At 37.1% G+C, this 55391-nt stretch overlaps 1 protein-coding gene across 1 annotated transcript; it reads right to left on the bottom strand.

Annotated features, from left to right (window-relative positions):
- Positions 1-37306: 37306 nt before the first annotated feature.
- Positions 37307-43719, bottom strand: LOC140164544 (plasma kallikrein-like). Its single transcript, XM_072187849.1, has 5 exons — positions 43641-43719; positions 43030-43210; positions 40782-41065; positions 38293-38432; positions 37307-37330 (listed from the first exon to the last, which is right to left on the bottom strand). Exons 1-5 carry the CDS (start codon positions 43717-43719, stop codon positions 37307-37309), a joined length of 708 nt encoding a protein of 235 aa, XP_072043950.1.
- Between the last annotated feature and the right edge of the window lie 11672 nt (positions 43720-55391).

The following is a 55391-nucleotide window of genomic DNA, read 5'->3' as shown; positions in this document are numbered from 1 at the left end:
TTCACGTGAATTTACCAAAGCACCCAAATGGGAGATTTGGGCTACAAAATCGCCCGTCGAGTAATCCTTAAGCCTTGCTTTCAATGCAGAAGAGACCTGGATTAGAACAAAGAAACTATTTATGCTGCTTGCTTTCGAGATAAAGTACTGAGTTTGAGATTTTAGGAGCATGTCGTGAAAAAAGGTGAAATCAAAACGGAAATTCTGACAAAACAGTAATAGATAGACCCACACGATGTGCTTTACACAGGTGGGAAATATCTTTCCTTAGCGAATTATATTAGCTGAAAAATGAATCCGAAAAAAGCTCGTGGACGGATCTTACACTAAACGACACAATTTCATACCTAATTTTAACACCAGGATTAAAAAAAATATATATATCCAAGCACTATGTTTTTAACGGACATTACTAAAAAAAAAATATTGCTTTATATTTGACTGAGAAAATTAATTTCATAGCAAAAAGGTGTATCTCTGAATTGTGCTGATCGATCGACTTTTAGCGCGACTATGCATTTCTAAAGAATCGGTTGTCCAGCATTCTAACTGAGAGGGCACTTTCTCTCTTTAGGTATCATAAAATAACAATCTCTGTATAGTAGGCACTGTGTGCCTACATACATTCCTTAGGCAAACAGTACATATTGTACGCCTATGTGTGAATGGGTGTTTCTCCATCAACTCCTAACAATATCTTAATATCGGCAAAAGGTTTTCAGTTATTGAATAATCGTAATGTTTCTCCATTACCATTAGGAAACGAATTTGGAGAAAACCTTTTAATAAAATAATATGCTGAGCCACCAGCCTGGGTGGCTCACGCTACTGTAATTTCACATGATTGAGCTCAGTAATACATCAAAGAATGTCTTCCAATTCATGAAAACAAATAGATAATCAGCTTATCGGATTAAAAGCTTAGAGGAAAGGTCTTGCTGCTCAGCGAGTGTTTGTAATTATCAGAAGGTTTTCTCCAAATTCATTCTCTAATGCACACGCCTTAATTTGAAATATATGCGTAGAGCTCCTGGTAGTTTGATACATCTCTGTCAGCTCCTAGATTTTCATAACCCATATTGTCTAGAGGTATTTCTACTCCTGTATTATCGTATTGTTTATCAACTGGGTTATTTGAATCTTGCGTCTGGGGTGGTAGGTGAGTAGAGTAGACAGACGGTTCTTGTTCTGGATTCTTTTTCCTAAAATATAAAATGATCAAATAAATAAATAAATAAATAAATAAAAAAATAAAAAAATAGATGAAAACATAAATATATAAATTATGCTTTTTACTCGATTAATTTCTTTCACATTTGGTTTGTATCTATTTCGGTAGAATCAGTATTATCTTGTTTCTAAGCTTCAGAGTCAAGCAATATGTGTTTTCTATTGAAATATGAGATTGCAGAGAATAATAAAGAGTGTACAAAAGTTAATGCTTTCCATACCGTCTACAATACATCACAAGGGCTATTGCAGCAATGGTTACTATGATTCCAACTGCAGCAGAAACTACAGCAACTATAATGATGGTTGAAGTGCTTGACGGAGAATTGTCTAAGAATGGTAATAAAATCAAAGATAACGAACGTTAGGTATATAATACTTGTGTAGAAAGGATTGAAGCCTTAGTGTACTTCTTGAGTTAAGGATAGACACAGCTTTGTGTTGTTGTTTCAGTCCCCTTAACAGCATAACGCAAGAACAAAAGTATATCTGTGATATTTGGATTCTTCTACACACTCGCTATGAAATGATCAATGTCATTTTTGCGAAAGCTCACTACCATTCTCAAGATATTGTGGACTTCCAAATCGCAACAGTTTAAAATAGTTGCTAACCTTAAGTCGTTTAGTTCCGTTGCGTGCGTCTATTTTATACGATTTACTCATTTGCATGTACTTTTTACCAAATACATTGCTTCGTGTTACTGTTGATAAGAGTGAATATGCTCTGTTTAGTTCCTGGCATTGTCAAGTGGATGTGTCTTGCCACTTCATTGCTTCTATTCAGTATGACATTGAATGCGATTTGCGCTTTAGATCGTTTTGTTGCAATATACAGACCATTTTCACAAAAGGTTTAAGGATATTTTTCGGGCTAATTAAGATGACATTCTTCTACTGTAAATGACAGTAGGAGAGCATGACCCAATGATTATATCAGTCGTTTCTGTTGCATCAGATCCCTGGTCGAGGTTCAATTCCCGGCGATGGTATTGCAGGGGGTAATGATTTGGGGAAACACATGTTCAGCCTGTTCTCTCCCAATGGTCATTCAGAATTGGGTAAATGAAAAATTTCATTCAGGGTTCACTAACTCGTCGCTCCCGTGTATATAGAGTCATTATACCTTTACATGTATATCACAGTATGTTTCGAAAAGAGTAGGGTGTTTACCACTGACTGTTTAGGGGAGCCCTAAGGGAAGCCCTTATAATTAGCATTGCCATTTGGGTACCCTTCTACTTACGAAGTGAAAATTTAAATAAACAACAATATAATACTGGATTATTGTTTGCTCACGTGAAGGAAAGTAAAGTCTTGCTCTCCATAGATGAATGTTGTCATCAAAAGGTGTTAGATTAATTTAAAAGGAGCCAATAGATCGGGTCATATCTTTCATATTGTATGACAATAGGTTTGTAAAGAATTTGTGACAGTCCTCTTGTGAAGGGCGGAAAATACGCATAATTTGGGGGTTAGTTGTTTGGTTTCAATAACTCCCTTCATCAATGGAATTTAGGGAGCTGCTTAGTTAAGGGTACATGCCCATGAGTTTTATTCAGGGGCGTGTTTGTAAAACGGCACAGCGCATTAGTAAAAGGAATAAAAAATACTAAAATTTTCACCGGGGTTCGAACCACTGCCAATTTCACTGAATGCTAAAGATGCCTATGCTGTGCCACGGTGACTGTGGTTAACATTCGGCGATTTTCAAAGATATACATATCAACACGTTTCTAGTGTATTGAAAATCATTTTGATTTTGATTTTGGTAGGAATACGGTCATAGAAAGACATATGACTCTACTTGTCTGTTTGTTTTTCATTTAATACAAATTAATTTTGATGAATTGAACTGGTACAACTCTTAGCACTCGTGATAAACGACGATTAATTTAGTAATAATAAAATGAAAACGCTGGGTCATTCACGACGTCATTTGTAATTTATGTCAAAACCTGGGGAGGACCACACACATCCGTGCTGCATGTATACGTGCTCAATCGATACTCAATGATCCAAACAATAGCGTTTGAATATACCGCCCTGCTTGACACATCTTGTCACTTGCGGGAAGATATACTATAGGCCTACCCTAATAGCTTACAATAGATACCCCACCGTAAATAGCTCTGTTCGTTATCTCGCTGTGCTAGTTTATACACGCAGCGTACGGACTTTTGAACCATATTTTTTTCAAAAATGATAGGAAGGGACTGTTTTCAGCTAAAATGTTGGTTATCAGCAGATGCTTAATGATACCGGAAAGTGTTGCAGAAAGGTAAGCGTACTCTTTATTTATTCAAAATATGTATATCAATAAATTTAAATTTGAAATCCAAAAAGTAAATGTCAGGTCAAAATTCTCACCTTAGAATTATTGTGAAATAAAATCATACCAAATTTAGGCTCCGCAAACAACGTCCAATTATTCCCATTGGTGTTTGCTACACGTGCATATAATAAATTATGATTTGGGGCTAATTTGAGAAGAGTTAATGCCTCGAGTTTCAAAATACACCGAGTGATGTTTTTTGATCAAAAACATCGACAATTCAAGACTCTGTAAAAACAAATCAAGAATTTTCTGGGATAATTGCAACTAAGTGCAATGACAGTTATGATCTAAGCTACCAGATGCATCATTAATTTCCTGACTATGATATTTAGTTGCGGGAAAAGATTACTTTAATGTTTTGGCGGGATTATTTCCCGCCAAAAATTTCAACCAAAAAGAGCATGTAGCCTTAATTGGTGGGTATTACGATCTTAGTGCGGATAGGTTTGCGCCGGTTCGGCTGCAACCAGCCTAGTTAATGCGATCTGATTGCGATGATTCACAGTGCTTCAAGTCCTCTGAGAAAAATGAGTTATACAATATCCAAAATGTATTTTCTTATATTATTATTATAATCAAAAATCACTTTTAGAGTTAGGTTCAAATTATTATTGACGGTCCCATAATTACGAAAAGTTTCGTCATTGAATGCGCTGATTTTAAAACAACATTTCCTTCGAATCATGTACAGGTAAATAGTGATAGAAAGAGGGGTGTTGAATAGATTTGACATAACACTTTTCGAAATTCATTCCAGCTTATCTTTCTATTTACATCTTTTTTAATCATTGATAATCATAACAGAAATCATACCTGGAACAAATTGGTAATCAATTGAGAAGCCTCTGTAATTTAAGGACGCATCTGATCTAAACTCAATCGTAAATTCTGTTCCACTTGATTGGTAGTAGTCGGCGATAGTTGTACCACAGTATGTACCAATTTTCAGATCGTCATGAGTGAAGGCACCGTCATACAAAGTCAATGTATCGTAGTCATTCTGACAGCCCGTAGTGTTGTCACTTTCCAGTGAGAAGTCAGTGATGGTGATAAGAACGGTATAGCCTTCTGGAGCTGTTAGTCTTTGTATTGAAAATAATAAAATAGAACCGGACGTATTTTTACATTAGAGCCTACGATACAACTATTTGCCATTTGTTGTTTTTGTTTGTTTTTTTCGTGTGGTTTTTCGATATATTTTTATCTTTTAGTTACTCCCAAATTGACGGACTGAACCACTCGATCATCAGGTATGCATAATTTGTATATAAGCCCGAAAGAAAAACCAAAAATTAACCCAACTCCTTTTTTTGGGAAAGGATAAAGAAAGAAGAAAGAAGAAAGGAAGAAGATGTAGAGAAATTATGTTTTCTCCATCCGGGTTTTGAACCACCAACCTCTCGGGTGCGGAGGACAAGACCGGTGATAGCAAGCCATAAGTGTGAACATTCCCCGGCCAACGTGTTCGTGTGTATGCTATTTATGTAGCCTCGGAGGATTGTATAATTGGATCACGTGGGATTGTATGGGCTTGCAATCGCTTCGTGCTGTATATTATGGTTTAATTGCGTCAGGGTTAAAATCAACAGTGTAAAATGTATGCAAGACAACCGCGCATTACGTATAATAATTTACATTGTAAATGATAAGATGAACAGTATGATATGTTTTGAAATTTAGTAAATTAATAGGTTATGTGCATTTTGAAAGACAACATTGTTAGATTTACAATGATTTATGTACTTTTTAAAGTATAAAGACATAAGTATCTAATGTGGCAAAATCGATAAAGGGATCACGGCCACTGTAAAAAATATTCTGAAACTATTTTACAAGATTAAATGAATTAATTATTTTCAACCTTGTAATACAGTATGCTTCTGACGGGTATGTCTCTGGATAGTTGGGAGATGTGATGGTTCCATTGGAGCTTGGGCCACCTTGTATGTTATTGTCGCAAGTGGTTACTGAAAAGTAAACAAAACCAAGCGGATTGTTTTTTTTATACTTAATATACTTTGTTTCGAGTATTTATTGTTTCAGTTATGTAACCATTATCAACCCTCTTGAATGGGAGCCTTACCCATAAAACGAGGTAGATATTAAATTGATGAAGTGATATCGCCTTGGACGGTTTGCGCTCCTCATTCTAATACACGAGCTCTCTATATCTTATTGAAGTTCAAACCACTTTATTGCCAATCCATTTTATTTTTTAAAGTTTAAACTGTTCTTGGTCAATTGTTGTTGCTAAATATTTAACTTCATGTATAAAATGTGCTTCTCCAGCTGAAATCCATACTATGGCCGATAAGGTAAATCTTCCACAATTCTACTGATTTGTACAGGTGTATTTTATGACTTACCTGCTGCATATTTGCCAATAAAACCGTACAGTTGACTGTCTTCAGTGTTCAGTTCTATCTCTAATGTGTTATATGGATAAAGTGGGTAAAACATTGACATTGGGGGTACTTGATTCAAACAGTAATTCGCCCTATCGACGTTGGCTACACTGAACGTCGCGAAATTTTGGCAACTTCGGGGATCTGCATCTTTACTTTTCACGACGGAGAAACGGAATATATACCCTCTTCCTATGGTGTTTATGTCGGTAGTAAGACGCCAGTGAAATTTAGTGTTACTTGGAATAGAGGGAATCCAGCGAGGGGTTCCTATTCTACCCACAATTGACATTATATCTCGTGGATCCTCAGTGTATGGTTCTAAGAGAGATGTGTCAGAAAGAATTGGAGGTGGAAACATCATTATAGCCTAATATTAAAATCTGATATTACAAGATCGATCGTCTTCAAAGGCATGAATAAATAAACCTGTAGCTACACTTCATTGTAATTGATATAGAGATGATGCTAACGACGACGATGACCATGATAATGATGACGACGACGACGGAAGACGACGATGATGACTGTGATAACAACGATGATGATAGCGCCATTGATGATAATGATAATGATGATGATGATGATGATGATGATGATGATGATGATGATGATGATGATGAAATTTCTTCTTACAATTATAGCTTTCTAATTCATACAGCTTAAAATTCAGCTCACCAATGGAAAGCTTTCAACTTGCATTCACGGAGTCGTTTAAGGGCTGGGGTATGAACGTTTGGACAGTATTTATTTTGGGACATTAGAGCACATCAGACATATCGAATTGCATTCTGAATACGAAGAATGTCATTCTGATATCAAATAATTTTGATTTTTGAAATTCGCAATTTAATACACATTTTATGGCAAATCATTAAAATTGATATTTTGATATTTAACAGTACTTGAAGTAAACTTTATAAATCTATTGATTTATACTTAAAGTGTATGTAGGTGGGATGAAAAGCCGACGATCAATTGAAAATTTTGACCTTTCGTATTGAAGATATGGATTTTTTTCCCAAAACACCAAAAAAAAAATTAGGTCTTTTGGGACAAAAATCCATATCTTCAATATGAATTGTCAATTGATCGTCTGCTTTTCCTCCCTGCTACATACACTTAAAGAATATATCATTAGATTTATATAATTTACTTCGAGGACTGTTATATATCAAAAATTTGAAAAATATCAAATTTTTATAATTTGTCATAAAATTTGTATTATATTGTGATTTTTAAAAAATGAAAATTATTTGATATCAGAAAGACATGCTTCGTATTCAGAATGCAATTCGATAGGTCTGAGGTGCTCTCATGTCCCACAAAAAATACTGTCGAAACGCAATAAACGCTCATGTTGGATCCCTTAACTTAGATATTAATTTACGTTATAAAACTCTGCAGTATAAGAAGCACTTTGGTAAGTCATACTTCAAAAAATTACATCATTAAATTTACAAATGTTTACTTTCATTAACTGTAAATGACATATATCACCAACCGACTTACTTCTAAATTTCTCAATTTGCAGATTGGTGTTATTGAAATTAAAATCCACTTTCTCGGTCTCGTATTGTTCGCCGGCAAAATGGCAAGTATAATATTCATATGGGGGCTCCAGACTGATGTCCACGGCGAGACAGATGTAGTCTTTCTCAAGACAACGCTGGGCGCAATTGGCATTGTCAGTTGCGTCCTCGGTTTCCACTACAGATGATTCACTCAATTTTATGTTGAATAAAAATAGGTCAAAATACTCGCCGTAACCAACTATAACAAGATAAGTACAACGGATGAAAGCATTTGTAGCTGTGATCAAAAAATCTGTACGACATTCCTTTCTTTTTGAGAAGGCGACTTACGTTACTCTAACTCGTAAATGCAACAAACGAAAATTACATTGAACGAACGGAAATAGTCATTCAACGAACTGAAATCGCCATTGAACAAATTGAAATTTGTAGAAAGCTGAACGGAAATCTGTCGATAGGTACTGATGAAACTTTAATAAGTGTGTTGGGGTGTAGGTGTGTGTGTCAAGAAGATAATGTCTGGTGACTTACCACAAGATGCCTCTTCTCCAGCGTATCTGCAGCCATCATTTAAGCCATTACATTTGTTATCATAGTGGGTGCATGAGCCTTCTGGACACTCAAATTCTTCGTAGGTACATTCTGGGAAAGCTGTACAAGTACAATTATTATAGGTATATTGAAATATTCAATATTTTGACCTTCTTTTTTCTTTTATTTCTTTGTTACTTTTTCTCAGTAGCGAAACCTCGATTGTTGTAATTAACCCTAACGCCCAAAGGGCTTTTCGGCGACTGGAAGGGAACCAAGGAAGGAATAAAGAGAGAAAATAAACAAAGAAGTTGTTTGCTCTGGGTGGGATTCGAACCTGAGACCCCTCGCATGCCAAGCACTAGTCACCGACACTATAGCCACGGGTCTTTCGCTGACCGGGCCAAGGAAAGCGTTCCTATAACATGCAGTGAGTTAATTGTAGTATTTTGTAGTACTCAGGCCTGTTAGGGCTAATAGTTGCACGTGTCAATCTTCAAACGTGTAAGGCTATGTAAATATGGAGGAAACGTGCTGTGGGAGCTCTGATTGAATACAATTTTATTTATCCAAATATTAGAAAAGCTTAAATAGGTGAATTCCTTTCAAAATTCATGGTATTGAAGTAACAAGGACATCATCCACCCAGCTGAAGATAAAATGTTTGATTACAACGTCATTGACAAAACGGAGATAATTGAGTTAAGGTTGACAAGAATAAATTGAGTCAAGAATTAATTTAGCCAAGAATCAATTTAGTCATAATTACTAATTGCGATTATTTTATATCCTCTTAATATGTTTATATAATAGAGACATTGCGATTTTCAAACGTAGACATCGGACGTACGTTGATCTATTCAAAACCACATTATGCAGTCATGTCTACAGCAGAATTCACCACGACCTTTGTAGGACTTAAACCCCATTACACCAAGATAAACCTCATTCAAAACAGCTCAACTATGTTAAATCAGGGATGTGTCTCATATCCCTGGTTAAATCCATAAACATATTTTTCTGATTTCCTGTGCGATATCGCAATGTACTGTGATGAAATAGGTATTATAATTTCAGTTCGATGCACCATTACAAAGCAAACGCACATTTACAATACTGAGCGTGGCCTTTGTTCCCGAAATGAGAACAAAAGTCTGCATATTGTTATCCAGCCATGTTGATGGTACAACTCATTTCAAACTTGTCACATGTATTGTGATCGTATCACACAAGTTAATGAGAAACATGTCGCTTTAGACTTAACACGGTTTGGAAAAAGTTTTTCCATTTTTTAGCTCCCTATCGGGCAGTCAGACTCCATATTTGGGAGGGCTCGACAACAATCTTCCCAAAATCGCAGTTTAATCATTTTTAGATGACCATAGAGGGAAAGAATTGAAGGTTTTTTTACAGCTTCTATGGCGAAAATTGATCAAACCGATCACACGATGGTGCTCGCTCGAAGTTGGAGCTATCTCGAGTCAGCTGTTGAGCACAATTTGCCATTAAAATTACACGTCCGACTATTATGAAATTTTAGAAGACTCTCTTCGGAAAAACAGCTCGACAACAGCTTTCCCGTGACATTTTTTACTTCAAATTGTAGTATGTTAAGGGATCTAAAATGAGCGTTTATTGCGTTTCGACAGTATTTTTTGTGGGACATGAGAGCACCTCAGACCTATCGAATTGCATTCTGAATACGAAGCATGTCTTTCTGATATCAAATAATTTTTTGAAAATCACAATATAATACAAATTTAAAAACAAATTATAAAAATTTGATATTTTTCAAATTTTTGATATATAACAGTCCTCGAAGTAAATTATATAAATCTAATGATATATTCTTAAAGTGTATGTAGCAGAGAGGAAAAGCCGACGGTCAATTGAAAATTTTGACCTTTCATATTGAAGATATGGATTTTTTTCCCCAAAAGGCCTAATTTTTTTTGGTGTTTTGGGAAAAAAAATCCATATCTTTAATACGAAAGGTCAAAATTTTCAATTGATCGTCGGCTTTTCATCCCACCTACATACACTTTAAGTATCAATCATCAGATTTATAAAGTTTACTTCAAGTCCTGTTAAATATCAAACATATCAATTTTAATGATTTGCCATAAAATGTGTATTAAATTGCGAATTTCAAAAATCAAAATTATTTGATATCAGAATGACATTCTTCGTATTCAGAATGCAATTCGATATGTCTGATGTGCTCTAATGTCCCAAAATAAATACTGCCCAAACGTTCATACCACAGCCCTTAAGAATGAACATTATAATTCACATGTGAGCCTCTATGGCTATTATTGGGTGAAGTGTTTTTCCTCCAGCCCACTAACTAGTATATTGCTAATACCTACAGTACAGTGAGTGAGCTAAAGGTCAATCATCAATTGGAGCGCTGTGTGTGCACTGAATAGGAAAAACGGACAGTAACTGCATAATGACTCACCTGTATCGAAGCGAGGTCACGTATTTTGCTATTTTTGAAGATATTCCACGTGCAAAATCGACGTAGATACATCGTTAAAAATGCACAAAATTTGTCCATTTCACAATATATTAAAGACAGTCAAAGATAATGAACATACGAAGGAAAGTCTAATTATTTTTATGATCCTTTTTGTTTGTAACAAATCATTATAATAAAGGTACAGCGATGTGTTAAAAATGGACTAAATTTAAACGCAATATTCTTACGCAGAGATTGCCCATTGAAATGTGTGTGATACTTTGCGTACAAAAATGACATTGCGATTTCCCATTTTGGATTCCAACGTAGAATAAAACGCAGATGCTACGTTGAAATATATGTTTTTGGGCAACTATAATATTTGGGGAGCACAAAAAAACAATTAAGTTTAATCAGCATGTAGGTCAAAATTTTAGTCAAAATCAAAAGCGGCCTGCTTGAATTAGACAGAGACTCAGCTTACTGTTATGTTTTCAATCACTATGCCCTCTATCGACCTAGATTAGATTAGATCAAATATTATAGTCTTCATTCCAGCTGACCTAATCTCCGCGTGACGAATGAGCACAATCCAGTTTGGAGCGAGGCTAGCAATATTTAACACCGTATTAACGAACGTAAAAACGTAGGTGAAAACGTACGTTCCACGTGCTGCGTTTGGAACATTTATTTATTTATTATTTTCTTCATTAACCCGGGACATGCAATCAGTGACCAGCACTGTTCCCCCTTGTTGCCCAGGATACAACACAGATAAACAACAAACATGTATTTAAAAGTAATTAAAAATATACATAAAAGTCATAAAATTAATACCATATAAATTATACACATACTAGGTACAAGAAATTTAAATAACAAATGGTTATTACATTTACAATTTGCTGCATAAAGGAGATATTATTGCAAGTTAGTATATATGAGACGTGTCATGTCAAAAGGAGACACTTTCGGGCAGGATCGTAAATGGAGAAATAGCCAAAAATCTGCTGGTGGGTGATTTTTTCACAATTTGGGTTTGTTGCTAATTTGTGATGTTATTAATGTTAAAAATATTGTCTGATAGTTTCAGACCGGAATGTAACTGGCATCTTGTATTTTTTTGAGACATTTTTCAAGTTAATTCCCACTCTCAACATTGTCAATAATATTTTTAAAGGCCGATATCTCAATTTACAATTTTATAATACCATAATTTCCGAACTCAATATCTTTGCTTAGGAATGTCCAAATTCATTTGGGAAAACGGCGTTGTGGAGCAAAATGTCTCGATATTTAAGATATGTAAAAACCTCAAAATTCATAACCTACCCAAAAGTGTCTCCTTTTGACATGACACGTCACATATGTTCTTGAAGACATTTGCATTGACAGGAAGGGGATTTTTAATGTTTCGGGGAAGATCATTCCAGGCCTTAGCCCCCCTGAACAGGAAAGTTCTCTTGCCGGTCTCAGTGCGCATCTTATTTATAACCAGATTCCCAGAGGTCGATGATCTGTGTGTGTAATTACTATTACTAATTACTAATACACTTGGTGAAATTTTGCACAGGTTTGCACCAGCCCCCAAGACATTTAAAAACATTGACACAGATATGATATTTACGACGATCAGAAAAAGTTTCCCAGTTTAGGGAATCAAAGACAAAATGAGTTGGAGTGCGCATTGGGACGCCAATGATTGCTCTACCGAGGCGTTTCTAATGACGATCCAACCTGTTCAGAAGAGTTAAGCCTGCATTTGACCAAATTAGATCACAATAATCAACTTTAGGTAAAACAACGGATGTATACAACAACTCCAGGGTGTCAACAATTTGGTGTTCCCATGTTAACCGCTTGTCAAAAATAATGTCAAGATACTAGAGAGATTGCGATTTTCCAAACGTAGACGTAGGACGTACGTTTTTACGTAGCTATGTATTGCAGTGAGGCCACATACTTTACCAACGCTCGTGTTGTGGCGCTATGTCCTATAGTCAGTCGTCTGGTGATTTGTTTTGCATGAAATCAGCCCGGGGTAGTCGGTGGGGTCAGGGATCAATAAAGGGATCTTAATCCTCTCTACGTCATACATAAATTCGCCCAGTCTCATTTCCCTAATATTAAATTTTTTTAAAATGGAATTTCAGTTCGGCACAGGTGGGCCTCGAACCCACGCCGCTGCTACATACAGAATACAGAAGTCCAGCGCACTAATCCACTGGACCACATGACAGTTCGGTAGCCATATTGAATTTTAAACAAATAGGTTATAGGCAACTCCAACATTGATCGGGTATAGACTACTTGACATGTGACGTCATTGCCCGGCAGTATGCGCGCGAATTATGACAATTTCCATGTTCTTTACCCTGCAGTGTGCGTACGCATCGTAGTTTGCTCAGGGCACGTGCATTTCAAATCGCCCACCATATTTCATATAGTACAAGAAAGCCATTGAACAGTGTGGCGGTTTGTCAGGGCGATGTGACTTCATTAGGCTGCGTTCACATAGAAGTATACTATTCGGGTATACGGTGCACGTTTTGCAGGTGCACGCGTATAGCTTTTAATCGAGCAATGCAATTCCATAGTACCGGGTCACATAAGGCTACGATCAGATAGAAGTATACTATTCGGGTATACGGTGCACGTTTTGCAGGTGCACGCGTATAGCTTAAATCGGGTAATGTAATTTCATAGTACCGGGTCACATAAGGCACTATTCGAAAAGGCGTATACCAGCGTATAGTATAGTATAGTGGGAATCGTGCATGCTCGATTTTAGTGCAGCGTATACCGTCCTAATTTTAAAACTAAACCATATGTAGGTAAATTCATTTTTTTTGTAATAGATGCACTATCTAATTCTGCACATTATGACACCTCATTCAATGCAATGTGACCTCGAGAAGTAAAGTTACAAGCATTTGATTAGACGAAGAAAATTGGTAAACTGACCTACAAATGTATACTCGCTATTAGCTATACAAAATACGCTCATTTGACCAGGCTGAGTTCACATAATATACTCCTATATGAACTCAGCCTGATCGAATGAGCGTATTTCGTATAGCGAATACCGTATACCGTATACTTCTATGTGAACTCAGCCTAAGGGCAATGTCGAGGATTATAGGACACAATCGATGGGGAGAGATGAGGTCCGACCAATTGCCTACGACCTTGTGTGCGATCATGTGTAACAGGCAATTCCCGATAATAATAGAGGTTCCCTGGGTTTGTTTGAGCATATCGACAGACGAGTCCCTCGCCTTTGTTGATAAACAATGATTTCATATTAGCATAATGACAGTGCTCATCAGTTAATAGCCACTTGGTGAATAGATGGGCATTATCAGCTTTCAAAGAGATGTCTTATGCAGCTGCCAATCACGATAGAGGCTTGAAAACATTTTGTTATAAACCCAAAAGTGATATAAGGACAAAACTGTGCATGTTGGTACTTGATTGTTTGGATTCATATATGTTGAAAATCTCTTGTAGTAGTATTTTTTATGTGTAGTGTATATTGTTTATAAATTATACAGCTTTTCAATTTTGGGCATTAATGCTCTGTTGCACTGTTTTCATCAACCTATTTTATCGTAGTCATGGTAGTGCATTAAGGCCGGCTTACACGATGCAATTTTCCATGCAATTGCCTGTTGCACAGACCTTGGAAAAAGATTGCTCCGTGTATTTTGGATTTGCAAGGAATTAATCCCCAAGCATCAGGCAAATTAATCCCCCGAGCAACAGGCAAAAAGGTAGAGACATGCTCTACTTTCAAGGTTGTTGCATGCAATCTAACCTCCTTCAGCCAATCAACTGAGTGAACATCGGCTGGTCACTGCATTCATTTGGGAATGTGTAGGGACCAGCTTGATTCACCATCCACAACATGATAAATGTGTGCACATGCTATTATAATACACTTGTAGGCCTATGTTGTTGTTGGTGGTGGTGTTTAGCCCTTTTGATCTTAGTTTTCCTTAGCCTTTTATTTATGGAAAAGTGTATAGATATACAGGAGAGGATGGCAATCTTTTGCTTTCAGGACAACACATGAGCCATTTTGATATTAATACGAAAATCATTAACCACTACTTATGTTTTGAGTATATCCCAAACCTATGGCCACGCTCAAGGAATTGCAAGGCCGAACATTGCTTCGTCTATTTTGATCAATTGCACAGCTTCATGGTCAGTGAGCACAAATGTCGTGGTAGATCAGACAGGGTCTAATTCTGCATAAAACCGGGCAACGTTATTTCTATAGATCTGCTGCGCATTCAAATTGCATTGTATTGCATCGTAATTTCATTTGTGTCTATGCTAATTATGTTTACACAACATGAACTCACGTGTTTTCAAGCAAATTCGCCAATAATAGGTGATCAAAAGCGATCGGAATGTTACAAAAGTACAGATCGCATTCAGCTTACTTCATATGAGATGATCTTTGGAAAAATACGGCATAATTTGTCTTGGTGTTTGCGGAATGCCATGCAGTAAAATATTAATACGTTGCGGCAATTCATGATTGACAACTAACAATCGGCGTGTCCTTCGTATCCTCCACTGTCAATTTCTTATCCACTCACTAATCATCACAAAAGCTTTGTGTTGATTACGTAATGTGTGGAGGCAAATTGCAATAAGTACAATGAAATAATGAGTAGGGCGGGCTCCGAGGCGGGTTTCTTCTTCATCTTACGTAACAGTATTGTTCTCCAAAAAAACCCGGAAGCTTGTCTTTTGGAGCTCTAGCTGAAATACAGCAAGATAATGTAAGATAGTAAATGTAAACCTGTATTTTAGCTAGAGTATCTCGAGCTATGGTAGATTGCAATCCGCCATAACTACGGTGAAGGACATCGGTTCAAATCCTTTGTTTGGAGCCAATCGATAAAAGAATGCAGGGCCTCTATAAGTTAAGAAGTGACGTAATAATCGCAATAGATGAATACAATGTTTGAATAGATCGCCCAACCATGCCAACACAAGCAGATTGCACTAATCACCTGTGTATGTCTGCAAACATAGCTTGAATAATATATAGCTCTTTTCAAAAATACTAATCTTATAGGTGCGAGTGAACATCCTTTCTTTGACATCTATGGTTCAATGCATAGGTACCGCGTGAACGTTGTAGTGCAGGGCGATATAATAAAAATTGTATTCATCTATTGCTATGGTAGTTAATCCGATCAATTATGTCACTTCTGCGGTGAATAAACTCAGCTTTAATTAACAATGACTCATTTACATTGGCTTTGGCAAAAGGTCCTGTTCATTAGCTCGAGATACTCTAGCTAAAATACAGGTTTGCATTTACTATCTTATATTATCTTGCTGTATTTCAGCTAGAGCGCCAGACAATAAATAAATAAATAAATAAATAAATAATCGATCAGGAATTGTGCATATTTGAACGTGTTCCTAATGTTCCTAAAATATCTGAGCCAAAATTTCCTTGCCCTCCCCCCACCCAACTTTCGACCTGCAAAAAATGTTTGCCCCCCCCCCTTTTGACCTGCCAACCAATCTTTGCCCCCCACCCCAAACCCCCTATAATACTTCACCACCTCGGGGATACACAAAGTTATTGCACCACCCGCCAGCTGTACAAAAAACACATGATATTTTGACTATAACATTTGTAGAGAAACACTCGTTCTCTACGTTTCCTTTACCTAGACTCGAGGTAAAATCAGCCTATTTCCACGTGGAACCATGGTGGAACGTACGTTTTAATGCTACGTTGAGTCCAAAATGTCAAATCGCAAGCTAATTTTTTATACGCAAAGTATCACACACATTTCAATAGACAATCTCTGCGTATGAATATTGCGTTTAAATTTAGTCCATTTTAACACATCGATGTACCTTTATTATAATGATTTGTTACAAACAAAAGGATCATAATAATAATTAGACTTTCCTTCGTATGTTCATTATCTTTGACTGTCTTTAACATATTGTGAAATGGACAAATTTTGTGCATTTTCAACGATGTATCTACGTCGATTTCGCACGTGGAATATCTTCAAAAATAGCTAAATACGTGACCTCGCTTCGATACAGGAGAGTAGTTTTGAATAGATCAACGTACGTCCGATGTCTACGTTTGGAAATCGCAAGCTCTCTACTTAAAATGTGGGACACACTCATCGCAATCTCTCTATTATTACAACTTACTGTCTGGTTCCTTGTCTTCGTAGATGGGTTGTATCCAATCAGAGAGCTCTGTTATACTTGTGTAAATACCAGGCCTACTGTCTTCAGCACAGTTTTGACTCGAAATCACTCCAGCGAGGTACCACGTATCGGCAACTTTTGTTACGAGCGGGCCGCCAGCATCCCACTAGAAATGGAATCACAATGTCAAACAGGAACTGTCCCCGAATAAAGATCATGTATTTATGTCCGGGATTTATGTTTCATAATTTTGCGTCGATAAGTGTCTGGAGTGCTGTTAATTTGTTTTATGTGTTGACTATATTACCGTGTGGAAAATACCAGTATTTATTGACAAACACCATCAAGTATGTCAGCTAATTTACGTATTTTTAAAATGTGCTAAATATATCGCTGCTTTTTAGATGTTAGACAATGAAAATCTATTTGTAGTGGTTTCGATCTCGTAATTCGTGAATCTCTGGTTCGAGTCTGCATCGAATTATAACTTTCTTTTTTCTGAGAGACAGATGGATAAAAAGAGAACTTCTGAAAAGGGAAGAGGAGAAGGTCTGTTTCTCGGGGTCCGTTTCTTTTTTGCCGATCACTGTTATGAAAATAGTATATGTATAGCATGACACATAATAATAAGTTGCAGCCTTTTGGTACCTGGTTATGTTTCTGTACTAGTTGTTATTGTGTAAGAATCTCGCAGATGCTTAAATGGCAGATATCTGTTCCCTCTAGAATCAGCACACAACATACTTGTCAAATTATATACTCACATTACACGTATCCTTTCCTGGTGCAGAAGCACAGATCATATGGTCCATGATGGTATCATTCGGATAACCTGCTTGGCAGTCTTGCTTAGATACGACATCAACTTGAATTTCTTGCAAATATTGATGCAACCTCTCTATACAAATAAATACAAATTAGATACATTGACGACTGTTCGTCGTAATTGTTGCAGTATGAGCCACGAAAAAAAAGGTCGCCCTCTATAATCATTCTGATACAAAAGTACCGGCATTATCCGTGTTTCTCGAGTATACAGTTATATTGACAATACAAACACCAGGTTCGTTCGCAGGATTTATTGGGGGTAGGATACTCCAAAAGGTGGATCTTTCTCAAATGAAAAGTGCGCTTTTGAATACCTTATCACCAAAAAGTGAACTTTCTGTCAACTATCTCTCACTTTTGGACCTTTTTAATCAAAAGCAAAATTAATTTTCTGTTTTGGGCTATTCTTGTCTCAGGTTTTGGGAGTAGGGGCACCTCGTACCTGCTCCTCCCCTGCGCAAGGGCCTGCAAACGAAATAACAGGTAAAGAACTGGCATCATGTAAAAGTGCATAAAATGTAAATTAAACACGTTAACGTTTCAAGCAAAAGACACAAAAAATCTTTCTAAGAGTGTAAAATCTATTTAACTCAAATGGAGGCTCTATCAGTTTTATTTCAGAGCATATTTGTTCTTGGGAAGTATTTTCATGTATTGTTTAAGAGTTATCCCTTTGGCGTATAGGATTTAACAATAGTACTTGCCTCCATCAGGGGTTGTTCCCCATCCTGTTGCCCAGCAACTGGTTCCAGGATCAAACTCCATACCAGGATCTGGATTACATATTGTTCTTGTGTAATCCGTCATTCTGAAAGGTATTCTCAGTTTCAACAAGGCAATGTCCCAATTATTGTCCCACCATTCGTAGTTGGGATGTACATAGACGCCTTCCACATCCATAACTTGCACTTTGTCAAGAGGATTACCCGCGAGGTCAGTCAACCCCATTACGACACTGATTATCTCTGGGTAGTTGGGTAAGTCCCTGTACGAGGAAAATGAAGTATGTGATATACATGCAACTTGCAAGTGTTTATATGTACATAGAAACAAATTAGTTCGATCTTTCGATCGACCATCGATGCTTGGTCGATCCTTATTATTTATGAAATCAATTAATTGCCCATTATTAATTATGATAACATACAACTATTTGCATTTATTGATATTGAAAAGTATAAGTTTAGCATTAATTCTGATTAACTAGTTCTTATTTCATTAATAATAAGCATCGAAGCAGCGACGGTCGATCCAAAGATCGGACAAATTTGTTTCTGGTGCCTTAGGAGCATTCACTACACCTGGCAAAGAGAAGCAAGTAACAATAGATATTCTTTGCAATCATGACTTATTAATCCGATACTCCTTTAGACCGCATCAGCCTTTGGTATAATACGCTTGTTCAACATTTCCTTTGCACATGTTTGTAGCTTAATTACTAGAAGTATGCACCGGAGACTAACTTGCGACACAACCTTAGGAACATTGCATGCGTTTATGCTAGTTAAACAAGCCATAAATTTACACATTATAGGACGCTTTGTCTATGCATCACACACTAAAACTTTATGTGAACAATAATAGGGCTTCTTGATGCTATTGTGTTATTGACTGGTTCAAACAGGTGAAAGATTAGGACTACGAATATATATGACTTGTGATTTTGGTATTTTCACAGGTCTTTCCGTTTCGAATGTTTGAGGCACTGTACACGTTAAACACATTTATACAGGCCTAGAAACTCAAATGAGGGACTATTTTGTTTGTAGTCCATCTGAAAAAAAAAATGTTTTGATATCATAAAACATGCTAAGTTAGGTAGCAACAACAATGTAGAAATTAGGGGATTATAATTGTATGATGTTGCAAACAGGTGTAATAGGCAATTGAGTAGTTCACTTCACTTACATGCAAAATGCCGATGTAACGACCCATTCAGGTGTTAGTAGTGCTGCGCTACATCTCGCTGCACTCACATCTGAATTAAGAATAAGAATAAGGCCTTGCCACGGGTATTCGCCTTCTTGTGCTGGGTCACCTCCAATGATGTTAATCTCTGGATCCAGAGGCGCTCTTTGCTCTCCACAAGCCGAACCATCTAAATGAGGAGGGAAAATGACCATAACGAATATTTTCGATTCATCATTTGATAATGGTAAGTTGAAGATAGATGGGCTTACTGAGCATTCAAGGTCACTGTCGGTGAATTACTGAAAGTACTTCACGTGTTGGATAGGTTTTTTGTTATATGTTATTCGGTATTATGCAGAAGTATAATGACGATATCATCTACACACAAATCATCAGTAAAAAAGAAGGGTAAAGAAGTCGAATCTGCAATCTGTCTTTTGTTAGCGGTTTGAGTAGACTACACTGTGAAACATTGCTGAGTGGGATCGTCACACCTCATTCACGGCGAATCTGTTACCTTCCAAGCATTTAAGAATGCCAGTACCTATTTATATACCTGGGTTGAGAGGAGTAATGAAGATAATGTGCCTTACTCAAGGGCACAACACGATCGCATCGCCGCGGCGGGGCTTGAACTCGCAACCTTCCGATTATGAGTCGGATCCCGTTCCGCTCGACCACCGTGCACCTCTTCCTAATCCTCAGAGGAAATCATCGATGCATATGAACACATATATACATGTATATAAAGAATTTTGACTACGTTAAAAAACATAAGCAAATAACTTTAAATTTATATAATATATAAGCATGTTTACAATGATAGAAAAAAAGTTATCAAGCACGAATCACATGATTTTATTTAAAAGGAACTCATATTTGTAAAGTTTACACATGTCCCAACTTACGCCTAAATGAAATCAGCTAAATTAGTTGTGTTTATAGGTCAACAGAGCAATTTGAATATAAGGTCATATTATGCCTTTTAACTCATCCCATAGAACTCCATGTTAAACATTCAAAATAGCCAGTTTATTTCGCTTTACCTTGTTTTAGCTTAACAGATATCCTTCCTGGCAGTATTGGTAAGAATAACAAAATTTGAATTTTACAGAAATCCTACCTTATGGCAGACTTGTACCCGAGTCCAGCTCGTCCGAGTCCGAGCCGAGCCGAGTCCAGTTGTATCCGAGTCCGAGCCAAGTCCGAGTCCTTTTGTGTCCGAGTCCGGACTCGAGTCCAAGTCCAGGGGTGCCGAGTCCGAGCCAAGTGCGAGTCCAACAAAAATAGGACCCGAGTCCGGACTCGAGTCCGGCTCGAGTCCGGACTCGGTCAGAGTCCATGCCCGGAGGTGGGGGAGGGGGTCATTCAACTTTAATGTGGTATCTGCCTACTGGCATTGCTTAGGACCCTGTTTGTATAAATATGGGTCATTGGGTATAACAAAATGAAAAGGTGTAAGGGTATAAAGTTTTGAAAGAAGGAGGTCATTTGGTGTAACATTTTGAAAAACTGGGTCATCAGGTGGAACATTTCCAAAAAATGGAGCAAAATTTTATATTTTGTTTCTAATTTTAAAATTTCCAATACAAATTTGCTGAAAAAAAAAAAGAAAATTTGAAAGTTTCCGCATAATTTTACGGCATTTTGATGACAAAATTGTAGAAAAAGGAGGCCACCACCACCACACACCGCTCCCCCTATACACACCCACCCTACTAAACCCTACCCACCCCACCCCACACAGTTGACATTTCAAAGATTCAACCAACCAACAGCCTACACACACTTCACTTCAAAGACCCATACACATGAACAGGTATAGGTAACTCCCCAAGGTAAAAACTACCATGTATCAGACAGCAGTCATGCGGGGGTATTTGTGTGTGTGTGACACTATACATGTAACCTCACAGTTCACTTGTATGCAGCACAGATCCAGGATCTGTGGTGCAGCATACATGTAAATGAAGGGCAATGTATTTAAATACATTATAGAAAAATAACATCATCATCACCGGGCATTATCATCATCATCGTTATCGTTATATTCATCGTCATAATAATAATAATATTAACAGAAATTCACCTTTTCAGAAAAATGTGGTTGTTTGATATTAATTCTAAACATTGGACACCCTAGCTAGCCCTATGGATGAGTACCAGTTACTGAGTGGGAGCTGAGATGTATGTGTGCATGTTTATATCTCTTTAAGAGTTTAATGGATTAGAAAGTTCCATGAAAAAAGTTTTAGATATTTTTATGTAGTTCAAATATTTAATAAAATTATGTATTTAATTAATTATCAATTATTTCATTAATGGTGACAATATGATTCTGCTATAAATCTAAATAATTTGGTGGATATGTAGGATACATGACAGATCACAGATTTGACATCCCCCAATTAATTGATGGCCAAATAAGTGAAGTCAACATTTTATTTGAGATCTATTTTGACATTTTTAGATAATCAATTCACATTTTACATGGATTTAATATTGGACTGGACTCGGACCGGACTCGGCTTCGAGTCCGAGTCCTTTTGTGTCCGAGTCCGAGCCGAGCCGAGTCTTTTTGTGTCCGAGTCCGAGCCAAGTCCGAGTCCAACAAAAAGTGGACTCGAGTCCGGACTCGAGTCCGAGACCGGACACGAATGATACATCTCTGCCTTATGGCTTTAACCCATACAAAATGATACATTGTTATTACCTTCACCCCACATAAACGAAGCAGTAAAACCGCGATAGTTCAATGCACTATCTGAGTGGAAAACAAAGAATAGACTTTGTCCACTTGCAGTGAAGACAGGTGGTATAAGGCTTCCACAATAGACTCCAACAAGGGCTTCTTCATTTGCACTATCCGAGTCATATACTGCCAACGAGTCGATGCATGCACCAGTACTGCTCATTTCAAGCTTGAAGTCGTTGACAAAGACTGAGATCCTGGTACCGGCTGGCGAGGTGATTTTTGTAGAACATAAAGAGTTTGATGGATATGGATTGGGATAGTTGGGACTGATGAAGTAGCCTTCTGGTGTGCTGAATTCGCCACTGCAATAGGAAACTGAAAGAATATAATTCAAACGATCATTTATTTAAATGTGCGCACTCTCATTCATTATGTATCATTGTGTATTATCAACTTATTTGAAAGAGAAAACGGCAATACTTAAAGCCGTTTTTCCATAAGGCAATATAAACATGAAAAAAAAACAAAAACACGAACTAAACAGCACCGGCAGTGTGTTTCCAAATTATTGCAGTGATTACTAAAATTGAATTAAGGTTAAAACAACAACAATGTGAACAACGACCAATATACCAAATATAAGTAAAAGAAAATTGTGATTACAATTACATTTTAGTATATAAAGCTTGTGAATTCTTGGTGTTATAACGGACCAATGCAACAATTCCACTGCAAATGACTGGAAAGTTGTTCAGTTACATTATGCCGTTTTCTCTGATCATATCGCTATACATACTGTAAGAACTCTTGATGACATGATATTATTTGATTATCCCATTTTTGAACAAGCCTGAATCAAACTTTGACATGAATCTGTCTTTCATACAGTACCCCTGATTGGCTAAATATTTGACATCTTTAGCCCCTAACCAATTAAAATAGTTCTTGTAGTAAAATAGTTTAAAATAGTTAATTTGTATTCCATACCTGCAGTATATTTGGCAACGAAGCCCAGATCATTTACATTCTGTGTATATCCCAGCAAATTGCCGAACCGTCCTGGAATAAAAATCCCTTCATTTGTTGTCGGAAGCTGATCCAGGCATTCAGTATAAACTATGTTGTCAGATGCATCAGGTCCATCTCGTATCGTGATTGTATTTTGACATACAAGGTTATTTTCATGCACAACGGCGAATCTAAATATGATGCCCGGTGCGATTCCTGTTGTTTCTAGTCCATGCTCGAACCTCCAATACTGTGACGCTCCTTCAATATTGCGATCAAAAATGAACCTCGTCGTGGCAAATCTTCCATATAGGGCAGTAATTGGCGACAGTTGATCTGGGGCTGAAAAGGAAGTAAACATATGTTATAACTGAAGACCGAATTAAAAAGACTAGTTTGCGTCTGACGTCAGGGCAAAAGCGAGGTATGATTGGTTGCTGACCTACGCAGTACGGCATTTTTGGTCTGGTTGACAGAACGTCATAAGCTAACTAGTTTTATTTAATTCTGTCTTCAATTATATTATCTGTATATCTAGTTAGTGATGTAAAATGTGAGAGTACTATATATAAATCCATTATCATTCACAAAGTTGCCCTAGATGCCGTCACTAGACCCTATTTTATCAGGACTGAATCGGGCATCCTGGCCAATGGTTTAATTGAGCAGATGGTAAAGGTAACAGAATAGTCGACTGCAGATCAGTCGGATAACGCTTTTTCAATGGGAGATGAACTTTTGCTTCTTGGATGATGTTACGATATGGTTAGCATTTATTCTGTATTGAAAAGCGTGTTCCGACGGATCTGCACTCGACCGGCCTCTAAAGAGACGAACCTGTATTTTTACAGGCCGGAGTGCCCATCTGTCTTTCGAAGCGATTGGGCAAAACTCCTCCCTCTAATGTTGCTGCGGGGGATCGCTACACATCCCCACTGAACATGTTACCTTCAAGGCATTGATTAAAGGTGGCACACATTTGTACTCCTTGGTAGGGAGAGGTAATACAGGGTGAAGAGCCTTGCCTAAGTACACAACACGTTGACGCCGCGGGGACTCGAACCCACGACTTCGCAAAATTGCAATTATGAGTCGACGTTTTAGACCGCTGCATCTCCGTTACCCTGACCTTACGATTAAGGTAGGATATTGCAATGTTTGCTTCACCAAATCGGACTTTGAAATTTATTGAACAAGAACTAAAATATTTTCTATATAGTTCTATATAGAATAAGTAAAGTCTTTGATGTTGTTAAATATAATGGCGTTGGTGAGTATAATGATGATTATGCCGGTGATGTCGACGCCAGGTTAATGGCGAATTTCAGCATTTTGAACAAATCTGCGGAAATCAGGCTTCAATGATAGTCAGTCATTTATCTGTTGGTCATTTATTTTGTGCCTGTAGCAGTTTTAGACAAATTACAGGGGATTACTGCTGCAGAATTTATCTTCTTATAATTCTTTTCATGTCCACTGAAACAAGTCTCTCAAAATTGATATGCCCATGAATGTGACAATAGATGTCTAATGTCTTAATGTGGTAGCACTTTCACACCGCGAATTGTGCATGTTTTGTCTACATATATCCATATGATTTTTTTACGTTACATCAATTTCTTCTTGGTTCAGTTCATTAGCTATAAAATTCCGTGAAGTTTATTGTATGCAGCATGGGGCATACTTTAATAGCATCAAGCGTCCTTGCTAATCTACTTACTTGGGAATGTTTCAATCTCGAAATGCAGTACAGATTGGTTGAATGGCATGTCAATCAAGTTGAAGCTACTCCCAGCCAAATTACAGGTGTACGGCATTGGTCCTCCTGAACTCTTAGTGATGACGTCAAACGCTAAGCAAGCAGGTTGATCTTCAAATGGATACGTCAGACAGAGTCTCGCGCAATCAGTATTATCTGCTACGTCGTAACTTCCGATCACTGAATTTGGATCAAGATGCTGGTTGAATAAGTAAGGATCAAAGAATACATTGTATCCCTCTGAAAATACATTCAGTGAATACATACGATATATATGTTAGTTGCACAATGTGAATATTAGGTTGACCGATTGTTCGACATTCCACTTTTGGAAAAAGTAAAAAATAACCCTCACTTTAAAGCTGAATTTATACTCGATCGCTTTTGCAGAAAAGCGATTCTCACGCATGCTCAGTGTTTACTAACATTTCCAGAGCGTCAAGCCGATCAATCGATTCGTCGCTTGACACGTGAATGCGTCAACCAATCATATACAACCAACTGGATCTATCATTTAGCTAATAAATTTACCTTTCTCGATTTTTAACTTTTGGTGATGAATTAATTCAAAGCAATAATTATTGACAGCAACTGATGTTTTAAAAATGTATTTTGTGGCATTTAGAATATTTTAATTGTCGTCTGCAATCGCTATCGCCGTGGTAAGTATAAATGCAAAAGTGACGGGTGATGCATCGCAAAATTCGGCGATTGCCCATCGCTTTACAAAAGCATTTTATCGCAATCGCTCGGCGATTGAGTATAAATTCAGCTTAACCCTAGTGTCATAACCCGCACACTATTTCAAAAGTCATACGTAATCAGGTCTCTGTTGGTGATCATTTTCATTGGCCTTAGAGGTGACTATTATGTGGAACAAGTGGAATGTCTAATGCGGAACAAACACTGGTGAAACAATCAGCCTTAACAGTTAAGGTTAGTTAAGTTTTTGCATACAGTATTCCTACATATTTAAAGAATTCAAAGACGTTTTGAAGTAAAATTTGTTGTGTAATGAATGACGTAATATTAAACAATGGGAAAAAAACCTTTTTGTGCTCCATCAAAAATGAACCTTTTACATCAATTCTAAATCTAGTCTATGTACATTAAAAAACATTTTTTTTAAATGTGTTTCTCTTTCCAAATTACGGGTTCAACATTTTAATAATAATAACAAGAATTTATATAGCGCATAAAGCATGGCATCAATGCGCTTTACCCATTAAAATCTAAATGACATTAACAACATCTTATAACTTACAAATTACATATAAGCACATTCATGCATTAAAAACCATACAGCAAGCCTGCAAAAGCAAAATATCAAATAAACACAAGCTAAAAAGACCCTATTATACAACTACATATCATACAAGGTAAAATTGACACAATAGTATAAGCAATCAATGTCAGATAAAACAGTTTACAATTCCGATGAGCAAATGTACAGAAACGGAACATGAGTACGCTCAGTTGTTAAATGCTTCATTAAAAAGATGTGTTTTTAAACACGATTTGAATTGAGTTGCTGTCTGCGAATTGCGAATGGCAAGAGGAAGCCGGTTCCAAAGTCTTGGTGCAGCCACTGAGAAACTCCTGCCGTATGTTTTTGATTTCGCGGGAGCTTCCTGAAGTAGGTATTGTGAGGCCGATCTGAGAGTCCGAGATGGCTGATATGATTTTATAAGTTCCGAAATGTAAACAGGGGCCTCGCCGTTCAATGCCTTGTATGTTAAAAGCATGAGCTTGAAAACGATCCTCTGTCGGATCGGCAGCCAGTGTAATTGAATCATTACAGGTGTAATATGATCGTGCTTTCTGCTTAAGGGAGGTGTAATGAGCGAACCGTGGTTTGGATTCCAGAGGGAGGGTGTCTGTAAGAGGCACAGCCATCAGAAAATGAATAACTGAGATCGCGCGCCAAATAAACTTACTGCAGACATTTTCCAAGTCTTTAAAAAAATAGGCATAGGTATCAACGGATAGTATCACTAAGCCAACTTTCTATCTGCACTAAAACCTGTGATATTAATTTTTGATAATGCTCACGGAAAAAAATCAATACTAATGTACGATGTCATTCAAAATCAAATAGAAATCCCACAACTAAAGTAGCAATCGATAAATCTGCTCACTCAATCATCAAATAATCCATCGAAAAATAAATAAATAAATAAATAAATAAATAAATAAATAAATAAATAAATACATAAATAAATAAATAAATAAATAAATAAATAAATAAATAAATAAATAAATAAATAAATAAATAAATAAATAATAAAGAAAAGAAATTATAAATTAGTTTTTCTAGGCCCTAACGTTGGAAAAATAAAGCAGTATAAGAAAAGTGACAGACGCACGGTTTCGCACAAGCGACGCCCAGAACAGCAACTTAGAAACCACAACGCCTTAGACCGCTAGGCCATAGAATCACATACACAGTTTCTTCGAAGTCAAAGAAATGTATTAACCTTTAACGTTACGCAATATTGGCACATGACACGGGCACATGTCTGCGGGTAAAGATACTGCATGATAGAAAGGCGCATAAATAATCTAAGGGTCTATCCCTGAAGTTAATGGTCATTGACATGTAACCAATTCTTTGTATACCAGTGTATATACCAGCTACAGTCAACATATAAAAAGAAGTATATTGTTAGGCGTAGACGCAATCATCAATGCGGGAAGTATAAAACCATAGTCGCCACTCGTGCACTTGTTTGAGTCCACGGGTATTCCGAAAACAGCCTTCAACCCTGAAATCAGAGGTCAGTTTTGGGTTGTTACATGCAAATACAAACTAAATATATCATGAAAAAAGAGCCAATCTACATTCTGTTATTTACAAAAGCCGACGATCAAAGTGAAATTATAAAAGGAGCAAGACCAGATATCAACGTTAAATCACAGTAAGCCTAAAATCGCATCGAAAACGCCAAAATGCAGTCACAAAATTTATAATATTACTAAATCACCAAAACGAATTGTAACGTAGGTATGCAGAAAAGAGTTGTATTAGCAATAACAAAGTATGTGCAAAAAGATTTGTCTTTGGCATGTCGCTTTTTGAAATATCACCAAAAATATCAAATTTTGGAAAAACGCCCCAAAATTTAAAACAAACACGAACCTTCCAAAATAAATATATATTAACACTCGGCGGCCAAGTCACTACCAGTCGCTGTGATTTGGGGTAACTCGTTGCTTCCCTTCTCCAGATACCTGTACTTCAAGGTCGCTCATACCCCAGCCCTTAAGGTGAGAAATCTAGCAGAGGTGTTTTGGATTCTTTGCAGTTTATTGAGTTCTTTGTCAGGGAGTCCATATAGGATACTATTGCAATTATCAATCCTGGATGTGACAAACGAGTGAATGAGTTTCTCAGTGTTCTCCGCGTCCAAGTAGCGTCTCAATTTGCTGATTCTATAGATGGCATAAGAAGCATTTTTGCAAACAGCAATTTTGTACAGATTTTTAATCCAGGAGAGTGACATTTGAACATGAGTATAAATATTAATAACAATGACTGCACTGTGTTAATCATCATAGTTGGATCAGGAAATCCACAAGATTGGCCATTAGATTCACCACACCACATAATGTTATGATGAAAGTCTTACTTTAAATATTTGGTGCTGTTCCGAGACTCATAAGAGCAAAATTTTCTTATTAAAACATATATGCATATGATTGGGTTAAGTTGAAAGGTGGTGTGCCTCAAGGCACACGCATTGGCCCACTTGTTTTTGTCACCGTAGTTAATGATGCCGCTATGGACAATTCCATTACGACATTGAAATATGTCGATGATTTAACTTTGGTTGAGACGAGAGCACGTAATGATGCATCTAACATGCAGACTCATCTTGACAAATTCCAGGATTGGGCGGTGCAAAACCACATGAAGCTTAACCCTTTAAAGTGTGCTTCTATGAAAGTGTCATTCTTGAGAAACAACCCAGTTGACCAACCACTTATGATTGCTAATGTTCCCCTTCAGTCTGTCTCAGCTGCAAAAATACTTGGTGTCCATGTAAGTTCTGATCTGAAATGGGGTAACCATGTTACTGAAGTGCTAAAAAAAGCAAATGGTAGACTGTATATGCTTAAACTTCTCAAACGCTTCAACTTGCCAACAGATGATCTTATTACTATCTTTGCTGGGTTCGTACGCCCATTAGCTGAGTATGCTGCCCCTGTGTGGCACCCTGGTCTGACCATCGACGAAAGTGCCGCTTTGGAACGAATCCAGAAGAGAGCATGTAGGATCATTGTTGGCAAGCAGTATACAACCTATGATGAGGCACTTGAGCTTTGTAAGTTGCCATCCATGTATGAGAGACGTGAGCAACAATGTTTGAAGTTTTTCAACTCGCTTTTCAAATCTGAGCGTTTCCATAGTTGGGTACCGCCAAAGAAGAGCACCATTCATGGCAGAGTTTTAAGAAATTCTGACCAATTGTCGGTACCAAGGTGTAGAACATTGCGTTGTCAGAAAAGCCCTCTGGTGTACATGGCCAATATGTGGAATAAAAAGACTCCTAGTTTTTAGCTTTTTAATTATTTTAAAGGGCTATTGGCATTTTCACTCCCATCTCCACCAAATGTTATAAACATTATTATGTGCAATATATTTTCTGTTTCTCTCATTCATTTTTTGTCATTTAATACGATCTTAATATGCTAAGTAATTCATTTATGAAAGTATGTGTGTGCCGAGAAGGAGTTTGAGTATGTAGTCACTAGTGCATGAGTAGAGAAAGAGTTTGAATAAGTGGTGTGTAAGGTCAGTGGGTGTGATCTTGTGGTAGTGATAGGTTATGAGTGGACATGGGATGCAGAGGTGTGTGTGGGGGTGTACATGTGGATGAATGGGTGAAAGTGAATGTGTGGATGTTTTACTATGTAATTTGCTTTTTTCTTCATGTTTTTGCTGTATTTATATGTACATTGTATTTTAGCATTTATACTTATGTATTTTAATATTTTATATGTGTATACTTTTGTAAAATTGTTGCATTTCAGTTTTTATACTGCTATGACAATTGTGTAATAAACCTTTAATGAATGGATGAATGAATGAATAATACCAAAATAATACACAGCACAGCATACTGAAAAAGGAATAATAGAACTTACCACAAAGTCTTTCATCACCTCCGTTATTGCAACCATCTCCGGCGATACCATTGCATTTTGTTACATAATCTGCACACCAACCATCCGGGCATGTGTATTGATATCTTGTACAATCCCTAACAGCTGAATATATGATAAAAGCGGTTGATTTAAACAAATCTGAGTACCCAGACCTAGAACATCAAAACTTAAAATACTTAAGATATTACCAATATTAAAAAGTATCAAAATCAATAGAGGTTGTGCATATGAGGCATCATACCGTAAATATGGCGGACTTCTCAAATGCATTCAACAAAAGCATGATTGCAGTCTACTGCGAGAGTTCGTCTCACACACGCCATGAAGGACACCGGTTCAAATCCTTTGTTTGGAGCCAATCGATAAAAGCATGCAGGGCCTCTATCTGCCGACATGTTCCAGGTTCAAAAACCAGTTTCAAGAGAGCTTAAAATCAGAACTGGCCATGGACTGTTTTAGAAAACAGTGAGTAAAGTATTATGATCTCCTTTGATGGAATGCAATACAGGTAATACCAAAGAGCTTTTATAAACATAGAGTGGCAATAGATTACGTAACGCATTGTTCCTTGGTGTCGATTTGATTTACCGACACGCTATTCATCGAGAGTTATCTTTTGCTCGGGACAAAGGGCTTCCGCCATTAAATCGGTAACTGACCTGACAGCGTATTAACGCTATAATAGGCAGGCTACATAAGTGGTCTGGGCCCAAATAGCTTTAATGGGGTAAAATTGCAAACCTTTGCTCGCTTGCTCGCACTAGGCCATAAAATAGCACAACACACCTTGGGGCTTTTAAGCCCCAAGGTGTGTTGTGCTATTTTATGGCCTGAAATTAAAATTTGAATATACTCTGCTTTGAACAATCAAATTAGGTTTTTTCTGAGCTTACTGATCAGTAAATAAAATAAAAACAAAGAGAGGGAAATTGTTCTAACCCTATATGTACGCTGATAACATGAGGAGATTAACACGGGGCATAAACGTTGAACAACTTTCCTATACAAATTTTGGCTTTGAATTTTCAATAACTATGTTTAACATTCGTATACTGAAATGTTCATAATAATCACTACCGCATACGGTATTAGCACTAGATAAGTGATTCTTTCTTTTATGGGGAACAAAGAAAAAATTCCAGCGAAAAAAGATCCCATTCAATGCACACGAAACAAGAATAACGGGTCAAAAGAATGTAGATGAAATCCACCGTCTTGGCATGTGGCTCGAACCCACGCTTGTTTGATGTGGTAATTTATTAAATATCCTAACAAAACATATAATGTTCAATTCTTAACCTGGTCAATACCAACAGCTATCACACTAATTATAATATATACATATATATATATATAACATAAATAGTCACTCGATAGTCGTTTCACAGTGCTCAATACCAATTATTAACAAGGTAGAGCTAATTTAATAAAACAATTTTGGCTAAATAATATTCAGCATTTAGTAACTAGTAGTTTCACGCCTCACGGCGATCGTCAGACTATTGCTCTGTTGTTGTTATGATCCTTGATTACGGAACCGAAAAAATATATACGCAAAGTAGGCCTACGCGGATAGGCCTACGCATAAAGACGCGTGGATATGAAACATACGCAAAGTCGATCCACGCGGATAGGCCTACGCGAAATAGATGTGAATTTCGCGCGAAAATTTAATGGCACCGCAAATCAAAAATCAAAACAACAACTTAATTGCGCCTACTTCTTTTTTTTCTTGCGTGGCGACATTTTGAGATAAGTTCGGATTTTTTGTTTAAGAGGGTTTCTTCTGACATTTTTAGAATATAAAGTTTTTCTTCTAGACAAAGATTGCATTGACCGGATTCTCGTCTCATAGTGTTTGATTGCTTGACTATTTCCCAGATGATTTCATAATTGGAATTAGGCCTACTTCTTTTAAGGTTCCAAACATGTTTTGAAAGTTCAGTTTCCTTTTCATATTTCTCGTGTCTGAAGGACTTCGTATGGTTACGGAATCGATCTTTGAACGGTCCTCCTGAAAGTCCTATGTATACTTTAGATTCCACATCAGATGTTACAGTAGCCTTGTACACTATTGCTTCAGTCAAGCATTCTCCACGGAGGGACAATTTGCTTTGATTCTACAGTTGCATTTCCTTGCGGTTTCGGTTTGTTTATGAGTCCTTATTTTGATGACCTTATTATTGTGTGACTTGATTATTGACCTCATATTTCGCGTAGGCCTATCCGCGTGGATCGACTTTGCGTATGTTTCATATCCACGCGTCTTTATGCGTAGGCCTATCCGCGTAGGCCTACTTTGCGTATATTTTTTCGGTTCCGTAATCAAGGATCATAACAACAACAGAGCAATAGTCTGACGATCGCCGTGAGGCGTGAAACTACTAGTTACTAAATGCTGAATATTATTTAGCCAAAATTGTTTTATTTTTTTAATTTTTTTTATATATATATATATATATATTAACATAAATAGTCACTCGATAGTCGTTTCACAGTGCTCAATACCAATTTTTAACAAGGTAGAGCTAATTTAATAAAACAATTTTGGCTAAATAATATTCAGCATTTAGTAACTAGTAGTTTCACGCCTCACGGCGATCGTCAGACTATTGATCGTCAGACTATAGAACAGAGCAATAGTCTGACGATCGCCGTGAGGCGTGAAACTACTAGTTACTAAATGCTGAATATTATTTAGCCAAAATTGTTTTATATATATATATTAAATATATTTTCATTTCTTTATTTTATTCCAGAAACTGTTTGCAAATTGAGGGCGCTATTTACATTTATTTTAAATTTAATTTAGCCAAATAATATAAGTTTTTCCTTTAATATATTTCATGATAAAAGGTTTTTTGAAATACCCCTTGCTATTTGTATTTCTTTTTCTGATGTTTTAATGCACACCAGTGTCTACCAATTGTAATAATGAATACACGATTAAAGATAAATAGCGCAATCATTGTTCACCTTTTTCGTAAAAATGAGATACCATCAAACAACCGTGAAGCCACGCTGAATTAGTTTAATACATTTATACATTTGTACATAGATAAGTGTTTTGCGTTAGTCGTAAGATGGCACTTGGAGAGAGAACAATTCGGGTATAATACAGACACAGCCCCCGCTGATTACCATATTTGTAATTAAGGTTAGGGAAACATTACTACAAAACATATCACCGAATTATTTTGGGGTGAATTCTTTGAAAAAAAAGAGAAATACTCTCCCTCTTTTAACATCACAGCTCATCATCAATAGTTGCTGTTAGAAAATTACCACAGGGCTGCTATTTTTCTATATTTGTCGCTTATTCATTGTTATACAATAAAGATCATCAATGAATTTCTCAATATTTTATGATTTAGGACGTATTCGTTCATATCCAAACTATGAATATAAAACGCACGAGCGTCGTACAACAGCTACTTACTTATTCATTTAAATGCACGATTTTAACAAAGACGAGTGGGCACTGGCGTATTACCTAAATAACCTAAGATAGGCATGCTTCAAAAAATATCTTGGTTTGAAAAGGATGAAGAACCACAAATGGATCCTTGTGGTACGCCATACATGTACATCGGTGGCAGAAGCGGACATTAATAAAGTCGCTATGTCTCAAAATCAGGTTTGCCAATATATTCCAGGTTTTGTGGGTGCAGAATGGGTCACATTATGTACAAAGTATGATTATGTAATTTTGACAATATTTTATGAAATCAGACTCAAATCTTACTGTTGGGATCTCTATCATCAAATATGGGATCCAACCATGATTCCAATTCGGTGATACGAGTGAATATGCCTGATGTGTTGCCGCAATATTGGCTAGAGATGACGCCTACCAAATACCAAACATTGAAACTGATAGACATCAAAGGACCACCACTATCGAACTGAAAAAGACACAAAGTACAATAATAATAGTAGCATTTGTATAAATAATTAAACATGTACAGCGTGAATCTGCAAAAATGTTGCAACCCACAGAAAAATATAATTGCTCGCTTTCATTACCCAACGCATTTATACATGTATTATCCCATTTAAAGAGGCGTTGTCCGATTGTTCATGTTCTGTTTTATCTTAGATTGAAGCCTACCATTACAACAATATGTTTCCAAATTTCTGAGCTGTATTACTCCAGTAATTGCATGGCCGATATAATGCTAAATACCACCAAAATATTTTTGATATCTTTTTGCTTCGTAAAGAAATAATTATCATTGTAACTTTTTTTAGATACACACATACTTAGTTAAACATTATAATCAAAATGGTTTCATTTCAATAAGCTGTATTGACAGACCATAAGTTGACCTCAAATGTAAGTATAGATTCAAATATCATTCTAGGAGTGTGCAAAGTGCAAAACACTGATTCCGTCAGCAACTATACGTAAACTCCATTAGTTGCAAGTCTTTATTATGAAAGTCAGCGGCCTTAGGGTGTGGATGAAGTCATAGCCGCAGCTTGAGGGAGGAGGGGGGGTTATATGGGTAATGTATAAATTTGTTGGAAAAATGGACTGTTGTCGGCCGGTAAAACCATGTGATTGTCGGCAAATGACAAGAGTCATATAAATGATCAATTTGTTACCAAGTTGTGCTGTTGTGATGTGCCCTGAGTAATTTAATTTAATTATTTAAAGGAGTATTTCGTGATCCTAGCATCCTCTTTTTATGACATTTTCAGTAGATATCCACGAAAAAAGCTTATTCCCAAAATTTCAGTTGATTCCGATTTTGCGTTTGCGAGTTATGCATGATTATGTGTATACACTGCTCCATAGACAATGTGTTGTAATTTCGTTCTGGTATACCAGAACGAAATTCTAATTTCACGATATCTTTGCTAAACGAAATAATCTGCAAGAATTTTTTTGTATTTAAACATTATGTAGCCAGAGGTTTCCAGTGATATAAAAATCTCAACTTTTTTTGCGAAAAGTGGGATGATGATGCAGTGGATCACGAAATGCCCTTTTAACTTTGCAAATTTGTGTGTGTGTGTTATAGCATGTTTTAGGGGAGATTCAATCAGAGTTTTTAATATCATAGTGGATTTCCCATATTGCTCAATGTTTAGTGCATTGCACCATTAAGGGAACTCCTGATAAATAAAGTAGATATGACATCATGGGGAAACCACAGGAAGTGTTGTAATGAGACAGAATGATCTCCGTAAACAGATGCATCACAGGTGTCTATTGTGATCTGGTCCACTGCGTTTCCCGCGGAGGTTGGATGCACTCTCACTCGCAGGGTTGAAAGTTGGTTTTAGTGGATCATATACGTGACTGAGAGAATCTAGCCTCAAAATCCGCTGTCCAATCAACACGGAAAAGGCAAGAAATATCATCAAAAAAGCGGAGAAAGACCTAATCGGTGAGCGTATTCGTGTTGTAAACAACAAAATCAAATGTTTAGAACGCACGCAAAAATCACAGAAAAATGATCTAGAAACACTGAACATCGACTCGGAAGTATGTGAACACATTGAAGCACATTTGGTTACGAAGCGAAAATCGGTCCAAAACAAAACAAAATTGAGACACAAGGAGAAATTAGATCGTCTTTCAAAGCACTTGCTGAAATCCTTGCTCCACTAGTAGGCACATCTGAACACCATGTGGTCAATTCCAAATCCCTAGCCGAGGAAATGACAGGTGTCTACATTGATGACGGTGATATTTTTAATTCGCACGACGTAGTGTCGCTATTTACCAACACACCAATTGAGAAATGTCTGGACATCATCAAGAGCCGACTGGAAGACGATAATACACTCAAAGAAAGAACAAAATTGAACGCCGGTGACATCATTGAACTCCTTCAATTCATCCTGACCACCACTATTTCAGTTTCCGTGGCACATTTACCGCCAAATGTTCGGTGCTGTGGGTAGCCCTGTTAGAGCAATTGTTGCCAACCTTTTTATGGAGTGGCTGGAGAAAGAAGCCATCATGACAGCTCCGATTGATTGCAAACCAAAATTTTGGAGGAGATATGTGGATGATGTACTAGAAATCATTCAAAAGGACAGCACACAGAAACTTACCTATCACTTAAACACGATCCATCCAACCGGCAGCATCAAGTTTACGCATGAAGAGGACACGGTTGTTTGATGACATGTAAAACTGAGTCATTTTTAAGAAAGGTTGAACAACGATGGCGCTATTTATCTAAAATCTTGTTTGCATCTTTACAAGGGATAGACATATGTAAAATGATATTAGAACATCACCAAACAGACTAACAAATGACAAGGGAATTTTCTAAAACTTTTTATCATGAAATGTAAGATATAACTCATATTATTTGGCTAATTTTAATTTAAAATGTTTATAAATAGCGCCCTCAATTTGCCAAAAAATGTACAGTTTATAGAATTACAATTACCAAAAAATAGCTGAAAAGGATGAATAATTTGATATAAAAACGAAAATCTTTGTTAAAAGTTCCTACAAAATATATGTTTATTTATAAAGTTTATTAGTGTGACAGCTTTTGGTATTATTCAGGTCTAGAATTGATCATTATAATAATGTTTTGTTAGAAAAAATAATAAATGGTCACATCAAGCAACCGTGAGGAAGACCAAGGGAAAATCCCATTCTTAGACACCCTGATTGTGCGCAAGGAAGATGGTTCTGTTAAGTTGCTCGTATACCGTAAGAAGACGCATACAGACCAATACCTAAACTTCCAATGCCAACAACCCCTCCATCAAAAACTTGGTGTCATCAGAACACTTATGGACAGAAAGGCAACATAGTAACTGAAGAAACTGACAAAAAGGATGAGGAAAACAAAATCAGAAATGCTCTTTCAGATTGTGGCTACCCCAAATGGGCACTAGACAGAGTGAAACAACAGATGAAGGATAAACAGCAAAAACAAAAGAAATCAAAGAAATTGGAAGAAACCCCATCAAGAGGCACGGTGGTGATACCGTATGTAGAAGGACTGGCAGAAAAGCTACAGAGGATCTTTCAAAAACACAAGATCTCCACAGCGATGCGTTCAACCAACACCTTGAAAAACATCTTATTTCACCCAAAGGACAAAAAAGACATTATGGAAACCAGTGATGCAGTTTATGACATCCCCTGCAAAGGCTGCGATAAATCGTAAGTCGGCGAAACTGGTAGACCTTTTGGAGTCCGGATAAAGCAACACCAGAAAGACTCCGAAACTCTCAAAAACATTAAATTCACTAGGTCCAACAGAAAGGCTTCCACTACAGAACAACATAAATCCGCAATTACAGATCATATCGCGTCATCAACTGGGAAGAGGCAAGCATTCTAGACAAAGACTGTAACGCCACATCACGTAGAATTAGAAAAGCAATACAAATACGCAGAAAGGGGGCCAAAAATGTTCTTTTAATAGATATTTGGGTTTTTTTGGAGTATAAAAAGGTAAAAGATATTGTAGACTCTATATATGTGTGTTGGTCGTCATTGTGCTTAAAAAGGAGGTACATTTTAACCAGTTTCCATAGCCAATAATGTGCTATTTTAATACAGCAACGATGGCGATTTTGAGAGACTTGCTGGAGTCTTGTTTATAAAACAACACATATGTCAATAGAGTGACACAGTGCAGAAAGAAGCCTGTTTTCTAGAGAACTGCGCAAGGAGTTAAGTGTTTGGAGAACTGCGCAAGGAGTTAAGTGTTTGGAGAACTGCGCAAGGAGTTAGAACGTCGCAAGGATTTAAGTGTTTGGAGAACTGCGCAAGGAGTTAAGTTAAGTGTTTGGAGAACGGCGCAAGAAGTCGAGTGTTTGAAGACCTGTGCAAATAGTTAAGTGTTTGAAATAAGCAGCACCATTTCTGGGCGAGGATTTTATATAATTATATACAATGGACTTCGTTGATTTTCGCAGGACAAGTGAATAAAGATATATATACACATCAGCCGTCCAGAACATTGCAAGAACTCTATGATCACAAAGAATGTTGTGCAATGTTGTTATCATATTTTACTTTTAATTAAAGACTTAGATTTTGTTAACTTAATTAAACAGTGTATGTTGTTGTGCATTCGTGTGAATTTGAGTAAAAGCTGATTTTGGCCTTGAGTCAGTTACGGCTCGTAACAGTGAAGGGTTAATCCTTTAGAACGAAAGCTACCTGGAAGAATTGCTTAAAAGTTAAAGGGGATGTAACGTAATACAAAACAATAGCGCTGCCTTACGTTGCATGTGTCTTTGCCATCTCCTGCTACGCCAGCACATATCATGTTATCGGTGATCTCGTCATCTGGATATTGGCTTTGACAATATTCTTGGCTAACAATATCCACATTCATTTCCTGTAGGACTGGGTAGATGTAACCTGTGTAGTGACAAATACATATACAGATTGAGTGTATAAATATTGTATTTCCAACGCATAATTAACATTGTACCACAATTCCTATCCTATGTGCTTACACAAGAGTATAAATGTCCTAAAAAGTACAACATTAAAATTTTACATTAATTTAAATCATTGAATCAACATTATCGATGTATAAGCTAGGGTGCATTTTTGTTTTTGTAAAATAAAAAAAAGATTAGGACAATTAATAACCTGATTAAGGTTGTGTTCTAGATCTTGACAGAAACATTTAAAACATAATGTTTAGACAAAAAGACAATTATGTATCTTTGAAGCATCAGCTCGACAATTGTCTGCCTACCTTAGCTTGTCCAAAATGATTTCTCAGATTTCTGCAGATATTTCAAGTGTGCGATTTATATTTTAACTTGAAGGGAAGGGAAGAGGCTTACGCATCGTACGCTAAAGTAGCGCACGATTAATATACAGGGGAAAGAAGAACCACAAATCGGACACTTACATATTTAAATATGACATTATAATGGAAATATAACATGCATAGGAAGATAAGCTTAGAGAAAAAACCAAGACCTACTGGTCATGATGCTCTAACCAGACGCAGTCAGTCCGATGATTTAACTATAATTGCTCAGTGGATAGAGCATTAAACGCATTATCCAAAGGTCTGGGTTCAAATCCCCACACATACAGATTTTCTTTAACTTTCCTGCCCAGCAAACACAAACAGTTTTAAATCAGTAATATTTTGGGGTTTGGTTTAGGTAAAAACGTTTTAATAACATTAAATTGTTGGGTTATTTAAAGGTCATGAAAACGTTTTAAAACGTTTTGTATGAAAACACACTACAACAAAATTTTTACAATGTGTTCTAAATTTTATTGTAAACTATTTTTGCAAACATTTTTTGTCAAATATTTTGTCAACACTTCAAAAACATTATGTTAAATTACACCCAGCAAATGTTCTTAAAATGTTTTTTTTTTCAAAACGTTTTAATAACATTTAAATGTCGGGGTGCATAAAGGTCATGAAAACATTTTTCAAACGTTATTGCAAACATTTTCGGCAAACAATTTTCGCAAAATATTTTTTCAACCCCAAAATAACATTCTGTTTAGAATGTTTTGCATCAAGTTTTCAAAAATGTTTTTGAAATGTTATTAAACGTTTTCTGTGAAACATTTTGTGTTTACTGGACAGTAGATTACCTAAAAATGTCTTTTAATAGAAATCAAATTTATACTTCTACGCTACTCAAATTTGGTACACTCACCGGAGCGTTTTCACCGGGTTAACCAGCGTCTTCAGCGGATGTTATTGCTCTGAAGATTGTTGTTGCTAGTGATGTAGTACTAGGACACCTCCGATGACGTCACAGATGTTGATGACGTCAAACCTGAAGATGTTGTGCCGCCCCCTTGGTTCCGGGGGTCAGGAGGTTGTCCCAGACAGGATCGATGTCCAACCCTTTGGCACGGTTCAGTCTGGGTCTTTTAGTTCTGATATGGATTGCTTCCAAGACCCTGCGAGGGAAGTCCTTGGACTCCCTTTCTAACACTTTTACGTTCTCCCAGTCAATCTGGTGTCCTTTGCTCCTGTCGATGTGTTCCTTGACCGCTGACTTGGAACTGGCCGCTTTGGATTTATGTTCTGTTAGCCAATGTATAGGGAGTCACAGTATTTGCAAGGGATGCTGTACACGACACCAGATTGCTTTTCTTGTTCAGTTTTGTCCTTTGTGGAGAAAAGAGATCTGCGCAGAGTATTCTGAGGTTTAAAAGCTGTGCTAACACCTGTAGAGTTAAAAGTCCTGCGCAGCCGTTCCGAAAGTCCTTCCACGTAAGGCAAGGTAACAAATATGCCCTTCTTATTGCTATCTTCGTCGCTGTCCTTATTTTGTTCTTTCAAGTATGACGTCATCAACATCTGTGACGTCATCGAAGGTGTCCTAGTACTACATCACCAGCAACAACAATCTTCAGAGCAATAACATCCGCTGAAGACGCCGGTTGACCCGCTAAAGCGCTCCGGTGAGTGTACCAAATTTGAGTAGCGTAGAAGTATAAATTCGCTTTCTATTTACGTTTACCGCTACGTATGAATATACATCATTATATGTCTTTTAATGTTATGGAAAAAGTTGTATACCCTTAATAATATACCCTTCTTATATATCCCGACATTTAAACGTTTTCTGACAACTTTTTATAACCTTTTGCGAATGATGTCGAAAACGTCTGAGTGCCTATGTATGTTATATATGTAATTATATGTTAAACTGATGCGTTGTTTATCTTTCCCCTGTGTTTTATATAGCTTTTGACTATTTTCTTACAACCAACCTGTTTCAGTCGTTGATCCCCATCCCGTGACCTCACACGGCGTACCAGGTACAATGTAATCTTCTAAACTTTGCTGAGGGACACATATCGTCCTTACATAGTCCGTAATTACAAACGGTGAAGCTAATTTAAGAGCTGCAATGTCATATTCATTGTCTGACCATGTATATTGGGGATGTATGAATATTTCAGCTACTTGTCGTAGCTGCTGTTGCCCCCCTCCACTTCTAAGATCTGTAAGGCCTCCAACGACGCTGTAGATTTCTGGGTACTGCACGAAGCCGCTGTGGTATTAGAGAAAACAACATTATGTTACACAATCAATTGTTTCACTGTACAAGATAATCTAATATACGTATGCACGTCCCATAACGCTGAGATAAGTAAGAGAATATTGATCATAACTTCAAATCACACAAGGTTACGCCATTGGGTAGATTTGTGTCATTTTAAGCTATGATTTTGTAGGACTTTCGCGAAAGCTCAAGTACACATCTCGCTATATCCAAAAATTGACTGTTTGTTGTGCAAAGGCATTAACATAAGCAAGATATTGTGAACTCCTTGAGGTGTAACCTTTCTTGTTTAGACGTACTATAAAACAGTTTGATTTTAAAAGGTAAAGGACCACTAATGAATCCTTGTGGTACGCATTGCTTTTAGTCCAACATATTCAAGACAAAGAAAAGGACCCTGGATAGGAATCTCAGTCAGGAACATTGGCTAGACTTATAGGTCGCGAACTCTAGATTCGATACATACTGGAGATAAAAAGAGGAAACGCAATTTTGTACCCTGTGTTACTGGAATAAAACAGTATTGCTTGCTTTGGTAAAGAAACTGGTATATTTATATAAATACAAGATACAAAGGTCGGCAGTTGTTGGAAGGCTATGTTTGTATGCTATTCTTATGGTATAACATTCGTATGGTGTGATAAGATGTGGCATGATATCGACTGTTCAGTGCCAGAAGTGGGTAAGTGCAATAGCTGCCCTGTGAACATGTGGCAATTTACATTGTATATTGCACTCATCTACACATGGCAGCTACACTTGGCAGCTATTGCACTAACCCACTTCTGGCATTGACCAGTCGATTTGATATAATATAATGTAATATTTGGAGGTATTTTAATGGTATCGTACATGATACATCTGATAGATCGCAAATGAAACACCATGTAAAATCATTTGAGCGTAATATATAATATTATTTGTTAGAATCTTAAAATTAGGAACTAAAACCATATTGTAACATTACTGAGGAGGACGCCCTGAATGTTTTAATTAATTTTTAATTTAATTTTTTTAAACACATCAAAAGGACCGCACTTAGTCACGATCGACAGAGTAATTCGGGTCAAATTAAAAGTATGGTATATCTGCCAGTAAAACTAATATTTTGTGGAAAATACAATTCTATTTCATGTAGAAGTGTTACAATACCGTAAAATCTCGTCTACAAGCATATATAGAGTGTTTTTAATGAAACAGCCGTGAATATGCCAATACAATAGATCAGTCTTACAAAGGTATTTGTTTGTATAAACGAATCCAACGAGCCAGGTGATAGTCAGAATTCATTCAGGTCATTACTGAGTCCTGTCTGCACCAAACTGGTGTTGTTACTGCCCAATTGGGTTGATGAAATCCGCTTAAAACTCGATGTTGAAATGTATTGTGTTGTAAACTCTCATCATTCTTTTGTCTACGTGTAACACGGGTGATGGAATGCAGTTTAATATCCTCGCCAAGGCCACATCATTTTACATTTTAGGTGGAATAGACTTAAGGGGACCCAGCAATGGCTGCCATTGAGGTGTAGGAATGCGTGAAATTGGATTCGTCTATAGGGTAAAACAATTTTTGAATATATCGCGGTGCACTACAAGCAGGTTGCATCACCTGTGCATATCTGCAAATCATAGATTGAATACAATACCGTTCTTTTCAAAGATACTAATCTTACAGGAATGCGTGACATTGGATTCGTCTATATGCTTGTATCGAAAATTTATTTGTTCAAACTCCAGAATGTTATAATTGTGTCGATAGATGGTGCCTCGATTAATTTAGCTTTCATCTAAAGTACTGTATATGCTTGTAGACGAGGTTTAACGGTATTGCTTTAGTATAATAAGAAAGAAAGAATGTACCAAAAGGCATACGACATAGACATAGAGGCGTATAAAGCTGACAATTATATTTCGAAAGATTAAAAGGAATGAAAGGAGCGGCATACTCACATGCAGTTTGCTGCAGTAAGGGCCCATTCTGGTGTGATAATAGTTGCACCACATCGAACCTCCTCTTGGTCATTTACAAAAAACGCCGCATGCCACGGCCATTCGCCTGTGTCTGCATCACTGCCACCGATAATATTACTTCCAGGATCAGTAATTGGTGCCGTTCCACAATCTGGATCATCTAAAAAGCAATTATGGTCAAGTCAACAACATACTTAAGAAATGGGTCTTACAGACAACTACAACTATACAGCAATAGGTATTGAACAATAGATAATAACATCACTGCTCTTCTCCATCTGACTCATTAGCTCAGTTGGTAGAGCATCGGTCCGGTGATCCGAAGGTCCCAGGTTCAAATCCTGGATGGTCAGTGAAATTTTTTTCAATGGCTGTCATTTATGTATTCTCATATACAACTATATAAACGTAGCTAAAAGCTAACCAAAATGGCGGCAATTTTGAAATTCATTATGGCTGTGAAATTGAGCCATCTGAATATACCACAATATAAAGATTCATTACTACATCCAGTAATGTACTTCTGAACAAGGTACATCCCACCAGTGGAACCCACAATAACGAGTGAAAAATTCTTTTAATGTACTTACTTTGCCATGAATGGTTTGTTCCAATACAGATGAAAAAACACAGAGCAGCAAGATACCACAGGGGGGTTCCGTGCGCCATATTTCTACGAAAATGAGACACAATATGGATTAGGCCTAGGAGCTAAATTTCATACGGGCCTTAATTAAGGATCGAGTTCAACACCTATGTCTACCAATCGTTGATACCACGGGGTGTTAGTATAAACCCTCTAGATCACTGCTTGGGGGTAGTGGACTCCAATTACAGGGTATACGTTTTTCGCTAGAGGTTACGAAAGGTCACACAAGGGTAAAAATGAAAATGCTTCAAGTTTGTTGAAAGATATATCAAATTACTCGCCTGATAACAAGTATTTTAAATAAAATGTATAGTATCTATCTACGACCTATCTTGGTTGTACGGGAGTCAAATTTAAACTTACTCCGATTTGCGAAAAATGGTGGCAAATTGCTCATCTACCTTCTAAACTGTTTACTTTTCTTGTTATGTGCAATGAAAGTCAGCTTCAACAGTAGTATATGGCCACCCTAATGACCTTTGACATTGTTTGCACGCTATCTCAGTAAATGAACGCAGTAGGCCTATATAGGCAAAACTTTCCTTTTTCTGATTTTATTCAGGTACACAAACAATTCTCGCATTTCACAATAAGGCGCCACCAGTGGTTTGCGATGTAATCGTGATGTAAACGTGATGTATCATGGGAAAAGGTCGACATCCATGCCCGCTCAATGCAAATATTACAATGCTATTACATGAGAACATGTGACAGTCTTTTTTTAGTTTGTCAAAATAAAGGTGTTACACGCGAATCGATACTCAATAATACTTAATAATGTGATTTGAAATGTGCACAATTAATTTCTTTTCTCTATCGATTTGCGTGTAATACCGTTATATTGACAAACTAAAAAATATTGTCACGTGTTCCTATGTAATAGCACGGTAATATTCGCATTGCGCGGACTTGGATGTCGACCTTTTCCCATGATACATCACGAGTACATCACAAACCGCTGGCGGCGCCCTTATTGTGAAACGCGAGAATTCACCACCATTTTTTGCCCAAATCGGAGTAAATTGAAATATTGACCCACGTACAACAAAAACATGTCAATTAGCCTAAACACGAGGTTTATGTAGGATAACTACCTAACTATAGATAGCGCAAACTATACATATTTTAAATCCTTGTCATCAGACGATAACTTTCAGCAAGATCGAAGCATTTTCAATTTGTTACCCTTGTGTGACCTTTTGTGACCTTTATGGTGCCAAAGATTAGTAGCAGAATGGTCGACTGCATATCCGCCGGATAATGCTTTTTCAATGTGAAATGAACTTTGCTGCTTGGATAATATCACGATGAGTTTAGCATTTATTCCGTTTTGAAAAAAAAAAGTGTTCCGACGGATCTGCACTCGACCATTTTTCAAAACTCCTTGCTCCTAGAAATAGTAAGTATTTTACAAAAACTTCATGCAAGCACTAACAAAATAAAAATATGCACGCCAGCATACGCAGAACTAGCCTATTGTCAAGACTCCGTGGAGAGATATATAGGCAGCTTAATTTCGCAATATGCATAATTCCTAGTCTTCGCTGAAATACTGCACGTTGAATCCATTGGTTACTGGTTCAAACCTATATATACTCCAAACACCTATTCCGAATTATGATATTCCATAGGGTTTGTATTGTGATCATTTCGATCAGTGGTACGTAACAAAGAAAGCATGACCCAGTTGTCCTTGCAACTGTCATATTCTGTAGTTGACCATTGATCTCGTGTCATATTTATTGCAAGGAATTGATATTTACATGAATTAAGTAAGATTAGATAAGGCTAATATATGAGATGGAATATTTCACTTGTAGTGACGTCAGGCGCCTATATAATAAAGAGACAAAGAAACTTTAGTCCACAAAACCGTTAGTGTGGTCGCTAAATGGTTTAAGATGTTTCTGCAAGGTATCAGGGAAATGGTTACGGAAGAGGTTTGCACGGAAGTGGTGATTTGACGAAAATATCAATCAAGGATGGCTGACGTGTAAAGTCACGTGGTTACTCCATAAAGGACATAGTGACATTTAATTAAACACATAATGAACACACAAAGTGCATTTTTTTGGTGCGAATCAAGGTCATCCGGTGCCTTATGGACTAGCCACGTGACCTTTCTTTCTTTTGGGTCCTCCAGATCTTTAGGACAAATTATCCTTTTAAAGCTGGTAATTTCTTCAGCGGACAGATTATTCTCGATCTCCCACCATAATTTTTTTGCTACCTTGCAAAATTCAATTAAACCATTTAGAGACCATTCATTGTAAGGGCGTTGGGACATTTTGTGGATCAAGTTTCTTCGTCTCTGCGTTCATACGGATTTCCGTCTTTCCGCCTTGTAATCACTGGAATATAAAGCGCATGATGTCACCACAAGTGACACCTTCCATACCATTTATTAAGATTAGGATATTGGCTCAATCTTCAACTTACAGTTTGCGGGATTCTTTCTTTTTTCAGTAATGTTGCAATACTTCTGTGTACTTTTGTGAACTCTGAGTATGCTTACAGGAAGGTAATACCTACTGCTGAGGTAAAAAAAAAAGCTTTTAAAAGATACCATAACACAAATTGAAAAAATATCTGATATTAAGTTTCAAGTCGATGAAATGCCCAGTTGGGTGGTTTGGAAATGTGTATGTCCAGTTTAGTATCAGAATAGAACAAATTTACTCTTTTCAATTAGGTGTGTTTGTATTTTCTTTACGATAATACTTGTGTGAGGTATGATGGTTCAAAATGGTAAAGAGACTTTTGGAACACCCTGTATTTAATGTCAAAATTCAAAATATGAAATGTTTGACATCTGTGTAAACAGGGTAAATGCGGACATAAAACATATATATTTAAAAAAGAAGAGGTACAAGTAGTTTTGTTTACTTCTTTGCTTAATTAATTCAATAAATAGGTATGAACAAAAGAAATAGTGATAGTAACATAAGGTACGATTGTATAATGACATGGGGGATATGATACATTACCAGATTCCTACCAGAGGTACACTGCTGCTCAGCTACTTTGTGGCTATTCTAGAGAACCATTGCAGTACCAATTCAGTACCAGTGTATGTACATGTGCTTCCGATATCTGTGCTCTGGTACCTACGCAGATACTCTAGAGTACTCTATAGTGCCAATGGAGTAGCTTGGCAGCAATGTACATCAAGGGGTTGCAGCGATAGGAATCTGGTAGTGTAATAGTAATCATGTTAGCCTCGAAGTGTTTGAACATGTTTGTTACCACTTGTGGGTAACGTACATTATCGACATGATCGTTTTAATAGTATAAAGGAGCATTTGGACAATTTTTAAATTTTTAAATTAAAATATGTAAGAGTGTAAAGTGCAGGCATTGGTGCTACTGCTACGCTACTACTTCTACCACTAAAACCTCTACTTCTGCTGCTACTATCTTAAGATTGCTTGCACGATCATATAATTAACAAAATTTGTGTGGTTTGTGTCGCACCATCTATTATTTTCATTCCATTAACGTGATTTTTTATATTTTATACAAAATCAAAAGTTGTAATTGCAAAGCAATATTTTTTTTCTGAAAAGGAGGAAAAACGCAAATAATTGGTATAATGAGAAAAAGGAAAAAGTCATTATGTATTTGATGCTACATGTCCTATAATTCGGTTTGTTTGAATAAATGATAAGTTTTTCATTCAAAAAGTACAAAATTATTTCACTTACCTTTTTGACTGTCTGGCCACCAGTTCCCTCTTAAGGGCTGGGGTATGAACGTTTGGACAGCATTTATTGTGGGACATTAGAGCACATCAGACATATATCGAATTGCATTCTGAATACGAAGAATGTCATTCTGATATCAAATAATTTTGATTTTTTGAAGTTCGCAATTTAATACACATTTTATGGCAAATCATTAAAAATTGATATTTTTGATATTTAACAGTACTTGAAGTAAACTTTGTAAATCTGATGATTTATACTTAAAGTGTATGTAGGTGGGATGAAAAGCCGACGATCAATTGAAAATTTTGACCTTTCGTATTGAAGATATGGATTTTTTTCCCAAAACACCAAAAAAAAATTAGGTCTTTTTGGGAAAAAATCCATATCTTCAATATGAAAGGTCAAAATTTTCAATTGACCGTCGGCTTTTCCTCCTGCTACATACACTTTAAGAATATGTCATTAGATTTATATAATTTACTTCGAGGACTGTTATATATCAACAATTTGAAAAATATCAAATTTTTATAATTTGTCATAACATTTATATTATATTGTGATTTTAAAAAAATGAAAATTATTTGATATCAGAAAGACATGCTTCGTATTCAGAATGCAATTCAATAGGTCTGAGGTGCTCTCATGTCCCACAAAAAATACTGTCGAAACGCAATAAACGCTCATTTTAGATCCCTTAAGTTGAAAGCTCAACTCCTTGAAATCAATTTTTTTTCCAATATACTGTTCAGAAGTGACTTGTGACTTCAAATCAATGACAAATTATCATGTCATTATAATTATTTCATTTTACAATGATTCCATTAACAGAAGAGTTCTTTGAGGACAAGTCCACACGCCCTGGACACTGATTCAAAAGGCGATTCTCTGTTATTTACTTTTGCTCTGGTAGCGAAGTTCAATGATTTATTAAAGCGTTATGATAGTACGGAAGGACCTGGTCACTCACGGTACTATGTGGCCTTGATTGTAAACATGAGAAAACGAGGGTATGAAACCAGATCGATTACATCATGGTCAGGAAGAGGTGCAGAACATCACTCTAAAATATCAGGATACGACCGGGCGCTGACTGTGGTAGTGACCATCAGCTACTTGTAGCCAAAGTTAAACCAAAACTGAAAGCTAAGAGAGACAATGCACCACCTACCAGGTATGATGTTGACAACATTCCCACTCAATATTCAGTAGAGGTGAAGAACAAGTTTGACGAGTTACTGAAAGTTAATGAAGAGAATCAGACCCCATAATTGTGGGAGGTTTAGGCAACTACAAGAGAGAAAACAATTATCGCAACTGCCATTACAGGTGGGTGTAAAACACATCATTTGATGTAATGTGATTGCCCGAAAAGGAAACGATAATGTAACCTTTCTGCTGACATGATCGGGTGTGTACACATATATGAAAACGCACCACAGTTACAGTTTCAGTTTTCTGTTCAAATAATATTTTAATTTCCTGATATGTTCGTATATAGGTGTAGGGTAATAATGACCTTTGCTCAAATGTTACCATAATCAATTATTTACATTGCAAGTATAATTGACTTATTAGTTTTCAAAGTCACTGTTTGAAATTTTTGATAATTTGGGCGCTTTAGGGAACAAAGGTCGGTGAAACTCTGTGAACGACTTCCGGGTTACTCCAGTTGAAAACCATACATCCCCCTCTCCTCCCCCACGTCATACATACATACTCCCAGTCCCATTTCCCAAATATGAAATTAAAAAAAAATTGAATTTCAGGTCGGCAGAGTTGGGCCTCGAACCCACGGCGCAGCTACATACAGAATACTCAAGTCCAGCGCGCTGATCCATTGGACAACACGACTTGTTGGTAGCCAACTTGAATTTTTTAACATATAGGATATAGGCAACTCCAACATTTATCGGGATTGAATAGAATTACAACAATACGTGTACTGTGCGCGCACAATACATATATCGAGTTTGACTGGATCGTGCATGGTATATCGGTTCGTGCAATGTATAGGGAGCCTGTCATTTTCTTGAAGATACTAGTAGTCCCCGGGGTATAGACGTTGGGTTCCCCCAGTTAATTCAAGATTTTCGAATAGAACCCCAAGATGATTTTAGAAAATGGAAGATTAGATTACCATCAAAATGATACAGTAATCTTTATCGGGGTTCTATGTAAATGTAAAAATTACATCGATTTTTCATCATTTTTTTGAGCGTTCATTTTCACTAAATTCAAAAAATATTTTGACGTATATAAAATTAAAATAAAACAACACCAACTATACCACAATATCACGAATCGTTATACATGTTGTGCAGTTAAAGGTCATATATTCCTTTAAACATAGGATGCTTCAGTTTGTACACAAACAATATTTCTGCGAAAACCCGCCCACTCGGCTATTTTAAAAGATAATCAGACTTCCTTAGAATATGCAATAATTAGCATTAAAATCAAGTTTTTTAGGCCGCTGTGTACATCCCCTATAGAAGACGCGATCTTATTATTCCAGGCAAGGAGCGTGTGAATTTCAAATGGGTTACCTGAATGGGTGACTCCATTTGAACTCTACACCCTCTGCCAGATTAAGCCAGGCCATGTCTTCCACAGCGGGTATATTCCATGATATTGATTGCAACTGGAATAGCCCTTTGTAAAGGATAAAGGGGTTTAAGATGTCCATTGAGAATTTTTTTTGACCCAGTTTATAAATAATGAAAATAAATCTCGGATTTATATAGCGCCTTTTTCCAGATCTAGAAGGATTCAAAGCGCTATAATTTCGCTGCCATGGTCAATCATCACAATCGGATCGCATCAACTAGGCCAGTTGCAGCCGAATCTGGCGCAGACCTATCCGCACTTAGGAGATCCTGGAGAAAACCTGCGAGAGCGAGCATGGGATCGGGATAAATCAATTCCAGATACAGCCTTTGGGCACGGCCGGGGCTTGAACCCGGGACCTCAGTGGTGCAAGGAGAAGGAACTACCGCTGCGCCAACTCGCTCTCCCAGGAGAATTCTTTAGCTTTGTATGGAAACAGTTTACATTTAATAGGGATGTGTGTCTCTATCTTTTGGTATGTTCCTGGCCAGGCATGAGGGCGCTGTTAGTTGTAACGAATACACGCAGTGGGTATGGTATTGAATATGTTAAGCTTTTTTCCTCTCATATTTTTTGTTAATAATACCACGGTTCCTCGAGTATATTTCAAAATATCATTGACTGTTGTCAAGATAATTATCTTTATTTGTATTTTTTGTTTTAAAGGTACAGATTTGTAACGAAACTGGTTACAATCATTTATTATTACTAGAGGGCTTCAACTAGCTTTTGGCGTGGGGGTACGTGTGTGGCGCTCTTTATAGTTTTAACACAAAACACACCAGACCAGACACTGAAACATACGGAGTGGGTTTGAAATATTCAATATATTTTTGTGTTAATAATACCACGGTTACTCTAGACTATTAAAAATATCATGACTAGTTGCAGGATATCCACAACCAATTCGATGTTGTTGTTTTTTCAGTTTTACACGAAATCCCAGCACTCAGAACGCTGTCTGTTCAATTAGCTTAGATTATTGTTCTTTAAAATATATAAAAAAATTAAAAAACTGTGGTCAAAGTCATCAAAGAAAAGTGTTAGCACAGCCTTAGACCCAACGTGATTTATAGACGATGAAGCGTTCGCTTTCATGTAAACTTGTATGAATAATAAATAAATCGTCTGCATTCAATTAACTTATATATTCTTAAATCATTATTATGAAGTACACAGTAGTTTGATTTATTTCTACTTTTTGCATGACTGTAATGCCCAGTGGTGTACTAAAATACCACGTGAAAGACTAAGCCTGAAGTAAAATTTAAGTTTTTATATTAAATCCGGTTTTATTCAGAGTTCACTGATCTTACAGACTTGACATTTAATATGGAATATTTCTTCACGCGAAAGTGCCAAGACTAATCCGAAAGGGGTCTGCATAAACCGCATGGGTTAAATATTTATTGGGGTGTGTCGGGAGATGGTTTCAAATAATTTTTGATAGAAAATATGCTTTCCAAGAATCTTCATTATGGTGCTCATAATGTAGTGAATTAACCTAAAATTTAGGGTTTTTTTTTTTTTTTTTGAGGGGGGTAAATTTCTGCATTTCGGAACATTGTTATGATATTATCAAATTGATTGAAGTTTGAGGTGATATGTACTGAACCTAAATACCAATAAGTATTGATCAGAACTGACATGCACTTGTAATGTACCAGTTTTGAATGTGGGAGGAGCTTTGCTGAGAGATAATGTAATGATATCTTTCCAATTTGGGCCCTGTTCCATTGCTCAATGGGCCGACAAATCAATGTTACTGTAGGAAAGCCTCTGGTATGCGTTATTTCTGCTCAGGCCTCATAGCTCGGAAAATCCTGATGCGCCTCAAAAAACATCTGGCACGATTCCGTCAAATTATATCAGAACATTGATCCGTGCTCACGTCAAATTATCTCAAAAAATTCTGATCCACCTCAAAACTCCATGGCGTACGTACCCGGGCGTACGTAGTTTGGCTAAAAAGCCTGTCATAGTCTGCTCAAATTTATTACTAAACCTGCATGTCTACATTCCGCACGTAATCCACATGATGCTTAGTTCCCAGCTATATTTGGTTCCTGATGTGAAATACCATTCAGATTATGACATCATACCGACATTGTGTGGGGAATGTTTGTACTTCTTTTGGTATCACTGGATAGAAGAGACATACATTGGTATCAAATATAACGGTATATGACGTTTATACTTGAAAATTAGGAGGTTGCAACCCCCACTTCGTAATCCGTAGCCAGTGGTGTATTTGCACTACGTCATTGAAACTCACTGTCAATCACTGAAATGACGACAATTGAGGGAGTGGTTATACTGTTGTGACCTTGCTTCGTGATTAGCACTGGCAAGGAACATTCGCCGTAGAAGTGACGTAATTAATCGGATTAACTACCATAGCAATAGATGAATACAATTTTGAATATATCGCCCAACACTCAAAAAAAAATATTGTCAAAAAATTGTATTCATCTATTGCTATAGTAGTTAATCCGATTATTACGTCTCTTCTACGGTGAATTGGCTGGAGATGGAAGTTTGATGCTATAATTGATATCGAAGGAGAAGTAGATTACGTAACGCGTCCTTTAGACGGGGGAATATACGCTTCGACCCCCAAAAATTGCAATGAAAGGTTTTTAACTGATTTTGGTACTATGGGACCTCAGGAATAACAGAAAAAAAGTCCTAAAAAATCGGGCTACCGGAAAGTGGTTTTCCAAGATGGCGTCCAAAATGGCCGCCAAAAAATCTTAAAATTACTATAATTCATTTATTTTTCCCCACATAGTTTGAATTTTGGTGTCTAAACCGATGTTTAGGGGTCAATGATTTTATTATGATCAACAAAAATATTGCAGAGTGATCAGATAACCTAGAAATCCAAGATGGCGTCCAAAATGGCCGCCGATACCCTTAAAATTGCTATAAATCACTTATTTCTTGTCATATAGCTGTAATTTTGGTGTCTATCCCTATGTTTGTGAGTTCAACAAATCCAATGAGACCATTAAAACTTTCACCAAGTGATAGCATCCATCATGAATTTCAAAATGGCTGCCATTTCTGATGTATTTTGCCAACATTGCAATTTTTTGAAAATAACAGAAGTTATACATTATATTTTTAATGTTTTATAAAACTGTTTTATTAAACAATTAAAAAATAATACAAAACAAATAAAATGGAATCATTAATTTTATAAATAAATGATTTATTCAATATATTTCCATCAATAAGGATATTGATATCTTAAGGGAGCTCTCGATCAACTTCAAACAAGCAACTCCTAATTGGTCAGGAATGATGGTATCCATAGAGGAAACGAGCACCCGGGTCAGTCTTCGGTTGTGTTTTTGCCTATGATAGACATGTATTCAGGGGATAAGACCTGTATTCTTTCCACATTGGAGTTCCTTTTCAGTTTGGCAATGAAATATAACCGGTCACCAATAGTCATATTTGACCAGCCCCTATGCTGAGATCATCCAACAGACCATTGAAAAGGATCGTCTTGCTGCTGGGATGTTTTCATACATTCATGAATTTACTTGGAGCAATAGGTACTCTAATGCAAGGGACAGGACTTAAAGACATCCTAGAATATGTGTATGGTGAAAATTCTGTTGTGTTTATGTTCACTGGAAAGTCTGTCCAAAGAGCATTCCAGGACCACCTGCCGGTAGACAAGTGTCTAAACCAAATGATTGTATCAGATGTGCTGCATGATAATCCCCAATTTCAGACATTGATGGAGTACTGAGACATCTGATATATTGGGCAAGATCAAGCTAGAACTTGAAGATGTTGAGAGTGGCCAGAGCTTTGATCATGGCAGATCGCACCGGATGTTTGTCCATGTACCTAAGTGCTGTTGCTGACTGCCTTCCAATTTTTGCTGCAGCTGGACATTACAACTACTTGAAATCGGCATATCTCTACACTCAAGAGATGAGTGAGCTTGAGACCAAACATCCAGACGTTTTCCAGAAATTCTCCAATGACTTCCATGTCATTCGCCGCAGTAATCAGTTTTGGGCAGGCCTAAGTTCAGATCTAGTAATCGAACAGACGTTAATGAGATCACTGAAGAGTACTGGAGGCTTAACACGTGAAGCGGTATGAACGAAGAGCAGCGATCACCTGATGATAACAATGCCATGCAGGAATTCAATCGCCTCTCCTACTCTACAAGTGAGCAGCATAAAGAGTCCGCTGAATCAAGGATCAATAGAGATACATTAGACTTATCCAAATTAAGTTCAAAGTTGGATACTTACTCACACTTCTCTTCAGACCCTTCCTTAAGAAATGTTGTGAATGGTGTAGTGGCCGATGCCGATGTTAATGTTCATGAGTATGAGTCAGTTGGTATGGCAATTGTAGCCAAAATGCATGACCAACCAGCCTTTAAAGTATCATTCAAACGCAAAGACAAGGCAAAAACCCTTGGAGATTCGTCTGCTGTACCAATTGCTCCAGATCAGACAATTGACCCCGCCCTCTTATTTCAACGGTTTGTAGTAGTGTAGCAAACAGGAGAGCTTTCAATGCAAGAGGTTATGGATTACGACCTCAGCACATTTCCTCCCACCTTGTTTGAGGCTAGAAACATTTTCCGAGAAGCAGATGAGCCTCAAATAGCTACCACTATCGTTGAACATTCAAGCAACGTGACGTCAGGTGATTACGAAGTCCTCAAAGAGTCTTATCCAATTACTGATCATTACGTCCTTGATGGCGGTTCCTTGTTGCATCGAGTACCATGGAAAACTGGACACAGTTATGGGTTGATTGCACAGTCATATGCAGATTTCACTGTTTTCCATTATGGATTGGCAACTGTGGTCTTTGATGGGTATGGTGGAGGTCCGTCCATCAAAGACAATACACACCAACGACTCAACAACCATTCTCCCAAACCAGTCAAGGCAAATCATTGAGGATTTTGGTAGCAAAGCTATAGCTGTTCTGTTTGGCAGCAATGGGGAGAGTTCACTTGCAACCCTGCGCTACAACATATTTGTCAAGAAGATAACATCTGCAAAATCGTTTGTCACTCCTGAACGTTTGCCTCCTACTGCATCCTCCACCAAATGTCACTGCCTCAGAGTTTACTACGAGATTATGGTCTGGATGGGGACTAACAATGGTATGGATGTCTTGGACTGCATGGGGGTGGAAAATAGACAGCAATCAGATGTTTCCGATCATGACTGACATGAAGGCTGCCCCTGATAACCTACTCAAAATGATCCACTGTAAAAGTGCCCACCTCGCTGCAGCTGCCAAAGATATACGGACTACCATGTCATGCTGGATGTGGACCCTGCCAAACTGACTCGTGTGACAACCCATACCGCAATCAAATAGTTATG

This window comes from Amphiura filiformis, chromosome 11 (assembly GCF_039555335.1).
Source record: "Amphiura filiformis chromosome 11, Afil_fr2py, whole genome shotgun sequence".
In the NCBI taxonomy this organism is placed as follows: Eukaryota; Metazoa; Echinodermata; class Ophiuroidea; order Amphilepidida; family Amphiuridae; genus Amphiura; species Amphiura filiformis.
This window is presented reverse-complemented; position numbering and strand designations above follow the sequence as displayed.

Excerpts from the sequence above, each read along its gene's own strand:
- LOC140164544 (XM_072187849.1), bottom strand. The coding sequence starts at position 43,719 with ATGGCGCACGGAACCCCCCTGTGGTATCTTGCTGCTCTGTGTTTTTTC. Across the intron at positions 43,211-43,640 it reads AACAAACCATTCATGGCAAA|ATGATCCAGATTGTGGAACG; the intron begins GTAAGTACATTA and ends ATTGCTTTTTAG. Across the intron at positions 37,331-38,292 it reads ATGGCAAAGACACATGCAAC|TGGAAGCCTTTCTGTTGGAC; the intron begins GTAAGGCAGCGC and ends GTTGTTCTGTAG.